At 49.2% G+C, this 70,712-nt stretch overlaps 2 protein-coding genes across 4 annotated transcripts; both read right to left on the bottom strand.

The window, feature by feature from the left end:
• Positions 1 to 21,855: 21,855 nt before the first annotated feature.
• LOC123351004 (protein mono-ADP-ribosyltransferase TIPARP-like) lies at positions 21,856 to 29,568 on the bottom strand. 3 transcript variants are annotated; one of them, XM_044990046.1, is made up of 6 exons: positions 29,439 to 29,568; positions 28,601 to 29,001; positions 27,922 to 28,096; positions 24,421 to 24,608; positions 24,065 to 24,334; positions 21,856 to 23,277 (listed from the first exon to the last, which is right to left on the bottom strand). In XM_044990046.1, the coding sequence occupies exons 1-6, from the start codon at positions 29,511 to 29,513 to the stop codon at positions 22,833 to 22,835; spliced, it is 1,554 nt and encodes a 517-aa protein (XP_044845981.1). In that variant the 5' UTR covers positions 29,514 to 29,568; the 3' UTR covers positions 21,856 to 22,832. The 3 variants fall into 3 exon arrangements, with proteins under 3 accessions (XP_044845981.1, XP_044845991.1, XP_044846002.1); XM_044990056.1 differs by having other exon boundaries at positions 21,856 to 23,240; XM_044990067.1 differs by having other exon boundaries at positions 28,901 to 29,001.
• Positions 29,569 to 35,423: 5,855 nt separating this feature from the next.
• Positions 35,424 to 66,630, bottom strand: LOC123356683 (TRPM8 channel-associated factor 2-like). The gene is made up of 8 exons (XM_045000087.1): positions 66,521 to 66,630; positions 57,435 to 58,068; positions 52,436 to 53,427; positions 51,350 to 51,444; positions 49,926 to 50,139; positions 48,675 to 48,914; positions 42,737 to 43,074; positions 35,424 to 41,083 (listed from the first exon to the last, which is right to left on the bottom strand). The coding sequence occupies exons 2-8, from the start codon at positions 58,049 to 58,051 to the stop codon at positions 40,829 to 40,831; spliced, it is 2,751 nt and encodes a 916-aa protein (XP_044856022.1). The 5' UTR covers positions 58,052 to 58,068; positions 66,521 to 66,630; the 3' UTR covers positions 35,424 to 40,828.
• Positions 66,631 to 70,712: the final 4,082 nt, after the last annotated feature.

Raw genomic sequence — 70,712 nt, 5'->3', positions numbered from 1 at the left:
TTCCCACTATGTATTCATAGATTCTAGGACTGGAATAGACCTCTAGAGGTCATCGAGTCCAGTCCCCTGCCCTCATGGAAGGACCAAATACTGTCTAGACCATCCCAGATAGACATTTATCTAACCTACTCTTAAATATCTCCAGAGATGGAGATTTCACAACCTCCCTAGGCAATTTATTCCAGTGTTTAACCACCCTGACAGTTAGGAACTTTTTCCTAATGTCCAACCTAAACCTCCCTTGCTGCAGATTAAGCCCATTGCTTCTTGTTCTATCCTTAGAGGTTAAGGTGAACAAGTTTTCTCCCTCCTCCTTATGACACCCTTTTAGATACCTGAAAACTGTTATCATGTCCCCTCGCAGTCTTCTCTTTTCCAAACTAAACAAACCCAGTTCTTTCAGCCTTCCTTCATAGGACATGTTCCCAAGACCTTTAATCATTCTTGTTGCTCTTCTCTGGACCCTCTCCAATTTCTCCACATCTTTCTTGAAATGCAGTGTCCAGATTCTGCTCTAAAAGAGATCTGTGTAAGCTCCAGAGAAACTTCACTGAGGATTCATTTACACTTTGTCATTTATTAGACCAGAATCAGGAGCAGAGTCATATCTGATAGCTTCAGGATGCAATTTTTGAAAGGTTCAGGTTACTTAAGAAAAAGAGACTCACAGACAGTCAATAGGACTTGCCCTGCCAAGTCTCTTCAATGATTTTAAAAAAACCCAGCCTTAATTACTAAAATGATGTGTTCAGTCAAAAAGAGGGTGGCACCAAAGGTGGTTCAGATTTATGCACAGAAGAGGTTTTCCTTTTTCTCTCAATTTTTCTTATCTAAGTAAATAAATGCTGGATTGTTTTGATGTATATTTAACCACATAATAAAGAGAAATGTACCAAAGAACAGGAAACACATTTTAATTTATATCGCTAAGCTCTTGCTGAAGAAGCCTGAAGTTTTGCATTGCCTACATTGATTTTCTGTCTCTCTGTCCATGGTTTTATCCCATATCACTGTGGTGTCTGAACTCCTTTTAACTGTGTGACCTCACACTACAAAACAATATGACGTAAGGTTAAAAACTTACTAGTGATATTATGCGCTTCATATTTTGTGTACCCAACTTGAGACACCTCTGTGGGGCCAGGTTTTCAGTTGAATAGTTTTTAGGTCTGACTGGGCAAACTGTTAGTAGACAGATAGATATGGGGGGAGCTGGTGGTGGGCTGGGGGAAAAGAGTGAGTGTGGGAAATCAGGTAGAAAATGCTATTGAGGTGTTGGGGGGTGTCCATGAACCATGAACCCCCATCCCCAAAGTTAACTACAATGCAAATTTAGGGGGCTCAGCACCGCACTGAACTGAATCCTTAAACTGAAGTGGGGACAGTAGTTCCATAGTTAAGGTGCAGCCCAGTTCCCAGTATGCACCCTACTATCACTACCCAACAAAACAGACAAATAAAGGTCAATGAGGCTGAAAATTAGTCAGGAGCTTCCAGGGCCAAGGTAGAATTTTTCCCTTAGGTTTTGTGCAAACTCTCTATTGCTCATTTCACCTGCAGCTCTCACAGTTCTTTACAGAGGAAGCTGCCATTACCCTCGTTTTACAAATGGTGAAGTGAAGCAATGACGTGACCCAGGCTTTCATAGAGTGACAGTCGCTGAACCAGGATTCAGATTTGTGTCTTAACCACAGTGCATCCTTCTCATATGGGATTCCCATCCATTTCCAAAAGACATTCTCAGCTCCCTTTTCCTTGGTCTATTGTGCAGTTGCTTCATTCAACAGGTGTCCATGGATCCTGTGCAGATGCCTGATTTTCAGAGGCACTGACCTGAACTCGGAGCAAGTTGTGGATCCCCAGGACCTGTGGCAGTATAGGTAGCCCAGAGGAATGAGTTCTAAACCTGGTGCCATCCCTGATTCACTGTATGGCCTGGAGCAAGTCACTTTGTCTTTCTGCCTCAGTCTCCTCACCTATAAAATAGGGATGATAATATTGGCCCTGCATCTCTCCAGGATTAATTAGTTCTGTACAGGGCTTTGGTGTAAAAAGTGATATCAGATGCCAAGTATTCTGAAAAAAACAGGCTGTAGATGTTTCAGGATGGGCACTTACTATTAGGAGAGACATTTACAAATTCTGGCCTCTCTCTGCCTCTGTTCCCATCTATAAAATGGAATAATGATACACTGCTGCTCATAGGGTAGTTGTGAGGGTAAATCCCTTAATGTCTGTCAGGCTCAGATAGTCCAACAGTGAGTCTGAATAAGATTTGGGGGCACACATTGGATGATGTGGATCACAAGACATACTGCACTCACTAACTGCCTGAGCACTGTCCACCTAGTGCACTGAGTATCTAATAAGTAATGTTGAACTGTGTGACCTTAACAAACAAAAAGCCTGGTCTACATTTAGTACATTTACTTGTAGGTCCAGTGTGAAAAAAAGGATGTGGTCAAACAAAGACGGTATCATAAGGCATATGCACAAAGGAACTAAATTAAGGTTGCACAGTCAGTCACAAGTCCTGCATTTAGTAAATGTCCAGTACTTGATTTGGCAACCTAAATACCTTCCTAGCAAGGTGGGGTACTTGGGTGTAAAAATAGCTTCCCCTGGAATGTGCTCAGGTGTTTATGTGATTGGATCAATGATCAGGTCATGCACAGGCTGAGTTGAACAAAAGCTGTAACGGACATTGAACGGGTGATTCCTTTATGTGCTAAGTTGATTGTCCTTCTGTCCAGGAATAACAGTCAGTGGAATATCAGGGAAGATGCATTGCTAGAAAAGAGCTCTTGGGTTCATGACACTGAACTGTACAGAAAATTAAAGACGTCATTTAATGCATTTCATGCGTAATGTAAAATGTCATGGATATTGCAGAGGTTTATCCATTGCTGACATAAGTTACTTTCCTGCACGGTAGCCCTGGTTTTCTCATGGAATTAAATGGGAGCTGCATTCCCTGAGCTCTGACCATCCCCAGCATGGCAGGACAGCCGCCTCTGGACACATTTTCAAAACCATTTGTAGTCAGTATTTGAAGGCACTGCCCTCTGCATGCCCCCAGATGGTCAGCATCCCCGTGGGTGTAACAGACACAGACCTGAGTGCGAGACCGTGGCCTCTGGGGGTGAGATGAAGGGATGCGGGTGGCAGCCAGAGGTGTGGTGAGAGCCTGGCCCGGAGTGACATCGGGCAGGCCCCGCCAGGCACGGGGACCCGGCGCAGAGGCTCTGCTGCCTGGGAGCTGAGAACGCAGCGGTGACCAGACACATCGGGTCCCGGCCCGGATTCACGGTGTCCGGGCGAGGCTGCCCGAGCGGTGTTATGGGGACCGCCCTGTGGCCTGGCCCAGGGACCCTCCCGCACGCACCCCCGGGTCCAGGATCCCGCAGCCAGAGCGGCCACGCGATTCCCTGGCCATGGTGCTGACGGGCTCCGGCGCACCGGAGGAGATGGCTACGGCCCGCAGCCAGCCAGCCCCTGCGCGTCCCGGGGAGATGCACACGCAGCGTGTGCTCGGGTCACTAGCGCGGGCTCCGGGCGTGTCCCCCACCCCTGCCCCCAAGCATCGGGAGAGCCCCGCTGGCGGCTGGAGCCTGGCATTGGGGCCGCCTGGCTCTCCAGGAACGCGCTGTGGCCCTGGGCGCAAAGGGCTCCCTGCCCACAGCTGTTCTCACCCGTGAAACAATGAACATCGTATAATGGCTGAGCATTGAGGGGTGGGAACTGGAGCCAGGGACTCCCCTTTGCTGCCTCCAAACCCCTGACATCCTAGCCCCCGAGAGGGACCCTGGCCGGGGCTTGGGGAGTGGCTGCATCACCTGTTCCCTGGGGTGGCTCCCCGCTGGGCTGGGGTGACTCAGCCTCCCCAGGCAGGAGCCTGGCCCATTGGAGGAGCCATTTGAAATCGCCCTTTGATGGGGCCCCTTGGCCCCTCCCCAGCGAGGAGGACAATGGGCTGCTGTCCGGGTATAAAGGGCCTGAGAAGCGGAGAGCAGCGGAGCGCCCGAGAGGGGACATGGACTCTGCCCCGGAGCTGCGGGAAGCCTTTGCAGCCATGACTCCAGAGCTGTGGGAACTCATCCCGCTCGTGCTCGACCCAGCGCATCTCGACTGCACCAGCAGCGGTGGTGGGAGCCAGCCCCTCTCCCTGGGGCCCGGCGGCTCCATGGATGGACGGGTGGCGAGAGCGGGACCAGGCCGGCATGATTCAGGTGAGCTATTGAGGGGCTGGTTGTCAGGACGGGAGCTGGGGGCCAATGCAGGGGTCTTGCTCAGGGCTGTTCTGGCCGCATCGCTCTGTGGGGCTGAGGCTCAGTCTGCTCTGCAGGGCTTTGCCCTGTCCTCTCTCTAACTGACTGTACAATGGGCGCCCACCATTTCCCGCAGGGAGTCTGTTCCTCAGTCAAACAGAGGCCCACTGGGAGGGAACGATTCCTGCCCCCCAGCCTGGAACGAGAGCTTTGCTCAGCCCCATCGCTCTTTACCCTGAACTGTCTCCGCCTCCTCACGCCCCTAGGCAGTCCCTCTGCCGCCCTGGGGTTTGCGTCTTCCTCTGACCCTTCTCCTCTCTCCTCCCTTTGGATTTACAGCAGGGATCGACTCCAGAGAGGGATGCATGGCTTTGCCCCGGGTCCCGTCCATTGCTGCTGGGACCCGTGTGGTAGCTGCTACCTCCAGCACGGATCCCCCCCACAGTCAGTGCGGAGAGCAGCAGAGGAAGTGGAGGAAGAGGAAGAGGAACTTGTACAGCTGGAATCAGCTGCACATCCTGGAGTCCTTCTTCCATCGAGAGAAATATCCCAACCTGCCTCAGGCTGAAATGCTGTCGGGGATGACGGGACTCACCTACCAACAGGTATGTCCAGCCCCTCACTCTGGGGCTCTGGTTTCTCCTCTCTCTGCCTAAGGGACAATTTGCCTTGTGTGGTTTCTACAGCCAGGGCACAATACGGAGCCATAGCAGAGGGTGGGGTGGGGGGAGTGGAGTGGTGCTGGGGTCTCTGTCGCTCAGAGAGGTGCTAACAGTGGGTCTGGAGGTACTGGGGCTGGGAGGACAGTCTCTGTGACCTGGAGGGAGCAGAGGAAAGGCTCTGGGGTGGTGAGAATCTTTCATGCAACTGGACAGCCGTGAGGGATCCTTCCCTCAGTCCCTGCCTCCCATTCTTCACCCAGGTCCATCGAGCTCTGCTGATATACACACATTTCTTCTCTTCTTCTCAAGGCCTGGGGAGGGGGGAACAGGCTTTTGCAAAGCCTCCCCAGAGGAGGGCAGGAGGGAGGGTAAAAGGGACAGACATCGAGGGGTCCCTGAGGTTCTTTCTCTGCCAGCAGCTCCTTCATTCCCTCTTCTCTCCAATTCCAGATCCGGATTTGGTTCCAGAATAGAAGGGGGAAGCACCGGAGACTTTACGCTGGAGACAGGACACCTGGGAGCAGCCTCTGTACCCTGCAGGTGAGAGCTTGAGAGCGACACACAGACACAAGCACACTCCCAGTCACCCCCACAGATACATGCTGAGTGTCCCTCGCCCATGCCCCCACTCACCCACAGAGACACTCAGACAGCGAGACGCCCCAAGGAGCAGACACCCGCTCACACCTGCCAACAAACACATGGGCACTCTGAGCCTTTTCCAATGGGGATATTCACTGGTATCTGGCCAGCGCTTTGGGGACACAGGGCCAGATCCCCTGTGTGTGTAAAGCCGGGCAGCTCCAGTGAGTACAGTGCAGCTACACTGATTGCCAGGAGCTGGGGCCTGCCCTGTGAAGTGCTGGGTATCTGCTGAGATCTCAGCATTACACTGATCCCCCCTCTGGGCTGTTTCCTTCCTGCCCTGTCAGGTTTGTTGGGGGCTGGTTTATGGGCAATTGGAACCCATTTAAGGGTCAGATTTCTCCCCTCAGAGCATCTCAGGTGCAAGTAGGTTCACCACCTGTAAGTGACCTTGGGATCCTCTGGGAAAGAAGAGCTACAGAAATATCTGGGCAGGGCTATTAGTGCTGCTAGCAGTGAAGAGAGCTGAGCCCTGGGAATCAGAGCAGGGCTCTGAGCTCTCTGGGTTGTGTTTAAATGTTCTTCTTTCTCTTCCTTACAGGCCCAGCTCTGTGCACACTCCTGGCATGATCCATTCTCCCCATTTCATTGGCCAGCACTTCCTGGATCCCCAGGACCTGATCCAGGGATGCAGTGGGCTCTTCAGGGACCAGCAAGCTCTGCCTTTGACTCCAGAATTAACCTGCCTCCCCTCCAGGCCCCTTCCATGCCTACGGATTTCCAAGCCTACAACACATGGACCCCACAGACCAGCACAGAAACCTTGCCCACTGCTGTGCACCCTGTGACCATCAACTCCAGCTTCCTCCACATCTCTCAGGTTCAGTCCATGGAGTCTTTGGAACTGTCACAGTTGATCAATGATGGTGAATCCCTGCTCTCTTCATTCTGTATGGATTCCCAAGGGAATTCGCAGTGGGGGGCCCAACCATGGGGTTATGCCAGCCCTGGTGACACAGAGGGACTAACTTCAGCCCTTTAGTCTGGACTCCCCACTGGCTCTGTTTCCCAGCCTGAGTCAGGTTGTTCTCAGGCTCCTCCACTCCCAAGGACTATCTGACACTCTTCACTTGTGAGACCACCAAGACTTCTTCAGACTCGAAGATGAGATCTGGACAGAGGGAGAGGGACAGAGCTGTGGTTTCAGGGTTTGTACAATGCTGTGCAGATATGCATTTCTTCAGTGATATTTTCCTGATGTGACAAGGTGTTGATTTGGTTTTGTTATTTTCCAATAAAGCAGTTTTAAATAATCAGGGAGTGGTTCTGGTACTATTCCTGAGCTGTAAACAGGTCCAACTCCCAGAACTGTTAATCACCATGAATAATTAAAATTCACACTCCTGCTACCCCCAGAAAGGACAATATCATTTGTGTGGTTTCCTAAGGCTGCAGTGTCATGAACTTATCCCATCTCCCAGCCCCTGGCTAAGGCTGGGTTCTGTGATAATGGTGGGGGGGAGTGGGTGTATTTTTGAGAGTCTGTCATAGTGACTCTGGTTTATGATCACCAGACATTTACTGCCAAGGGCCATGGGAGCTAGGCTCCTTTGCTACCGCCCTGAATCAAAAACCACAGAGGCAGCATCAGTGGGGCTTGGGAGCTAGTTCTGTTAGCCTTGAAGGGTCTCTCTAGTATCTCTTGCTGCCCAGTCCCAATGTTTTCTCCATGATCTCTGTGCCACCAGGAAAACCTCCTGGTGGGTCTCCCTGTTCTGGGCTGGGGGAGAGGGGCTTTGACTTTCTCTCCCAGAGACAAACTTCCAACAATGGCAGCTGAAGCCCCCGCGGGTGAGAAGGAAGGTGGGATTAAGGGCCTTCCTGCACTGGGATCAGAGCCAGGCCAGCCACTGCCTGGGTTAAATATGGCTTCAGCTAGAACAGTCCTCGTGGCAGTATAGGCAGAGCTAGACCACTGGCTGCTCTGTAAATGTGTCCCCCATCCCAGACGTGTGCTCGACTTGTGCCTCACAAACACAAAACCTCCCTGAGCCTGCAGACATGTGCTCCACGCTCCACCTGCTTCCTAGTGCCTGCTTCACATTCCGAATGCAATGCTAGGTTTCTGGAGGCTGAGGACTGGTGGGATACCTGGCTCTGGTAATTTGGATGCATTGGGATATCGTGGTTAGAACAAAAAAGGAGGGCGTGGTTCTTAGTGAGATAATAAAACCGTCATCATGATACACTCCAGTTAGTCCCCACGTGGGTTCCCAGCTTCTGCACAGTGTTTCCAGAACTGCGAGATAGTAGCCAGGGGCGGTCTTTGCATCCCACTTGCCTTAGAAGACACATCCCCCGGAGCCTCTCTCCGTGGTCCTGACATGGCGCAGACAGCTCTGCACATTCCTGTGGGTCAGACACAGAGAGGCAGTGGGGAGCGGGAGGAGAACGTGCTTTGCCAAACACATCTCTGGGAATGAGGGACGCCTGGGGATAACTCACACACAACATGCGTCAGGCATTAGCAGGGCCCATGCTCATCCTGCCCTGCCCATAAACACAGTAAATACCCACAGACTGCCTGAAGAAGGAAGGTGTAGTGGGAGACAGGGAGTTAGGTACAGAAGTCAGGACAGGGCACACGGAAGCTATGTGCTACAGAGGAATTTGGAGAAGCTGTTCTACTCTGGTGCTACCCTTCATACTGGTCATTCTCCCCCTCCCTGTGTTCAGTCAGTATCTGTTCCCATGCCACGGGAACCAAGCTCTATACTGTACCTAGGGGAACTCTAATAGGTTCCTCCTTCCACACAGATCCTCCCCCCCAGCTTCAACCCACAGCATGATTTCTACTGCCTGGGAGTGAGAAAAATACCTTTTCCCCCAGCTCAGCGTTACTCTGCCAGAACCAGACCGGGTGTAAGCCTGAAAGGCATTAGCTGCTTAAATCACTGCTTTACTATTAACCATTTATATGTATAGTAGATGCCTAAGGCTCTGTAGTGCTGGGATCTGACCAAATAGAAAACGAGCCAGTCCCAGCTCCAGAGAGTTTACAATCTGATCCCATAGGGACACAAAATATAAGGCCCTCTCTAACATGGGACTCTAATTCAGGGGTGCGCACAACAAGTTTTTTGGTGGCTTCAGGGTGTGGCCACCAACTCTTGCAGGTAGCTGCTCTGACAATTTTTCCTAAAATACTTAATTAACATTAGGAAAAAGAAATCAATATGCACAAATACACGTCCAAATCATTATAATTTATTTATGTGAGGTTTTTGGTTGGTTGTTTTTTTTAGTTTGGTTTGGTTTTTGTTTTTTGTTTTTTTAATTCAATAATACAAATAATGTACAGTTGTCTCTATTCTTTACTGGACCTAAACAGAATAGACACAAAAAATAAGGTGATTTGCATGTTCTTGTCTTTTGTTGTTTCTTTTGCTTTTTTGGTTGCTTTTTGTAGACTTGCTAGCTAGTAAGTCTGCTGCTATGAAAAATTATATTTGTATGTTTGTTAATACTATTTTTCATAGCTGCAGACTTGCTAGCTAGCTGGGAGGCAGTGAAAGTGATGTTAACAAACATCACTTTTCACAGCAAATTTACAACGCTGTGCTGTAGCAAAGCAAGCTGCAGGACAAATTAAGCCCTGGATGGGGAGTGGGTAGCAAGGCTGCGGGAGCCAGGATGATGGATGGGGGGCTGTAGGAGGCAATGGGGCCCGGGGCAATGGGCTGGGGGAGGCAGTGAGGGCCAGCAGGTCCAGACTGAAGCCCTTTGATCAGGGACCAAGAGCCCACTGCCCCCTGGCTGGAGCCTGCCGCCTCCCACCTGCCACCCCAGGGCTGAACCCAGAAGTCCGAGCTCCACCAGCCTCAGGAAGGTGAGGAACTCACTGCCTGCTCCTCCAGCATTTCTGGCTCTAGAGGGGGTAACCCAACCCCTGCTGGTGGCCTCTAGGGAGGGTTGCTGCTTCCCTCCCCTCCTTCACCAGTCATTGCCCAGGAACCTGTGGCCACAAGAAAAGCCCCTGGTGACTGCATGCAGCCCATTGGCCACATTTGAGAAATGCTGCTCTAATTATACTGAATCCAGTTGAGGGTAACCTAGAGTAGATGGAAGCAAACCAGGGTCACTCTGAGCTGAACTGTCCTGCTGCAGCATCTCTGGAGGCCCAGCAGCATTTGGACAATGGAAGTTTACACATTTCACAGCTTGAATTTCCAGCTCCTCTGGGAATGAGGGACACCTGCTGGCTGATTTCATGCTGAGCCACCTGCCTGAGGCTGCAGCTAGAGAGAAACAGGCCAAGTTCGGGTCTGTGCTATTGTGCTATAAATCTGGAGCTGCATCTTTTAAACCTGTGCACTTACATCACATTGACACCGGTGTAACTGGGACCACAGTCTGGCCTAAAAGCTTTCTAGTGCCATTTACAGGGCTCCATTCCTGGAGGTGTAACAGGAATAAGGGAAATCACTGAAAGCAGGATGGCCCCATCTATGGGATGGTGCTGAGAAGACCAGTGACATGGGCTTCTGATAGGATGTGTGGGCTAGATTCACAAAGGTATTTAGCCACCTAAGAGCCAAGTTTGCTCCACTGTAATGCAGCAAACATCTGCCAACCACTGTAGATATCTGAACTCATTCAGAACATACATTTTTAGGGTAAAAGTTCCCTCAGCACCAAAGTTTCTGCCTCTGAGAATGAGCTTTGCCGCCTGGCCCAAGGCCAGTGCTTCCCAAATAGTGAGTCCCAACAAGGTTCTAGAATAGTTGCAGGGCCCCAGGCAATCATACACTTCTCACAGCCTGATGCAGAAGGGAAGCAAGGGTCAAACAGCAAGCCGCCCACACTCACCCCACAGCAGCAACTTCTATCCCATGGGGCTGGGCCCATCTCCCTACTCCAAGCATGAGTGGCCCTGTAACTCCATGCACCAGGTCGCAACACCAGGCACTCACTCCGATTTGGCCCAGATATCCCTCTGTCAATGTCTGAGACTATGTCTACACTAGAAATGCGACAGCAGCACAGCTGCACTGCTGTAGCAGAGACGCTACAGTGATGGAAGGGGTTCTTCCATTGCTATAGCAAGTCCACCTCTCTGTGAGGGAGTAACTAGGCCAATGGTGGAATTCAGCCATTGACTTAGCCCTGTCTGCCCTGGGGGCTCGTCTTCATGTACAGAGGCACAACTGCATCGCTGTAGCGCTTTAGTGAAGACACTGCTATGCCGACAGGAAAGCTTCTCCCATCGGCATCATTAATCCACTCCCTGAGAGGCAGCTGTTCTGTCGGCAGGAGAAACTCTCCTGTTTGACATAGAACTGTCCACACTGGGGGTTAGGCCAGTGTAACTACTTTGCTCAGAGGAGTTTATTTTTAGTTATACCAATACAGGTCTGTAATGTAGACCTGGCCTGGGGGTTAGATTAGTTTAGCTACATCTCTCAGGGCTGTGACTTTTTCACATCATTGAGTGAGCTGCCTGTGGTATTACGCACCCTGATCCAATGTGTTCACAAATGCTCTCTCCAGTCCCCTCAGGAACTCCTCAGGCTTGGCCAGCTGCTTCTGGGGCAGCTATTACAAACAAAGGCTTTCCCTGTTGGGTTATTTCCTTAGTGGTCCCAGTGGGGATTATATTGTGAGATCGCTGCCCTTGGCATTGACGAGGCAGAATGCTGTAAATATTGAAGTGTTCGTTTTATAGACCTGTGTAAGACATCAATGAAGATGTTTCAAGTTTTGGGACATAGGTAGGGCAGGCAATTAAAATAGATTTGCTGTGGCTTTACAGTCTCTCCTGGACCAGAACTTGCCATCCCACTGTTGTAAGGATGAAGGTTGAGGGTTAGGGAACACAGAGAATCCCATGAGAAAACCAGGGATACGCCTTAGTAAAGGAAGTGATGTGATTCCTATAATCCTCATCAATGCTGATTTTTTTTCCCCACAGCAATAGTCATTAAATGTAAATAATACAAGTTCCGTTTCTTTTAAGATACAGGTAATGATCAGAAATATCTTTCTGTACCAGGGCAGCTTCCCTTGCATGTGATTAGGCAGAATTTCTGTTGCTGGGAGAGGGGAAGCATAATCACATTAGCAGATAATGAGATCACTGACTGGTGTGAAGTTCAGGTCCAACAGCCTCTTTCTATTTACAGACATGCAGTGGCCAAAGCCTGCCTGCATGGGCATGAGCACAGAGCTAGCTGCAGGACTTGGTTAGCAAAAGCCCCTCCATGGGCAGTTCACAACCTCTGCTACCAGCCCAACTGATGCTGCTCCTGTGAAGTTTGTGGTTCAGGGCCTCAGTGAAGCAACCTTGCTCTCACAGCCCTTGGCAGGATTATTATGATCGGCAAATCTTTGGGAATTAAAAAAGAGTCACTGTGAAAGACCCTCCTCTGGTTATGGCTGAACCCTGCCATAGGGAGGTGCTGAGAGAGGGGCTAGCATTGTGACACCAGCACTTTTGGTAAACCCACACAACTGATATTGAGCCATTCGTTGGTTTTGGGAGGGAAGGAGGATTTTAATTTGTTGTGGCTAGGAGAGGTTATGAGGGCTGGACCTGATTATAGCGCAGGAACTGTACAAAAAACACTCCCCGGTTATTTAAAACTGGTTTATTATAAATTAGCAAAACCACAATAAGACAATAGATTCACTCTAACAGCAGAAAAGCATCACTGAAATGAGAGAGACCCTCCCAGCATTCTACAAACACCTAAACCACAGCTCTTTCCCGCTCCCTCTGCCCAGCTTTTAGCTTAGAGCCTGAAGGAATCTTGGTGCTTTCATGAGTGAAGAGTGTCAGATATTCCTCGGGAATGGAAGAGCCTGTGAACTCCCTGACTCAGGCTGGGAAACAGAGCCACTGGGGAGTCCAGACAGGAAAGCTGAAGTTACTTCCTATGTGTTAACATGTGTCCATGAAGAGAGCAGAGTGATTAACAGTGACAGCTCCAGTCAGAGACTGCATGGACTGAACCTGCGGGTAGTGGAGGAAGGAGAGTCAATAGCCACTGGTTGCACAGCAGCGGGAGAGGTTTCTATGCTGGTTTCTGGGGCATGTGTGCTGTAGCCCTGGAACTACAGCTGAGAGCTGGCTGGAGGGGAGGCAGGTGGATTCTGGAGTCAAAGGCAGAGCTTGCTGGTCCCTGCAGAGCCAATGAAACAGGGAGAATGGATCATGTCTGGGGTCTCCACAGAACTGGCTCTGTAGGGAAGAGAAAGCAGAAAATGTAATCACAACCCAGAGCCCTGCACTGATTCTGAGGACTCAGCTCTCTTGACTGCTAGCAGCACTAATAGCCCTGCCCTGGATATTTCTGTAGGCTTTTCTGTCCCAGAGGATCCCAAGGTGACTTACAAGTGGTGAACCTACTTGCACCTGGGATACTCTGAGGGGAGAAATCTGACCCTTAAACGGGTTCCAATTGCCCATAAACCAGCCTCCAACAAACCTGACAGGGCAGGAAGGAAACAGCCCAGAGGGGGGATCAGTGTAATGCTGAGATCTCGGCAGATACCCAGCACTTCACAGGGCAGGCCCCAACTCCTGGCAATCAGTGTAGCTGCACTGTACTCACTGGAGCTGCCCGGCTTTACACACACAGGGGATCTGGCCCTGTGTCCCCAAAGCGCTGGCCAGATACCAGTGAATATCCCCATTGGAAAAGGCTGAGAGTGCCCGTGTGTCTGTTGGCAGGTGTGAGCGGGTGTCTGCTCCTCGGGGTGTCTCGCTGTCTGAGTGTCTGTGGGTGAGTGGGGGCATGGGTGGGTGACACTCAGCATGTGTCTGTGGGGGTGACTGGGAGTGTGTTTGTGTCTGTGTGTAGCTCTCAAGCTCTCACCTGCAGGGTACAGAGGCTGCTCCCAGGTGTCCTGTCTCCAGTATAAAGTCTCCGGTGCTTCCCCCTTCTATTCTGGAATCATATCTGGATCTGGAATTGGAGAGAAGAGGGACTGAAGGAGCTTCTGGCAGAAAAGGAACCTCAGGAACCCCCTCAATGTCTTTCCCTTACCCTCCATCCTGTCCCTTAATCAGATAAAGCAGCAAAGAATCCTGTGGCACCTTATAGACTAACACGTTTTGGAGCATGAGCTTTCATGGGTGAATACCCACTTCATCCCTTGCATCCGACGAAGTGGGTATTCACCTACAAAAGCTCATGCTCCAAAACATCTGTTAGACTATAAGTTGCCACAGGATTCTTTGCTGCTTTTACAGATCCAGACTAACACGGCTACCCCTCTGATACTTAATCAGAGAGAGGAGAAACCAGATCCCCAGAATGAGGGGTTGGACACACCTGGTGGCAGGTGAATCCCATCATCCCCAACAGCATTTCAGCCTCAGGCAGTTTGGGATATTTCTTTCCATGGATGCACAGTTGATTCCAGCAAAAGTAAAAAAGCTGTTGATCCTTTTTGCTTAGTGTTTCTGCAATGTTGGATTCTTTCTGATTCTGCCAAGTCTGAACTTTCATTACCAAATGAAATGTAGAGTTTCAGCCACCACTTTGAAAACAGCTGTGTTTTGCAGGGTTTATTCAGCCTTGCAGAAACTGTCTGGCCTACACCTGCCACAGGAAAGGTGACAGCTTGTCTCACCCTCAACCCAGTGCAGTGTTAACTCTGCCGCCTAATTCATCTCAATGAGGTGAGAATTCCAGCCCCGCCCCCTCCCCAGGGCAGTCCTGTCAAGAAGAGGGTAGTTCAAAGGTGGTTGTGCTTAATCACATGTATTCACAGATCAGATTTTCCGGCATTTTTAATCTTCCAGGGCTTGATTTGGCAACCTGAATAACTCATTGGTAAGGTGGTTTTTTTGATGCAATAATCGCTTCCCTTGGAATGTGCTCAGGTATGATGGGATTGGCTCACTGATCATTTGATGCACAGGCTGAGTTCCACAAAACCTGTAACAGAAGATGAACTGGTGATTCATTTATCCGCTAATTTGATTGTCCTTCTGTCCAGGAATAACGGCCCGTGGAGTGAAAGGCAGGCTGCAGGGAGATGGGAAAAATAAAGTCTGAGTTGAATGCATTGACTTCATGTGTAATGTACAAATGTGGTGGGATTTACAGAGCTAAAGCCACCATTACAATAACAGGAATTAGGGAAGTTACCTTAGTGCAATGTAGCCCGGGGTTCTCATGGACTCAGAGGGGAGCTGCCCTCCCTCGGCCTCACCCTTCATCCCCCGCGTGGCACATGCAGCCTTTGGACCCGGGCCCATTTTCAAACTAATATGTAATTACTATTTTGATTTACCGCCTTGTTTCTGACCCTTCATATCCAGCATCCTCATGGGTGCAACACACAGAGATTAGCCTAGGAGAGGGTGACATCTACCGCCAGAGAGACGGGGTGACAGTGGGGGTTAGCCTGGAGCCTGGCCCGGAGTGACATCGGGCAGGCCCCGCCAGGCACGGGGACCCGGTGCGTAGCGCAGAGGTGCAGAGGCTCTGCTGCCTGGGAGCTGAGAACGCAGCGGTGACCAGACCCATCGGGTCCCGGCCCGGATTCACGGCGTCCGGGCGAGGCTGCCCGAGCGGTGTTATGGGGACCGCCCTGTGGCCTGGCCCAGGGACCCTCCCGCACGCACCCCCGGGTCCGGGATCCCGCAGCCAGAGCGGCCACGCGATTCCCTGGCCATGGTGCTGACGGGCTCCGGCGCACCGGAGGAGATGGCTACAGCCAGCGGCCAGCCAGCCCCTGCGCGTCCCGGGGAGATGCACACGCAGCGTGTGCTCGGGTCACTAGCGCAGGCTCCAGTAACGTGGATGAATTGTGTCTCTTCCCTGTGTCACTGCCCTAGGAGGAGTTTCCCGGTCTCATCCTCACGTGGTGTTAATATTCCCATTAGAGTGGGGATTTCTTAGCGCATGATTGGTGCCGCAGCCACTGAAGGCTCATTTCTTCCTTGAGGCCATGTTGTATCTGGAGTTGTTGGAAAGATTTGAACTAGAAATCTAGCAGCTAGAAATGCAAGGTTCTAAAAGTATCATCCCTTCAGCCAGGCCCTGCTGCTCCAGCACTTCTCAGATCCCAGGTCAAGTCTGCTCCTTTCATGTAGGGATTTCCCCAGATTTGGGTGCAAGGAAGCCACTGAAACATGGCAGCAACTCACTAACATTTCAATAGATGCAAGGGCACAAAATGGCTGATATTCCCTTCTCCTCTCACCCTCATTCCTCACCCAAGGGACACTCACCAAGTTCCTTGGCCTGGTTTTCAGTGGTGCTCCAAACCCACAGCTCTCAGCAGCACTGAAGGCTGGAACACAACATTCCCCTTCACCTCTTCCCTCCAAATAAGGTGGCCCTTCCCTTGATGCTCATTCTCTATGTGCTCCTCTGGCGGTTACTACAGTCTCTCTGGAGGGCTGTTTCTTAGTGGCCACTTACATGACTTGATGCTGAGTATATTTAAAATATGTAATACATGAATTCTGTATTCAGATCTAGTGTTTCTCTTGTTGGTTAGCCAGACATCCAGTACAGGATGGAGGGAGTGTGTCCATGACTCATCCCCAGTTGGCACAAGGGTGCTCTAGATAGAAACACTACAGACACAGGCAAATCCCAGAGAGAAGAAGCCAGGACAGAACATGGAGTTGCTTGATCTCTTCCAACTGATAAAGCCAAAGCCCATTGAGGGCTGGAGCTCCATGGATGGAGTTCTGAAGACTGCAAGAATTGGTACAGAGAACTCAGGAGAGACATTCTAGGCTCTGGGGCGATGGGAAGGGAGCAGCTGGGTCAGTGCAGAATTTTCTCCTGCTGTCTGTTGTGCTGGGCTTTGCCATTGTCTAGCGGTAAACAGAGAGACTAGCCACAGTCAGATCTAGCTGCACTGTTAAGATGTTTCTCATTTTGTTCAACTCCAACCCATTTACTCACCCACAATGACCCCTGAATAACACCTCTCCTTTCCTGGCACTTAACCCGCCTGACACATCTCCCCTTTCTTCTCTCCTACAGATGAAAACAACTCTGATGCATTCAGGAACACTCCAGTCCCTGGCCCACCCATGTGCAGTTGCTGGAAGCACTGAGGGAGCTGCAGACCCCAGCAGGGAGCCAAATGTGGAACCTGGTGCCAGGAAGAGGAATCGGCACCAGTATAGCGAGTTGCAGCTGAGCATTTTGACCTTCTCCTTTGAGAGGCAGCTGGACCCAGCCTACGGTGCGATCATTGTGCTGGCCCAGGCCCTGGCCCTCACTGAGAAGCAGGTAAAACCAGTCTTTCCTGGCGGGGAGTCTCCCTCCACTGTCTCAACCTCCCAAAGTCAAGACAAACTGATGCCGTAGCAGTTCCTTTAAGGAAGATCAGGGAAGGGAAATGGGGACCAGAGGGGTCATTACCCAGGCTTGCAAATGTGGTAGGTTTCCGGTAACCATTCTCTCAACCCAGAAAGTGACTTTCCTTAAGGAGATTTCTGGCCAGTGGGGGTGTGGGGAACCTTTCCATCTTTCTGTTAGTCTTGCACTTTACTCTTTTGCATATTTGCCTCCTAGTCTAAAACACACCATGCAATATGACACTGTCCCTATGGGGAAGCAGAGGGAGTGTAGTGGGCAGAGGGGAGTAGCTCCCACTTCCATCAGCATCTCCTTCATCCCTTTCCTTCTGCCCTTCCAGGGGACTATGTGGTTCCACAATCAGCCAAAGCAGCCAGGAAGTGCTAATGGAGACAGAGCCTTTAGGGGGTGCTTCAGTATGGGGCTGCTGAGTCTGAGGGCTCTAGACATACAAACTCCCCAGCACAGGCTCACATGCCCACACCTGAAAGCACAGGTGCCTGATCACTTTACAGTATAGGGCTGTGAGAGTGACACATTTCTGATTGTCACTAGGGCCTGGATGCCGGTGTCCATAAGTGTAGCCTCTGCCCATAACCCCTATGGAGGGAGATCTCTGGAGCAAGGGAGCTGGGCAGTAGACAGCGAATAGGGGCATCTGACTTTGTGTTAGCTTATTAGGGATAGCTTAGTGGTGGGGAGGGATAGCTCAGTGGTTTGAGCATTAGTCTGCTAAACCCAGCATTGTAAGTTCAATTCTTAAGGGGGCCACTTAGGTAATAATTGGAGATATGTCAATCTCCTAGAACTGGAAGGGACCTTGAAAGGTCATTGAGTCCAGCCCCCTGCCTTCACTAGCAGGACCAATTTTTGCCCCAGATCCCTAAGTGGCCCCCTCAAGGATTGAACTCACAACCCTGGGTTTAGCAGGCCAATGCTCAAACCACTGGGCAAAAATTGGTCCTGCTAGTGAAGGCAGGGGGCTGGACTTGATGACCTTTCAAGGTCCCTTCCAGTTCTAGGAGATTGATATACCTCCAATTATTACCTTTTTTTTTATAATGGATATTGGCAGAGGGAAAAATGGTGAAAGGGCACAAGGGGTGAGAGGGAGCATTTACTATAGCTGTCCCCAGGCAGTTGTTAGTGCTCCTAGAAAGCTGTGGCCCATCTATTCCATATTAACGCTGGGTTTTGAAATGAGCTGAATGAACCTGGGACAGTGCCCGGCTTTCACTAAATACCCATTAGTTAGATATGGGCATGAGTGTCTGAGTTAGAGATCAGGCATTGCTTCAGCATCCAGCAGGGTGGTGCTGGGCTGCTGGACACTGCACTGATCCCCAGCAGGTCAGTTCCATGGTACTTTGCACATGAATAAATCCAATGTCTTGCCTAAATGCCTCCTCACAGGTATTTCCATTTTGTCCCCCTGCAGTTCCGTCCCTCCCTTCCTATGGCCCTTCACCTCAGTGACACTGGGGCACAGTAGCTGCCATGTCCTGCCCCAGAAGTGGCTGCATTTCAGCAGGTGCCACATTCATCACCGGGACCTCTTCCTTTTGGGATGAGGCTCAGATCTGCCCAGCTTCTGATTCAATCTCTTCTTGTCTCACCAGGTGTGATGAAGTTCTAAATGCAAAGCATGATCTCATCCCGTGCCACACCAGCCCTGCACTTCCAGGCATGATCAAGGGATGCAACAGCCTCCCCAGAAAGCAGCAAGCACCAGGAATACCTGGATGGTGGGCAATGACCATCCTTCTCATCCAGAGGTTCAGAAACCAGCTTCCTACACTGACTATCCCCAGGGGCAGCTCCTATGATAACACTCAGAGGGCTCTCAGCAACCTATGGGCAATTGCCAGAATGAGGTGCAGGGGAGCTGTCACTGCTACTGGATCACTGCTGAGCTCTAAAACTGTTACTGTGACTATTACATCTCTTTACTTTTACCCTCTTGTTACTCTTTTTCTTCACAGCCCTGTCTAAGGGTCATAGGCTTCTCTCGAGGTTTGAGGTCACAGCCCCTGTCAGTGAAGTAGACACAGAAAAGACACAGACATTTTAAAAACTCCTGCCTTGGCCAGAGAAAAAATAACACAGACGCAGGGCAGCTTCCACTGGGTTACCATATTTGAGAGGGGGTCTTATGCTGTCCCCCTATGGCATATGACTGTAAACTCTCTGAGGCTGGGACTGTCTCTTTTTCTGGGCTTGTTCAGAGCTCAGCACCAACGGCCTTAGGCATCCACCATAATCTAGCTGTTTAATAATCAACAAACAGTTTGAGCTGCAACACACAGCAGTTGGCAGCCTGGTTCTATCAGAGATCGTGCTTTAGTGAAGTCGCTACTACGCCAACGGGAGAGCATGAATTGTGCTGGGGGCTGAACGTTGTGGGGCCTATGTAGTGTAAGAAACTTATTAGAGTCCCAGAGGGAAGGAATTCCCGGTCTATGCCGGTGAGACCACTTGCGCTGGGTGTCAAGCTGCCTGCAGTGGCTCAAGAGCCTGAGTACCAACCTGAGGGCAGACTGTTAGGAAGCAGGGCACAAACCCCACACTGCTTCTGAGTTTTATACTTAGATTTCCCCAACCAGTTATCAAGTGTAAGCTCCTCAAGCACTATAACAGCCTAATCATGGAGTCACAGATGGTCCCCTTGGTTACTCCGATGTATTTCACCACCCAGGTGAGTGTACTTTTGTGGTAGATCGTCCCTTACGCCAAGAATCACAGCAATATTCAGGTCACCCCCAGTCCCAAAGGACCAATCACTTACCAAGGTCAATTGCACCTTAGATCTCACACCGAAGACAGCACTTGTAGCCAGTCCGATAATAAACCTTCTCAAGATTCATTAAATAGGAACAGGAAATAGGAGAGTTATTTACAAGGTTAGGAAAGCAGCAAAGAGTCCTGTGGCACCTTATAGACTAACAGACCTATTGGAGCATGAGCTTTCGTGAGTGAATACATGCATCCGACGAAGTGGGTATTCACCCACGAAAGCTCATGCTTCAATACGTCTGTTAGTCTATAAGGTGCCACAGGATTCTTTGCTGCTTTTAAAGATCCAGACTAACACAGCTACCCCTCCGATACTTGAAGGTTAAAGAAGGTAAACATAGATACACAAATTAGTTCTAATCTTGAGTTTCAAAAGGTAATAGGGCCCTAGAGCTCAGGCTTCAGACCAAGCCTGGAAGTGTACACAGCTTGAAACAGCCCCACAGCCCAAGCCCTAAGAGCCTCAGTCAGCTAGCATGGGCCAGCCACGGGTATCTAGGTGCTGTGTAGACAGACCCTTAGAATCAAAGACAGTTTACCTGGCTATCAAGTTAACACAAAGTGCTCCTGGCCCTGTATCATCTGCTCCTGCCCCTGTTTCCACTCCTGGCTATCCATTCTCTGTCTTTCATTTATAGTCTCTCTCCATGTTTTCTGCTTGCTATCAGCTGCATCAGACGAATCTACCCCCAACCCCCACCGAACATGTCTTCCTTACTCCTCCTGGTAGTTCTCCTTATCACGCACAGCTGCTCAGCCGGTGTGCAGGCAGAAACCCTCAAGGGCACATCTGCAGAAGCTAAAGAAACAGTGGACAGAGGCACTATTGTGAGTGTACTCACAGCCTTGATCCAGACAAGTTATTTGCACCACTTTCTCGCTTTCCCTTGGCAGTCACAGAGAACAGCAAGAGCCCTAATCATGGTGGCCTAGGGGTGGTGGGGCAAGATGGGACAAAGGGTGAAGGGGAGGAGTTCCAAGGGGTATCAATACAAGCCCCTAGGGCCACTATTCTGAATACTGGCCCCGTTTTCCACGAGCGGAGGTGATAGCAGCTGATATCTCATTTCTGAGGGTAACTGAGGCTGAAAGGGAACAGCTCCTGCATGCGTGAGGCTACAGACTGGTTCCGCATGCTGCTTGCCTGTGTGCTTCTTTGGTGCCTGCAGAGGTCATTGCCGAATGGCAAGGCAAAGTTTCTTACCACGGGGGAAGAAATAAGGCTTCCCTCCCAAGGAACCTTCAGCAGAGGATTGGCAAGTACCTCCAGGAAAGTTTCCTGGAGTTCTCTATGGAGGATTCCCAGGAAATCCCAGTGTGCATCAACAAACTTTTCCGCAGTGCCCCCTCTGCCTAGCTGCATGGGGGAATGAGAAGCAGATGCAAACAGTGCTAGTGTTGGTTATTTCTATCCCTCTCCTATACTGGAACAAACAAACAAAAATAGAGCTCTTCCTCGTGTCTCCCTGAAATATCAAAGTACAATGAGTACTTACACCTCCTGGAGGCCTCTTAGAGCGACATAAGAAACACAGTGTCCGTCGTTCTAACTACATCACAGAAAGCTCCATGCCGCTTGTCAAGGAGGTTTTATGATGTCAGCGGAGCAGGATTGTTAAATCAACGGGAGAAGCATTTCAGTGTGTACACCTCCACTGTTTTGTTGATGAAAGTTGACTTTTGTCGACAAAACTGTGTAGTATCCTAAGTGTGTTAGCTTTTAGGTACCTGACGTGCCACTTTAAGAGGATGCTGACTTTCCAAAAGTGCTGAGCCACTGCTCTGTGAAAATCAGGTCTTTTTTTAAAAAGGTGTCACCTCAGGTCAGTCCCTTTTGAAAATGTAGGCCCCAAATCCATGTTTTGGCACTGAATCATGATGGGAGAATTTTTAAAGGTACCGAGTATCCACAACTTACCTTGAACTCCCAGTCACTTGGTCCTGCTTAGTGTGTGTGGTTGAGGAGGGAACACACGGGGCTGGACTAGATGACTTCTGGAGGTTCCTTCCAGCCATATATTTCTATGATTCTACATAGGGTAACTTCCTAGACTACATTAATTGTGATTGCTGGGGTATTACATCAAATTAAGTAATAGGTCTAATTAACCAAGTGTTAGATAATGTAGATCACACTGACATTGAGCAGTAAACAACATTCTTAGTTCTTTAATTTTAAAGACAAGAAAAATAATGTAAAGTATAAGGCAAGTGATCTCAAATTATGAAGACAAGGAAAGGCAGCAAAGAAAGTAACTCAGTAATTATGCTAATAATACAGTGTGAATTAAACAGTTATTGCTTACATGAATAAATGAGTAATCCGCAGGTTCTCAGGTATTGGGCCATATTAACTCATTAACAACTGGCCAATTCCTAGGTCCCAAAAACTGAGGATCACAGGAGGTTTCCTGCAGGGGCAGGTGACATGTTGTCATTGGGAGCAAGGCCTGAGCAGCCAGAAACTTTCCCTGATCCTTGACATTGGGGGGTTTCATGCAACAGACTAGACACAGCAGATGCTTACAGCCACTCTGCCTCCATATAACACACTTAAATGTTAAATAATTAAAAGCACAGGAGAGCGCTCTGACCCATGGTGAGGTTCGAACAATACTTCTAAATTAGTTTGACACCAGAAAACTTAGCAAACACTACAGCAAGCCACTGTGCAAACAACTTTTGCCAAACCAATTTCCCCCAGGCTGAAGGCCCCTTTGGAAGGTGGAAGAGGAGGCGAGTCATGAACAAAGCAGCAGAATCACATACTGTAGTCCACAAAAGCAATAAGAGCTTATGGAGAGTGATGGCTCGTATGGCGTAACAGAGCAGCTTCCAGGCCAGAGCCTGGAGCAGTGTCTGACGGCACCACCTGCAGGGATGTTTGCATTTGGATAGCCAGTGAAAGTGAAGTTGAACACAGGGTGGGTAAATCTGGTGGAGACTGAATAGGATGGGGTGGGACAGAGCTCTTTTGAAACTCGCTGGCCTTGTTTTCCACATACACTGGGAGGGTCACAGCCGCTGCTCAGAGTGGATGCAGAGTGGGCTTTTACAGAGCAGGTTGCATAGGAAGAATGTAGGTGACAACAAAAAGTGACCCCCGTCCCCAAAGGGGGAAGTGGAGCCGGATCAGAAAAGCTGCGGCAGCAATCTTTCCTAATGAGCAGCTCCTCCCCCTTGCACTATCAGCCATCCACTGCCACGGGGTCAGAGAGCATCTTGTAGCTGATCAGGAAGTAGGGGTAGCACTGGCAGTGGTCAGAGATCACATACACTTGGGTATTGCTTTTGCTGTTGACCCAGGAGTTGTAGAGCTGCCCACCGGGCACCACGGGCAGGGGGTGTCGGAAAAGTTTATGCCCAACAGCAGTCTTGCCCACCAGCACCTTGGCCAGGAACATGTAGCGTAGCCCGGCCTTGCTTGCCTGGCCGTGGCGGTGTGAATAGATGGCGCTCTTGGAGAAATAGCAGCCCCTGCCGTAGATGGGGGCGTGCAGCCTTGAGAAGCTGGGGTCAAAGTTCTTCTGGCAGATGGGCTCCAGGAAGTCAGCAGCGCTCCCATAGAAGAGGTGCTTCTCCAGCTGCTGTTTCTCCTGCAGTGAACATGCATGGGACATGATGGCCTTCTGCCTGAATGAAACACAAAGGGAAAAAAGAGCAGGCTTAGATCCTGCCCAGAGGGGATGTTTGGGGAAACGTAGAGGCCTAATTCCCCCCAACCACCGCTTTCTCCACTTATTCAATAGATAAAGGCCAAAAGCTTGAATGGCAAAGAGTTAGGGGGTCAGTCTTCTCCCCCTCCTCCCCCGAGCCCTCAAGGATCCATTCAACAATGACACACTGGTGCATCCAATGTCACTTGAGCACATTAGGATCTGGCCACCACTGCACAAATATTCACATTCAAGTGCACTAGCTGTGCACCAGTGCACATGCATGCACCCTGCAAACAAACATATGCAGCCCAGTGCACTAGGATCCATGCACTCATTCCCAAGGATGCATCCAAATATGCAAACTCCAGTGCAGCTAAAATCTACCTACACTGCAGCACAAGGAATTGCCAGACAAGAAGCAATCACGCTCACACTGGTGTGCTAAAATCCCCACCTGAGGCAACAAGCACTAATATTCACACCCTAGCACACTAGCTCCTTCAGTCATACTCCTGTGAGTGCACACCTTAGTGCACTAGCTCCAGGGCTCATGCTCCTAGACTTCCAGCACTATGGGTTCTGCACCCTAAAGCACTGACATTAGGTCTTACACTTCCTGCCTTGAGCATGGTGAGCTCCACAAGTGTAGGCACTAGCTCCAGCATTCCCCCTCTGGCATTCCTGGGTACTAGTGCTGGGATTCTCACGCACACATACATACACACACACACACAATGTCCCCACAACATTTCTCTTTATACCTGGTGTATTTTTCCCAGAGATCATCATTCCGGATTCGGTAAATCCCCAGCACCAGTGTCTTTTCCTCTGAGAGAGACTGATGGAAGAGAGCACAAACTCTGTGGTACGCAACCTCTGTTGGTAGCACCTCCATCTTCAGGAAAGCCTGGCCATCTGGTGGCTTCGGGACCCAGGCAGCAGGGTAGGAGCCACAGTAGCCATCCTTCGGATTCTCCCCGAGGACATCAGAAGTGGAAGGAACTGTTCCCTGGGGTCTTCTCGGGAGCGTCCTAGGGAGATAGTGAGACTAGAATTAATCTCCTCTGCATGCTGCTTACATTCCTTTAGGACCATGGTTGCCAGGAGAGTCACTTACATCAGATATGGCACCATACTGAGGAGGGGGCGGTAGGAAGGCCGGCGCTGGACCAGGCGGACGTATCCCTTATCCCGGTTCCGTTGCACACGGCGCTTCAGATCCACAATGAAGAAGTGGCCCTGGCGTTCAAAGGTGTAGCTGTCTTTGTCTTGCTCACAGGCAGCAAGGAGGCCTTGGGAGATGGGCTGAGGGGGTGTCATAAACAGATAGTTAAGGGTTTTACAAGTATTCCTTTTTCTAACTGGTATTGTTAGAAGCAGTTTCAGCAGTTTGGCTGAAGGGAATTTAGTTTTCCAGCAGGCTTTGTTGGAAGCAGTTTTTCTTCTGTTTGCTTGGACAGGCAGCTTCAGGAAAAGGCAGTTTCAAGCAGTTTTCAGGGTTAGGAGGAGTTTTTTTTCTCTGCTGGCTATGCTGAGGAAAAACTCTTCCCTAGAGGTGTGTCCTTCCTTTGTGATATCAGGTATCACTCAGGATTCCTAAGGTGGGGGAAAGTGCTCGACAAAGTACATTCCCATCCAACAGGGAAAACAGGTTTGGGGGGGGGAGACAGAAACCCTCCAGCCAGATTTTTTTTCCCTGTGTCTTTTGAAATCCTCTGAAGCCAGGGAATACAAATCTCTGAGAGGATTTACTACACTTTTCTGCAGGTACTAAGTAGCACCAGCCGGTCAGCTGGGCTTATTAGGAAGATTGTTTTTTTTGGAAACAGATTTTCAGCTGGGTTTAGCTGAGGCATAAGGTTTTCTAACAGGCTGTGTTAGAAAAGGATTTTTTTCCTTCTTCTTTTCCTTTTTCTCCTTTTTTTCTTTCTGTCTGCTTAAAAACAGCTAGGAAAGAGGTGCAAGTTTTTCTAGGAGGCTTGTTAGAAAGGACCCCCACTGTGAGGTACTTAGCAAGTGCTAGAAACAGGACAAACCAGTTTTTTTGGTCTTCTCAGTATATCAGCAAACAGCAACTACACATTTGCAAATGAAAAGGTTTTGTTTCTTTTCTATTCAGTCTCTCGGGAATAGAAAGGGTTAGGAATTGGGAAGCAAGCAACCCAATTCCCTGACTGCAGAGGGGTGTGGCCAGCACCAAAAAGCAACACCAGCAAGCCACACATAAAATTCACTGACTGCAGAGGGGTGTGGCCAGCACCAGAAGGCACTGTTCCCCATCCCAACAAATTTCCCACCTACATGGCAGGTGAGGACACTAAGGCCTTCTTCAAAAAGGTTAAAAGGACCTGCCATGGGTACAGCATCCCTGAAGACCAGTACAAGGACTGGTCAGGAAAGAGAACTTTTGCTGTCTATTACAATTATTCCATCCCCATGCTACTGGGGGAAGACTTGGCCAACCATGTGCAGCTGGCCAAGAGGGGGGGGAGTGGTCACCTGCGGCCAGGCCAAACAAGCAGGCACTCCCATCCCTGTTCCTGAGCCATCCACCAGGACCCTGTCTGTGTTACCAGAGACCCAGACAGAGGTGGTGGAACCGGATCTCATGCCAACAACTACAGCAGCAATAGTACATCCAGTCTCAGGACCGGAACTGGAAAAGCAACCAGAGGCAGAACCAGCGCCAGCACTGACGCCAGCGCTTGCAACTCCACGGCCAGGGGGCGCCAACGGGCCTAAACTGGCAGAAGCAGCAGACAACTCTACCCAAGAGGCTCAGCCAGAGCCTAAAATATCACCTTGTGCACCAGCGGAGAGCGGTTCACAGTCAACGGAAACAACCTCATCACCTACATCACTCCCAGAGGAACTGGTGTCTCCCGCCTCAAGGGAACAGTTCCAGACAGAGCAGGAAGCCGATAACAGCCTTAAAAAAGCTTGGGCGGCGGCACGCAGCAACCCACCGCCTCTCAGCTCTTCTACCCAATTCCAGTTTGTTCTAAAACAAGGACTTTTATATAAGGACATTCTTTCTGGTCAACACCAGGAAGGCCAGCATCCTCAAAGACAGTTGGTAGTTCCAACTAAGTACAGGGACAAGCTCTTAAGCTTGGGCCCTGACATCCCAGTGTGCATTCTGGGGTCAACAAAGCAATAACAGGTTAAAAACATTCCTTCCACTGGGAGGGGATGGGCAAGGACGTTGCCAAGTATGTCCGCTCAAATGCATACAAAGTGTTCTTCAGTGTCAAATATCTTGTTGTTTACATACTTAGTAGTATATGTAATAGTGCATGTGTTTTGTTTATCTGTTTATTTTACAGTTCTAGGAGGAAATCACCACCAGTAGTTCCCACTGTTGGCGATTTGGGGGGCGTGTCATAAACAGATAGTTAAGGGTTAAGGTCTGTTTTACCTGTAAAGGGTTAACATGTAGTACCTGGTGACCACCTGACCAGAGGACCAATCAGAGATAAGATTTTTTCAAATCTCTGTGGAGGGAAGCCTTTGTCTTGGTGAGAACTGTTTTTGGATCTAACAGAGGACAGTCATGTCTCCAAGTTCTCCTGGAGTAGTTTCTACTAATTAATAGTGAGTATTAATTAGAAAGGCAAATTAGTCTTATGATTTGATTTCTATATTTGCAATTGTGTGTTTGCTAAAGGAAATGCTTTATTCCTGTTTGCTGATATTGCTTTTACTGAGAAAAGGGGGAGAGAGGATTCTCTCCAGAACTTAGCAAGGTTATACCCTATGAGTGCCCAGCTTGGATTCATAGAGATTCTGTATTTTCTTTTGTTCTCTTAATAAATTCTTTTCTTTTCTTTGGACTTGGTTAATTCCTTCCCTTGGGGAAATTCAGGGGAAGGGGAGGGGGAAGTGGGCTGCTTCCCTGTGTGTAGAGATTCAAGGCGTTTGAATCCAGGCATCTCTGTCTTCAGAGCAGGCTGGAGAGAGGGGGGAGGGGGAAGGTTCCTCCTCTGTGAATTGATCTGTGTTCCCAAGGGGGGAAACAGGGGTGTCCCGGCCCACGGAATTGACCGGGTGGTGGCAGCCGAAGGGAAGACCTACCCTAGGATTTTAGGGTGGGGGAATACATGCGGGTCCTCACTTTGAAACCGCCCAGTTTCAAGTGAGGGTAGACTCTGACAGGGGGAAAGGAAGAGGAGGTATACAGTGAGAGTGCTCCAAAGAGGAAAGCCAAGGACCCCCACACACTGCTCCTTAGGCTGCCACCTTCATCAATAATTCTTTAGCTATCTGGGGAAGCCAGAGGCAAAAATCTGCCAGCATCCAGCCTCTCTTCATCTTGACTAACTATGACCTTTCCCTACAGCAGCATCCTTTAGACTTTTCAGCCTGGTTTTCCCTCAGGCCATAGCTGAGAAACTCCTTTCTCTTCCTGCCAACGAAGGCTCCTTCCCCATCCTCAGTATCTCCCCTCCAGACACCTTCTCTCCTCTGTGTGTGCCCCTCAGTGTGTCTCCCCCTTTGCTGTTGTTTTTGGTTTAACTACAGTATGTAATTCCTTTGTGTACCTCAGTGAGGCATTTCTGGGGAAACGCACTGTATGATATACACGACGCAGGTTGGACTGCCGTTCCCCTTTCCTCACCTCCTCATACTTCATCCAATTGCCATTGCTCTTCCAATAGGCCGCCCACTCTGTGGGGAAGCGGGGGTTCTCCTTTGGATCAGAGGTGTTGGAAAGTCGCCGCACTTTGTCATAGGGTCCAGCGAAGCAAACCAGCTTCATGGAGTGCAGGAAAATGCTCCCGACAGCACCACCTCTGTGAGCAGGAAAAGGATACAGTAAACAATTATTCCTCCATTATCTCCTACCTGGAGTAGTTAGGAGCGTCCCCTGCACCCAGTGCTTCTGCCCAGTTCCCTACAGCACGTCCTGCTGGGCGAGGCCAAGACAGCAGTAGGGTGGGAGCTCCTGGCAGCCAGCACTCTGGCCTACACCATAGCTCTCAATTTGGGATCCACACCTCTAGTGCAAATTATCCCTTCTGTAACCTTAGTTCCTTGAGTCTATTTCTGATGTAAAATAATTTTCAACAAGGAAAGTGAGGGGAGTCCCACACATGTGGGACATAAGGGACTTGGGGAGTGGAATGAATGAAAGTGGGGACATGTGCGAGGTATTCCCTATGCTGATGCTGCATCCCAGATTGGGGCAGGGACTTGAGACACCATGAGCTCCCTATACCCAGCACTGAACCCACTGTTTCCTACAGCTCCTCCTGCTGGTAGATTCCAGGACTGGAGTTTGACTTTCCATCACTTACTTGTCCACAAACTTAATCTGCTCTTTTCCAGTGTCGCAGTAAAGTTTCTCTAGGTGCCGTTGAGCTGACTCACTAACACTCTGCCAGGCTTTGCTGTCCCTCCACCTAATCTGCCAATGGTAGGGATAGCGGGTGTGGTGGAGGGGGCAGCTGTCCCCCTGGGTGCAGCCCCCCAGCAGGAAGCAGTCGCAGATCTTAATTTCATCTCTTGGATGAATGTGAAATCTGATCCCATTGTCACCACTCAGATACTTGGAGGCCTCCTCGGGGCTCTGGGAGCTCTCTCCCTTGGCCATGCACCTGCGTTTTTGGGGCGGGCTGTTGGGAATGGTACTTTCAGTGGCTGAAGAAGCAGACGTCTGAGGGGAGTCAGAGCGCTCTTCGTGGAAGGAATCCAACTCCTGGGAGAAAGAGTAATTTTGAAATGTAATACGGAGGCACAGAGTAGCTCAATGCAGGGCCTCTAGCTTGAACCCCCACTCCTACTCTGCATGCGCTGCTGCCACAATGGGGCCTCTCCTCTGATATATCCCAATAAACCACACACAGTGCTCCCCAGGGACCCCAACTCCTCTTCACACCCCTAACTCCCACACACAGTGCTCTCCAGTGGGACCCGATCCCAATATACATAAAAATAACTTGGCCCTAAATCCACAGGATGGGACACCCTTATCAGGGACTTTAACCTCCCTCTCAGCACAAATATAGCTCCCTCCCATGGGACCCCCCAACCCTGCCCCCCAGAGATCTTTTCCTCTCCTGGGGGAATTGATTCTCAGCGTGGCACAGCCTCTGCCAGCCACTGTTCCCCATAGAGATTCCCATTGACAAACACCTGCTGGGGCTGACTGTGGGAGGTACTTATCGTCCTGAGTGGGCCTGGTAGCCCTGTGGAATTATTCTGCCCCATCCCTCTCCCTGTGGCTCAGGCTGCAGCGACCCCTCCCAAACGCCTGGCTTGTGTCTTGCTGCGTCTCTTTGAATACGAGAATTCCGCACTGTGTAGGAACAAGGGTTTTAGAACATTGGGACATGCTCTGCGCTGATTGGTGGAAATGGGGGGGTCCTCTGCTCTGATTGGTGGGTTTAAATGTAGTGTTTAATAGGTGTAAAAAGAGATGGGAGCAGAACTTGATCCTACTTTTCTTGTGATTGGGCAGGAGGGTAAAGTCCAGCTCTACCTTATGTATATTAAAATGAAGTGTAGTCTAAAGAAGCATTACACACCTCTCTCTGTTACATATCAAAAGATTTAATACAGTCCCACGTGTATATTAATGACGGGAGGAGCATGAGCAAGCATCTCTCTTCCCCTCTGCTAAGGATTCAGTGGGCTAGTATAATCTACACGTCCCAACTACTACCATCGCCACCAAACATTAAGGAGTCTGGTAAAATACTTTTTCCCATTGGGACATATTGTCTGGGGATTGTATAGTACTCCAGACCCCTGAAGAATAACAAGGATGGGTAAAGCTAAAGTGCACAGGGAAGGGACCCGTGGTGGAAATGGGATTTGAGGATTATACTGTCAGTAGTTTCAGCCCCAAAAAGGTAGGTTTTGTAGAGCTAGATTATATTTCGATATAAAAATAGATGTAGGGACTTGTAAAAGGAAGGAAGGAGAAGAGTTTTACAAAAGCCCATATGAACAAAACTAAAACACAAGTAATGAGAAGAGAGAATACTTTCATTTACTTTAAACGTGTGGTTAACGCCAGATGACCAGAGAGTGAAACTGACCCAGAGCAGAAATGAAATTGACCTCATGTAGGGTCATTCTCCAAGATGAGTGAGGGGCAAAGAGTAAATAAACAGCATAAAGAGGGAGGAGAGAAATACATTAATTTTTCTTACATTTCTTTCAGCATTAATAGCCTAAGGGGATAGTTATAACATAAGGAAAGAATTATTTGTATCCTGATACCATCCCTTTAAACAATGCATTGACTGCTAGAGCCTTATTTAACTGCTTCCTGTTTGCTTTTTTAGGCCTCAGCTTTGCTTGTTGTATAAAGTTCGAATAAAATATTCTGTAACTCTCTGCTCGTTTGTGTCTCTCTATCACCTTGATGGACCAGAAACATGGGGAGAAGTTGTTTAACTGGTTCTTTTTTTCAAACCAGAGGATTTTGATAACAGTGATGTCACAATTCAGGGTAGTGACCTCATGGGGAATTTGTGATGGCATTGGTGCCATAAGGCAACTCAAATTCTTACTCATAGTTTCCCTGGTGCTTGGAGTTTCCAGCAAATTTTGCTGCAACTATCATTTTTATCATGGAAATGTGAGGAAACAAATCAAAATTGCTCTGAGTTTATTGAGGGTTGTGTGCTTTCAAATCAGTGCACTTAAAAGAGGGGGTCATCCAAGGAGGCATGTAGAGCGCTCTGTGAAAACTGAGTCTGTTGATGCCAATTACCGGTCCGTCAGGCACCAGTTTGAGGTCGGGATGTCTACAGTGGGTACCATGGTGTATGGCAACACATAATATGCTGCAGGGCTCTGTGATCAAGATGGTGAGTGTACTCAGGCTCACAGAGGGACTTGAAAAGCAGGGCCGGCTCCAGAGCCCAGCGGGGCAAGCCCCTGCCTGGGGCGGCCCTTTCCCGGGGGGGCGGCAGGCTGGGCCGGCGGACCTGCCGCAGTCATGCCTGCGGGAGGTCCACCGGAGCCCCGGGAGCAGCGGACCTGCCGCTGGCATGCCTGCGGCGGGGACGCTCGGCCGGCGGCGCCCGTGGCCCCCCCGCCGGCATGACTGCGGCAGCTCCACTGGGAGCCGCCGGACCTGCGAACCGCCCGCAGCTGCGGGAGGTCCAGGAAAAGCAGTGCTTCCCAAACCGTGCTGGACACAGGCTCATTCTGAACGCATGCCACCAGCACAATGAGTTAGTTAATAGAAAATCTACTGCTCCATTGTGATGCAAGCTGTGGTGGACCACTGCAGACAGTTCTTGGATGTCTGCAAGGGTTGAGCCGGTAAAGGGTATGATGTCAGAACTTTTTAAGCCTGATTTTTTTTAGGCATGGACCTAATGGCACACTCTTCTGTCCTCACAACATCCAGGGGGAGGGATAGTTCAGTGGATTGAGCATTGGCCTGCTAAACCCAGGGTTGTGAGTTCAATCCTTGAGGGGGCCACTTAGGGATCTGGGGCAAAAATCAGTACTTGGTCCTGCTAGTGAAGGCAGGGGGCTGGACTTGATGACCTTTCAAGGTCCCTTCCAGTTCTAGGAGATTGGTATATCTCCAATTATTACATTACATCCACAGTGTACCTCCCACTACTGGTATTTTGGGAACTGTAGCGGGGTGGTCACCTGCTCCTGCCCTCAGGGGTTCAAAAACAGCCCTGGGAGAGGGCTGGGTCTGGGTCTGGGGCAAGAAGCCTGGGCTGATTGGGGGAAAGCCGGCTCAGCTGTTGCCAAGCCCCAATCAGGCCCAGCTGGCCCCTATAAGAGGCAGTGAGACAGGAGCCCAGTCAGTCTACCTCTGCCTGTAGAGGGAGAAGGGCCTGGCTGCAAGGTGCTAAGTAAGGAACCTAGATTTGGGGAAGGGCCAGAGGAGCTGGGAGCTCTGGCCTAGGAAAGCCCCAGGCTGCAGGCCTGGTAAGGCCTATTAGGTACTGGGTTGCAGGGGCAGCCCATGGGTAGCCAGAGGCAACAGGTCCAAACCCCTTTGCCTGTGATGAGTGGCTTATACTGCAGTCTGCCCCAGGGAACGGGGGCTAGTTGGTGACTGGCAGTAGCCCATGACTGGGGGATAGTGGGTGGGGGTTCCCCTGGGAGGGGGAGATGCAGAACTGTGGAGGTACTGCCAGGGGGCAGCACCCAGTTAAAGGGGCACCGGGGTCCTGGGAGGGACACGGGGGCCAGAGTGAGGTAGTGGATCACTGGCTGACGGAGGGCGCTCCTGGGTCAAAGAGCTTATTCCTGGAGACGACCAGCAGGAGGCGCTGCAGGGTGAGTTCCACACCCTTACAGGGACCTTGCATCTTTACTGCTTCCCAGGTAACAAGCCATACATAGACTCAACAAAGCCAGGTGAACAGAGGTTTAACTACATGCTGGATAGTGATGGAGCATAGCTTTGGCCAGCTTAAAATGAACCAGAGAGTCAGAGATTTAAAGGCCAGAAGGGGCCATTCCATCACTTAGTGTGACCTCCTTATGCCCACCTACACATGGTGGTATTGGTGTTACAATAACTGCATGCTGCAGTCTCTACAATCTCTGTGAAGGTGGGGCAATATAAGGCAACACCTTCTGTCTGACACCATCTAATCACTCAGCAATTCTCCATGGGCCAGTTCTCAGCAATTGGCCTTTGAATGACTGCAGTTTAACAGTTGTTGTAGCCGTGTTGGTCCCAGGAGATGAGAGAGACAAGGTGGGTGAGGTAATATCTTTTATTGCACCAACTTCTGTTGGGGAGAGAGACCAGCTTTCGAGCTTACACAGAGCTCTTCTTCAGGTGGGGATGTAGGCACAGTGCTGGGATCAGAGTGCCGTACCAGAGCTGCAAAATGCACAGACACTCAGTGCCTACATGTCTGCTGGCTGTCAATGTCCAGGTGGTGAGCCACAGTATCAGAGCATTTAAGGCACTCAGGGTTACAGAGCAGGAGGTGTCACAACCCCTTGCTGGTCTGGATTGCACTCAGAACCTAACATTGGCATAGTCGAACCAGGACTGATGCACAGCCTGCTATTTTAACTGAGGTTTATACCTCAAGCTCTGGTAAAACACTTGTCCGTGATTTTCAAGTGTGGAGGCTGGGATCAGTCCAAAGAAAGGTTACGGTTTTATTATTTTCTGATTGTTTATTTTGGGAAGGAAATAGAATAAAGGAAAGTGTAAAGATGAGTAAGCAGCAGAAAAAGCAGAAGGAGCAAATGAAGGCGAGGGCTGGACACTTCAGGGCAGGTGGCTTTGGGGAAATTTGGGACTGGGAGTGTGCTGAGGTCACCTTTGCATGTAGTAACCAAGGCTGGTGGAAACCAGAGTGGGGGCTGCTGTGTTGTAGACACAGCTTGCTGAACCAGGGCTGCACAGCGTACAGACACACAGGATCCTGCACGCTTGTCTTCTGGCTGTTGGCATCCAGGCTGTGAGCCCCAGGCCATAGCCATCCTAGTCCAGCTGTACTAATCAAGGGCAGAAAAAGGAAGCAATGAACTTGCTACTGAGGCTGGTATCAAAAAACTGTGTAAATCAATGGGGTGTCATACGACTACTCACACCGCGGACTCTTAAATGTCCTCTCAGATTGGGACAAAGTAGGCCCTGGTCAAAAAGCGTGGGTGGGGATGCCTGATGCTCACTGAAGCATTTCACTTTAAAACACTGCAGGAGAGAGAACAATAACTACAGATTATGGCCCCAATCCAGCAAAGCACAACCCTAACTTCAAGCACATGACCTTAAATCCCACTGAGGTCTCTTTGTGTGATTTTCCAGTCTTCACTGGGGTTTGCAATTAGCCCACTGTTTACTCCCCACTCCAGATAATTAATGAAGGCTACACCTAATACGGTACCCTATGGTGCTCTGCTAGACACGCCTCCAAACTCAGGGCCTTATCCAAAGCCCAATGAAGTCAAGGCGAGTCCTTCTATTGACTTCAGGAGGAACTGAGTCAGGCCCACAGTAGTTTGTGATTTATCATTACCCTTTCCTTGCTTGTGGTTCAATCCTTCAACTGGGCTTAAATCCACACACCAATATTTATATCCAAGACCATTTGGATTCCTTTAGAGAATGAGATTTCATGAGACACCATCAAAAGCTTTCCTAAAATCCATACCCAGGACATCTACCACATACCCTTCCTCCACTCACTTTGTAATTCTGTCACAAAATGCAAAAACTTGTTTTTCCGGCAAGATCTGTTCATTGTAAATCCATGCTTCCTCCCGAGGCTTAATAACAAGGCATTGAGGGTTACATTCACAAGGGGAACTTAGGTGTTGCAACACGTAACTCCTAGACCACGTGTCAGCCAGTGGAATTCACAGCTCAAATGTAGTTAGGCACCTAAGAAACTTTGTGAATCTGCTCTCGAGGCTCCCCCTGCATTGTATGGCGAGAAAGAGAGACACCTAAGAAAGGGACTCACAGAGCCAGCAAGCTACATTAGTCAATAGGAAATGCTGAGGCCTAAGCTCCACCCCTCAAAGGGAGTTAGGTTCACAGCCATGAACCCTCTCCTGGAGTTAAGTGTCTAAACCAGGTCAACCCAGTCTTGTCAAAAAGAGAAAGAGAAAGTCATCCCACAGCCCAGGTCAAATCTTCTTGGAGGCTGGAGAGCTGGGTACAAGCCCTTGCGCCAAATTAGTCAGTGTGGGGATTTGAATATGAGAGTCGCACATCCCAGGCAAATGCCCACCACCGGGGACACACACTCGCCTGCTTTGTGAACCCCACCCAGGCTTAAGCTTGAACAAGGGCACTGAGCAACTTGGTGGCATCAGGAGGAATCAATTTTGCACATACTGTCAGAAACATAGGTACCGACAGAGTTAGGTGGCTGCTAAGCAGGGGTTTTGAGGATCTCACCTAATGGGGCACTTAGGTGCCCAAGTCTCTTTATGGATCTAGCTCTGAGTGCCCTTGCAAATTTCCTTTAATTGTTTTGCTTTTAATTGCTTGTCATTCATATTTTTAAAATACAGTTACAGAAACTGTACTCTTGCCATCGATATTATGTTGTCGTGTGTGTGTGCACAGGGGAGATGTGTATATAAAAACATACAAAAATGCTAAAAAAAAATGTTTTAAAAATGTTACTGAGGCAGCAAAGTCAAGCACTCCAAAGATATGAAAAGCCAGATTTATTGGTGCATCTGTCCTGTCCTGAATGAGGTCAGAGCCTGTGGAAAAAATAGTATGTGATCATGTAATTAAAGATAGTGTCACAATGCATTTGAACAAGAGGGCTGAAATTAAAGTTGACATTCCTTGTAATTAATGATATACCTTTGATTAAGAAATCCTAGATTTAGAACCTAAATAGTGCCTGACAATGCCCCTTTATCATGGTGGGTAAATCAGTGGAAAAAAAAAACAGACCCCTAATACAGATTTTATTTTACTTGTGTTCGCTAACACTTAATACTCTCCAGTTCCCATGTAACTATCTTCTTTCTGTTTATCTTGAATGCAATAAAAACAATATAAAGAAGTAATACATACACAGAGAGCAGTGACTTTGACTATCTGATTGAAGAGGAGACACTGAGTTTAATAAACAACTATGAGGAAATAAAAGGGGAAAACTGAAAAGTTAAATACAAATTGCTGATAACTACAGTAAGCAGAAGGTAACAGGATGAGAATTAATTATATGAAACTGTGACAAAGAGGAGAGGAGAGGGCAAGGGAATAAGAAAGAGGTGCCATGCTTCATGACTGGCTGCCTCTGAATTGTTTCAGCTCCGAGGATCCCATTCAAGTCTATTTCACAGGCTCTACTGGAATCTTTCCATTGACCTTGGTAGGCCCTGAGTTACTGCTGTTCTAAACACCAATGTCTTCGCAGCAGTGAACAGCTTACAGGGCAACCTTGAAAAAATCTCTTTGGGTCTAATTAAAAGTCTGGTCATTGAAAGTGATGCTGTAACTTGTAAACAGTAAATGCAGAAGGGCCTTATTTAAGTTGCTGGTGATAAGATTTTACAATAGGTGAATCTATCAGGAAATCACACCGCTTCCCCCTCACCCACACCTGTTTCCATCCAGAGAGATTACAAAGAGGAGGAGAATCTCTCCTGACTTCTGCCTTAGAGAAAAACTGACTGTGACCCTAAATTAACACCGAGTAGCATTGTTTGTTTCTCAAAATACCATGCAAAGAAATTGCATTTCCTCAAGGAAATAATTTGTTCACTCTCTAGCAGAGGACAGTTTCATTTAGGGAATACTATAGTCAATCATTATTCCATCCACGCTGGCATGCCAGCTCTTGCTCTGCTTGATTCTAGTGTACTAGAACAAGGCATTGTTCCCTCTCCTTATCCAAATCAGGCCTCTGTCCTCTCTAGTCCAGCCGTCTGCTACACAGGTTTAAATCACTGATTCATCTAGCTTGTTATCCCATTGCCTGCACCCCAGAAAGGACCACGGGACCATCTAGTATCCCATCTCCCTGTCATATAGGGTCAGACCATAGCTCACTCTCAGTAAATATCCTAACTACAGCCGCAGCCTCTTCCACAACGCACCTGTTCAATCATCTAATTACATCACTTTCATTCCTTTGCTCTCTGCTGCCACTGGGTGGCCATTTCATCCCTATCATGTATTATTTATTGCTCATTATTTATATTACCAGAGCACGTAGGCCCCCTAGTCCATAGCTCTAGTCAAGGACCAAAACCCCATTTTGCTAAGAGCTGTACAAACACGGAAGAAAAAGATAGCCTTAGATTGTAAGCTCTTTGGGCCAGGGACTACGTCTACACTACCGCGGTATGTCGACCTATGCTGCGCAACTCCAACTACGTAAATAATGTAGGTGGAGTCGACGTACCTTAGGTCGAGTTACCGCAGGGTCTACACCGCAGGGGGTTGATGTGAGAAAATCTCCTGTTGACTTACCTTACTCTTCTCATTGGGGAAATAGGGTGACCAGACAGCAAGTGTGAAAAATCGGGACGGGGGGTAATAGGAGCCTATATAAGAAAAAGCCCCAAATATCGGGACTGTCCCTACAAAATCAGACCATCTGGTCACCCTAGGGGTAAAGTACAGGGGTCAACTGTAGAGCGATCTGCAGTCAATTTGGTTGTTCTTTACTAGACCCACTAAATCGACCACGGGTGGATCGATCTCAGAGCGTTGATCCCCACTGTAGTGTAGACCTGCCCCAGGTATGAGACAAGAGACAACAGATGGGCACACACAAGCCGATGGGTGAGTACAAGGCAACAGTGAAACAGCATTGGTCAGTATGATAGTGTGTGATCTCAGCACACCACAACATGGGAGAAAGCACAAAGGTGCTTGTTTGAAAATTTAACCAGGGGATGATGGAGGCTGGAATCATGGGCCAATCAAAGATGGGAGTCGACATTTTGATAGCAAATGAGAGATGATAGGTAGAGTTGGGGTAGGCAAGGAAGGGCCTTGAAAATAAAGACCAGCGGCTTCTGTTTGATGTGATAGGAGCCAAGAGAGGGCTGCAAAGAGAAGGTGACATGGTCAGACTGACAGGCTAGGGAATGAGCTTGACAGCAGTATTCTGAATGGAGATAAATGGGGCAAGATTGCATTTGTCAGGCCAGAGAGGATATTGCCGTAACAGAGACACAAGACAATGGGAGACATTTGTGGATGGCCAGGAAAGACCATATCTTAGACATGCTTTGCAGAAAGAATTGGCAAGATTTAGCCATAGCCTGGATGTGAGGACTTACAGAGAGGACCAAGTTGAAAATGATGCCCAAGTTACAGGCTGGATAGTGTTGTCCACAGTGATTGAGAAAGGAGGTGTGGGTAGGACTTGGGGATAGATTAGGAGCTCTGTTTTAACCATGTTGAACTTGAACTGAGAGCTAGAGATTCATGAGGAGATGTCAGAGAGACAGGCCTGGAGTAGAGAGGTAGATTTATGTGTCATCAGCACAAAGATGGTAGTTAAATTTGTATTCGCAGATGAGATGACCCAGAGATAAGGTATAGAGGGAGAAGAGAAGGGGACCAAGGACAGAGCTCTGTGGAATAGAAATCTGGAGGGCAGATGAGAATACTCCAAAGGCCATGCTGAAGGAGCAATTAGAGACAACCAGGAGAGAACAGAGTCACAGAACCCAAGAGAGGATAAAATTTTAAGAAGAGTGTCAGAGGTAGCTAATTCCTCAAGGGGGATGAGGATGCAATACTGGATCTCTGCTTTGGCAAGGAAAAAGTCATTTGGGACTTTCATGAGCACAATTTCAGTGGCATGCAAGGGCCAGAAGTCAGACTAGAGAGGGTCTAGGAGGGAACTGGAGAAGAGGAACACCAGACACGGGCTGTAAACAGCACATTCGATGAGCTTAGAGATGAATGGGAGTAGGGAGGTGAGGCAGCAGTTGCAGAGGCAAGTTGGTTTAAGGGGTCTATTCAGATTTAGCTTTCCCACAATAGTAATAATAAATAATAATAACAATATAAACTATGTAGATTTAGGGATGGGAAGAAACTGCAAATATATAATATACATATACAAAGTATTAAAATACCTGAAGAGTGGTATGATAGATAGACAATGTAATCTGCAGACAGCATAATTTCCCCTCCTTCCACTCTAATCTACCATACCTTAAACTGGTGGATTCCTTTCTATGGTTCTTGCCAGAAGTTCAAGGACTAGAATAGTCAACAACAGGAAAATGGGGCAAACTTGCATTGTACTTCTTAAGTTAGATTCATCTGAGTGAGCAGACCTGAGGCCATCGCTACCTGTGGCATATGGTACAGAGCTTGGATCTATTATTAAAACAGTAGTTCATTCAAAGCTATTGAATGCTTTACAACCACTAAGGGGAAAAGCCTTGCTTATGTACAATTTGCTTCTGGCCAAAAATTGCTAGTAAAGAATCTAACAGACGTTCCGGTGTTGTTGGCCTCAAAGATTTTTTGTTTCATATACCCTGTTTGTTGCTGAAGAATTATTGTACCTATATATTTTGTAGTCTGTCTGCAAGTGTGTTGGCTAGTCTCACAATCATACTGTAGAAATAAAATCAACTTTGATTTGCCAGTATCAGGAGGGTCTTTTTTGCCTTTTCATAGGCCCAAACCTGCACTCGGAGTGCTTGGCAAAGCATCTTTGAACGTCTGGATTCGACTCCTTGCTGTGCCAATAGGACTCTGATTTAGCCCCCATTTCACAGTATAGCATATTTTGGCTAAAGAACGGATCTCTCTCTTTTGGTAAAATGAGAGTGGTTAGTTTACATTTGGATTTCATCAGTGTAGGTCTCCAAGCATTTCAGGTCAGACCCTCAGCTGGTGTAATTTGCCATATGTGGCCCTGCTCTTTTTTAGATTTTCAAGTCCATTTTTGGTGAGTAAAAATAAATAATCCCACCTCTTAAGCAACACAGTCCTATAATAAAACCGACAGGATTTTGAGCAACTTTTTTATATCCATTCATATCTTGTCCTCTGCTTATACACTCACCAAGGTGGAAATTCACCCTCTATATAGGGCCAGCTCAAAAATCTAAGCACCATGTAAACTGTATTTTGAGCCTTCAAAACAGGGCCAAAGTGGGATTTAAGTGTTGTCCACACCTGTGCTGAATTTCTGCCTGGAGGATGGGGGACAATGGTCTACTGGAAGAATATCTCATATCGATATGGGAAAAAAAAAATGGAACGTATCTTTGGAACATGATGCAGAAGTCTAAGCCAATGCATTTTCACAGATGGTATCCCAGAAAATCAGGAATACATCTGAGACAGAAGAAAAATGAAAATCAGCAATGCACAATTGAAAGAAAGCACCAGTATTTGGGATCTCAGCTAAATGGCAATTGGATAAACGCAGTATGAGGTCACTTGGTTTTAAGACTGTGGGTGTGGAATCTTATCCAGTATTAGAGAGAGTAAATCTTAATAAGAACTAAGACCAATGAAATGTATACTGAAGGTCTAGTGTTACCTACATTAAAACAATAAACTAGAAGAAATCAATATTGTCTTTGCCATTGTTAGCATTAAGGATATGGATCTCTTTTATGTAATCCCTGAGATAACCCAGTGACTAGTCCATCCATTTGCATGGAGAGACAGGTTCGGCAGGAAGTAAGCACAGCAGGGTTGAAATTCCTCCCTAGGCAGAGGGTCAGCACCAGGCCTATGCACTGCTTAAGTCCTCAAAACACGGAATTTGAGTGTCACATAGACCTTTGCTGACCCTCTGCATGGGGCGGGTGGGGATTTCACGCAGAGAGAGCAACAAGCTATGGAATTCAGGGCAAAGACGGGGAATAGTAAGTCCATATCCCACTGTCCAGTGAAGGATAGAGGTTGTGGATATAAAATCTGAATCAGACAGTGTGTTGGCACGATCATAGAAACGTCAGGCTGGAAGGGACCTTGAGAGATCATCTAGACCAGGCCCCTGCGCTGAGGCAGCACTAAGTATACCTGCTAGACCAATGCAAACTCTGGTACAACTTGAAGGACAGGTAAGCAGCTATTGGATTAGTTCTGAAGACAAAGTGCCCAGACTTTATTTCTTCCCAGGTCTGTATAGCTTCATTGGGTTCTCCTCCCAGTTTGGTAGAGTAGCCAGTTCCAAGGAGACGTCTTCCTTGATAGGCCAGCCCCAGGCCAGAAAGAAAGGAGCCAGATTCTTGTTCACCTGCCGAGAGAACTTCTCAGCCCACAGGTTCATCTTGGAGGGGTTGTCCTTGGGGATGTTGGACATTTTCTGGTAGTCAGAGAAGAGGAGGATGAAGGGTTCCCAGCCAAAGCCCTCCTGCAGCTGAGGGGCAAGGAAAAGGAGTGTTAAAAACATGATCTTGGTCCCCGAGTATAACATGAGACACTGTGTTTGATCCCACCTCAGGCAAAGCCTCATGATGGAATAGTAATGACCACCTCATGAATATGGAGATGGAACCCTTCACTGATCTAAATTTAACCTTTGTGCCTCTCACTTCACAGGTATTCATTGTTCCTCAGTGGTAGATAGTCTCATTTTAAAATGTTACCTGAAGATATGTTAGACGGGGGGAAACCTATGAGGGTAACAAATCCTCATGGTTCAGGGCATAAGACAACATGCCTAAGGACAGGAAGAAACATCTCCCATATGCACACGATTACATAATAGCCCAGAGACGCAAGCTGCATTGCTAGCAGCAGCGACCTGGCTTCATAGCCCCAGGAACCCCCCTGCAGCCCTCTGCTCACAGCTGCTAATATGTGCAGCAGAGGGTGATTTGCACAGAGGGAAGGAGAGGACTGTCTGGAGAGGAAGGTGGTACAAAGGCTGGAGGGGTGGGGGGAGCGGACGGGAGATTGTAGGTGGGGCATACTTTGGCCTGGAATGGGAATTCAGGGGGTTGTTTTCGAAAATAAAAATAATTGAGGAATTAGTTCAAAGCAAAGTGGGGCTGGGCGTGGGCTGGGGATTAGGGTTAATGAGCAAGGTTAGGTTAAATTAGAGGTGACACTGGGGATCATACAGAAAGTGTGTCATATCCTCTTCTCTTCTCTTCGGCCCATGTGGGATCTATTTAGATTGTAAGACGCGTCTTATCATATATATGTAAGGCAACTCCAAGGCACTATACAAATAATACTAAATGAGGGGGGAGGGGGTTTAGACCATCCTCTGCAGCATCTGGTGAGGCCACTGTCAGAGACAGGACACTCAACTTGTTGGCCCTCAGCTCTGATCAGTAAGGTAATTCCTATGTTTCCGGATGGGGAATACTATGCATAGGCCCTGGCTCCTTCACCTCAGCAGAGAGGCAAGGAGCCCCTCAGGGGCTCCGCTGCCTGATGGCAGGAACAACACTGGCTTGTTTTCACTGCCCAGCTGCAAAGGGCCTGCCAGCACTGCTCCCCCTCAGTCCAACCAATGGCCCCTCAAGGGATGGTGGGGGAGAAGGGGAAAGCAGTTGTACTTCAGCTCCCCGACTCTTATCTACAGTACTTACCTGGCCCCCACTACCCTAGTAACTGAGCACCTCAGTTGCTATGTCTGTATTCTCCTCACTGCACCCCTGTGAGGGAGGGCAGAGTTGTTATCCCTGTTTCACGGATGGCACAAAGAAACTAGGACCCAGATCCTCAAAGGTATTTAGGTGGTAACTGCCTATTGAGTTTAACGTACAAAGAACCAGAGCAACAACTCCTGTTTTCCTACCCAGGAGGGAGATGGGCTTTGCCACCAAGGCAAAGGAGCCGATGCTGTCTGCCAAAGTCCTGCAGCAGAGAGAGGGCCTGGCAGACACTATAGCAGACTGAGCCATCCATGTGCCTGCTTTATAGACCTAGGACAAGTCCAGCTCCTGAGCAGATGTTTGCATGGGTTGCAGACTCCAGCCTGAGGATGTTTATCTGCCAAAGAGATCACTGAGCACAATGAAAACACTCCAATCTCCAACCCCGCCTCTCCCATAGTTACCTGCAAGTACGTCTCCAGCGCAGTCCACATGCTCCAGTCCTTCAGCTGAGCCCCTTTCTCCAGATAACCGGTGACCCTCTGCTTCCGACACTGTGGCTGGAGAGCCTGGTGGGCCCTGTCCCTGGGGATCCCCAGCACCTTCTCATGCACATAGACAGACCACAGGTTGCAGGTGGCCTCAGTAGTGTGAGGGGGGAATTCCCAGCCTGCCCGCTGCTGGTTGTGTCCCAGCTCGTGGATGGGGCCCCACAGGCCAGTGGCTCGCATGTGTTCCACATTCACCATCTCCTTCACCGAATCCAGGTGGCCCATGATGGGGTAGCCAGCGTGCATCCAGCCTGGAGGGAAGACATGAGGAGTGCTCACCCCAACACCAAACTCTCAGACATGCTTATGGAGCATTTGATCACTATGAATGCTGTTTTATTAAAATATGACTAAGCAAGTCCCGCCCATTTCCATGGGGTCTTTCATCTAGCTGAGGAATAAGGCCCACAGTACCATAGTTACCTGAGCACCTCACCCTCGCTAATGTGTTTATCCATACCACTCCCTTGTGAGGCAGGGCTGGGCTGTTATACCCATTGTACAGATGGGAACCAAGGCACAGAGGGGCTGAGGGTATGTCTGCACTGCAATCACGGCATGACGCTGCAGCTCGTGTAAGTGCCCCCGAGATAGCTGTGATCTACCTAGCACAGGTACTGGCGCTGTGGGGCTGCCCCACCCTGGGCTTCAGTGCGGGCTGCACAAGCCAGCCCTTGGGCCTGGATTATTACTCACACAGGTAACCCATGCTAATGTCTGTGCTGCTGCAGCTACACTGCTCCAGTACCTGAGCTAGGTAGATGAACGATAGCTTGGGAATGTCTGCATGAGCTGCAATCACACCCTGTGGTTGCAGTCTCAGTGACTTGCCTAAAGTCACACAGGAAGGCTGTGGCAGAGCAGGGAGACACAGATTCAGCTCCCGAGTGCCCTGGAAAATGCATCTTCCTGAAGGGTCCCGAAGCACTTCACAAACCACATACACTATCTATGTCTGCATTTCAGGAATCACTTCGCCTTTCACGCGGTGTCACCTCCTGGGAGGAGCACAGGAGCTGTTCAACAGCCCCCAGCAACATTTTGCAAGAGCTCAAGCCCGGAAAAAGAGACAAAACATTAGTCCATTAGAAACACCTGAGGAATTTTAAGTCCACAGAATGTGATCACTGTAACTGGCAGCTGCCCAAGGTAACACAAGTTAAAACTAAGGTTTGCAACAAAATATTTCCATGTGACTTAACCAGGGGTCAGGAGTTCAGCGTTTGAGCACAAACCTTGTGCTGACTCTCTGCACAGTGAGGAATTTCACCCAAAGTGCTGCTCTGAAAAGTGACACAGTAAAAACAGCCTCCTGAGGCTCCATATTTCATATCTAAGTGACTCTAGATCAGATGTGCTCTGTTTACAAGTAAAAACGTGCTCTGTTTTTTTCCCCAGATGCCAATATTGCAACTCATCCTGGACTCAGAGTCAAGCTGGGTTTCTTCCGTCTTTTCCATCATCACCAGCAATAAAGGTTCTACAGTTTAAATTCTTCCCTCAGTGACACCGCTGGACCTTATTTTCAGTAGGTTTGCACAAGTGTAACCACAAGGCCCTATCACTGAAATTTAAGCAACAATTCTGTTGCTGAGACAGATGGAGGAACAGAATCAAGATTGCTCTCTCCAAGCTGTGCTGTAATAAAAGCTATGTAGTTGAGCATTCATGTTAGCAGCTCTGTGTCGGGCCAGGCCCAGGGAGCAGAACTGCCAAGTAAGAAGGGTTCGTTTTTACACAGTCACTTGTCAGAGTAGAGCTCCACTTTCATGCATCTGTGTAGTTTACAGAACTCTGCCTCAGCAGATCCATGTTAAAGGCCTACAGACCCAAGTATCAGCCCTGCGTTGCATCAGAGAAAATGAAGACTTTCTGGATAGGAGTCAGCATTTGGTATTACAGGCACAGCATGCTGAAGAATCAGAGAGGGCAGTATAGAACGGGGAAGAAAATTAGCAGCATGTGACCTCCAGAAGAAGAGAGGGGAACTCATGTACCCCCAATGCAGATATAGGTAAGAAACCGTTTCCAGGCTCTCTGCACAGGTACTGTTACGGAGAATGGTTTGGAAGAGTTGTCTGAGGGAATGGATCAGAAGGAGACCCCATTGACCGGAAGGCATGGGATGCATTGTCCTAGGGATGGAGGTTCCATGACCACCGCTCCCAAGAGGAGGAGACGGGGGTGGTGGTTGGGGACTCCCTCCTAAGAGGGACAGAGTCATCCATCTGCTCTCCACACCGGGAAACTCGAGAAGAGTGCTGCTTGCATGGAGCTAGAATTCAGGTTGTGACGGAGTGTCTGCCGAGACTGATGCAGCCCTCAGACTGCAACCCCTTCCTACTTCTCCACGTAGGCACCAATGATACTGCCAAGAATGACCTTGAGCGGGTCACTGGAGACTATGTGGCTCTGGGAAGAAGGATAAAGGAGTTGGAGGCGCGAGTTGTGTTCTCGTCCATCCTCCCTGTTGAAGGAAAAGGCCCAGGTAGGGACCATCGAATTGTGGAAATTAATGTGTGGCTGTGCAGGTGGTGTCGGAGAGGGGGCTTTGAATTCATCAACCATGGGATGTTGTTCCAGGAAGGATTGCTAGGAAGAGATGGGATCCACCTAATGAAGAGAGGGAAGAGCATTTTTGCAGGCAGGCTTGCTAACCTAGTGAGGAGGGCTTTAAACTAGGTTCGCTGGGGGATGGAGACCTAAGCCCTGAAGTAAGTGGGGAAATGGGATACTAGGAGGAAACACAAGGAGAGTGCAACAGGGGAGGCCTCCTGATTCATACTGAGAAAGTAGGACAATCGGCTAGTTATCTTAGGTGCCTGTACACGAATGCAAGAAGCCTGGGAAACAAACAGAAAGAATTGGAAGTCCTGGCACAGTCAAGGAACTATGATGTGATTTGGAATAACAGAGACTTGGTGGGGTAACTCACATGACTGGAGCACTGTCATGGATGGGTATAAACAGTTCAGGAAGGACAGGCTGGGGAGAAAAGATGGAGGAGTTGCACTGTATGTAAGGGAGTAGTACGATTGCTCAGAGCTCCAGTATGAAACTGGAGAAAAGCCTTTTGAAAGTCTTTGGGTTAAGTTTAGAGGCAAGATCAACAAGGGTGATGTTGTGGTGGGAGTCTGCTATAGACCACCACACCAGGAGGATGAGGTAGACAATTCTTTCTATGCACAACTAACAGAAGTTTCCAGTTCCCAGGCCCTGGTTTTCATGTGGGACTTCAATCACCCTGACATCTGCTAGGAGAGCAATACAGCAGTGCACAGACAATCCAGGAAGTTTTTGGAGAGTGTTGGGGACAACTTCCTGGTGCAAGTGCTGGAGGAACCAACTGGGGGCCGTGCTCCACTTGACCTGCTGCTCACGAACGGGGAAGAATTGGTTGGGGAAGCAGAACCAGATGGTAACCTTGGCAGCAGTGACCACGAGATGGCCGAGTTCAGGATCCTGACAAAAGGAAGAATGGAGAGCAGCAGAATACGGACCCTGGACTTCAGAAAAGCAGACTTTGACTCCCTCAGGGAACCAATGGGCAGGATCCCCTGGGAGGCTAATATGAGGGGGAAAGGAGTCCAGGAGGGCTGGTTGTATTTTAAAGAAGCGTTATTGAGGTCGTAGGAACAAACCACCCGAAGTGCAGAAATAATAGCAAATATGGCAGGCAACCATCTTGGTTTAACAGCGTTATCTTCGGTGAGCTTAAACTCAAAAAGGAAGCTTACAAGAAGTGGAAACTTGGACAGATGACTAGGGAGGAGTATAAAAATATTGCTCAAGCATGCAGGGGTGTAATCAGGAAGGCCAAAACACAATTGGAGTTGCAGATAGCAAGGAATGTGAAGGGTAACAAGAAGGGTTTTTACAGGTATGTTAGCAACAAGAAGGTGGTCAGGGAAAGTGTGGGGCCCTTACTGAAAGGGGGAGGCAACCTAGTGACAGATGATGTGGAAAAAGCTGAAGTACTCAATGCTTTTTTTTGCCTTGGTCTTCACAGACAAGGTCAGCTCCCAGACTGCTGCACTGGGCAGCACAATATTGGGAGGAGGTGAGCAGCCCTCAGTGGTGAAAGAACAGGTTAAGAACTATTCAGAAAAGCTGGACATACACAAGTCCATGGGTCCGGATCTAATGCATCCGAGGGTGCTAAGGGAGTTGGCTGATGTGATTGCAGAGCCATTGGCCATTATCTATGAAAACTCATGGCAATTGGGGGAGATCCCAGATGACTGGAAAAAGGAAATATAGAGCCCATCTTTAAAAAAGGGAAGAAGGAGAACCTGGGGAACTACAGACCAATCAGCCTCACCTCAGTCCCTGGAAAAATCATGGAGCAGGGCCTCAAGGAATCCATTTTGAAGCACTTGGAGGAGAAGAAGGTGATCAGGAACAGTCAACATGGATTCAACAAGGGCAAGTCATGCCTGACCAACCTAATTGCCTTCCATAATGAGATAACTGGCTCTGTGGATATGGGAAAAGCAGTGGACGTGTTATTCCTTGACTTTAGCAAAGCTTTTGATACGGTCTCCCACAGTATTCTTGCCTGCATGTTAAAGAAGTATGGATTCGATGAATGGACTATAAGAAGGATAGAAAGTTGGCTAGATAGTTGGGCTCAACGGCTAGTGATCAGTGGCTCGATGTCTAGTTGGCAGCCAGTATCAAGCAGAGTATCCCAGAGGTCGGTCCTGGGGCCAGTTTTGTTCAACATCTTAATTAATTATCTGTATGATGGGATGGATTGCACCCTCAGCAAGTTCGCAGATGCTACCAAACAGAGGGGAGAGGTAGATATGCTGAAGGGTAGTAATAGGGTCCAGAGTGACCTAAACAAATTGGAGGACTGGGCTAAAAGAAATCTGATGACGTTCAACAAGGACAAGTACAGAGTCCTTCACTTAGGATGGAAGAATCCCATGCACTGCTACAGGCTGGGGACCAACTGGCTAAGTGGCAGTTCTTCAGAAAAGGACCTGGGGATTACAGTGGATGAGAAGCTGGATAGGAGTCAGTGTGCCCTTGTTGCCAAGAAGGCTAATGGCGTATTGGGCTGCATTAGTAGGATCATTGCCAGCAGATTGAGGGAAGTGATTCTTCCCCTCTATTCAGCACTGGTGAGGCCACATCTGGAGTATTGTGTCCAGTTTTGGACCCCCCACTACAGAAAGGATGTGGACAAATTGGAGAAAGTCCAGTGGAGGGCAATGAAAATGACTAGGGGGCTGGGGCACATGACTTACAAGGAGAGGCTGAGGGAACTGGGCTTATTTAGTCTGAAGAAGAAAAGAGTGAGGAGGGGATTTGATAGCAGCCTTCAACTACCTGAAGGGGGGTTCCAAAGAGAATGGAGCTCGGCTGTTCTCAGTGGTGGCAGATGAGAGAACAATAAGCAATCGTCTCAAGTTGCACTGGGAGAGTTCGAGGTTGGATATTAGGGAAAAACTATTTCAGTACGAGGGTGGTGAAGCACTGGAATGGGTTACCTAGGTAGGTGGTGGAATCTCCATCCTTAGAGGTTTAAGGCCCGGCTTGACAAAGCCCTGGGTGGGATGATTTAGTTGGGGTTGGTCCTGCTTTGAGCAGGGGGTTGGACTAGATGACCTCCTGAGTTCCCTTCCAAACCTGAGATTCTATGATTCTATGGACACCCTTAAGGATACAAAGAAGCACCATGAAGGACTAGAAACATTCAGCTCTATGCAGGTCACATGTTTATTTGACTCATTGCATTTGTCTGGAGTTTCAGTTTAACAAAAAAGCCTTGAATGAATTAAAGTTGCTGCCTAAAGCCACTTCTTTTGGAAACCCTGCTAGAACCATGCGGCCATATACCCACCAGCTGAGATCTGGACGTCTGTTACAATCCTCTCTGGCCTTGGGAACTTCACTGGTGCTGCTGCCAACTCAGCTATAGCCATCATGATCTGGTCCCAGAGGGTCAGAAGAGGCTCTGGGTTCTCTATATGGCGGATGCTGTCAGCAGGCACAGTCAGGATAATGTTCTCAGTAGCTAGTTCGGCCCAGGGTGCAGGGTAGTGCCGGATGCTGGCCTGCCACTGGCATTTACAGGTCTCTCCTGTAGGGACATGGAAAACACATTAAATGTACCCCAGCCTCTGAGTTACACTCCCTGAGTGCTGGCTGCAAATGTGTGACTTCATCATGGATTCCTCTCAGGAATAATAGTATTTGGCATTTATAGAGCACTTCACAGTTTTTAAGTGCTGGATGGGCATTAATAAGTTAATCCTCACAGCATTCCTAGGAACTATCACTGCCCCCCCGGTAGTGTCCACCTGGGGAACTGAGATTAAGTGACTTGCCCATGGCCCACAGTAAGGCTGTGGCAGAGCCAAGGACAGTACTCAAATCTCCAACTTGTCAGCTCATTGCCTTAAGCACTAGATCCTTCCTCATTTCACTGCTGAGCCTCCTGTCTAGTAATTATCTCCTATCTTTACATGAGTCCCCGCTCTATACATCCACTTTTCACAAGCTGTGGCCTTGATTTCCCATAACAGCTTGTGAAAAGTGGGTCCCAAATCCACGTCATTCCTCTCCCCCCAAAAAACAAAGTAAAACCAAATCAATATGGGGTGATTCACAGGAGACACCTGAGTCGCTGTCCACATTTCTCTAAGTGACTTCTCTTCCAGTGAGTGAGATCAGCAGGCGTCAAATAGCAACACGCTGGTTTTGTTTGGAATGATGGAGGAAAAAGAAATTTCATAAACCAATAAAGAGAAGACTGATGGGAAATGCAGCAAACACATCAAAGGGGCGGTTGTGGATTTCTGCTGTAGTGACAGGAAATGGCCAGACAGGGGCAGGAGAGGAAAAGGGGGAGGAATGAGGAAAGGGCTGGTGGAAATCTTTCAAAAGGTCAGTAAAAAGTTGACAGTTTTCAGCAAAAAGATGGTTTAAAAAAAAAGACAGAAAACAGTCCCAGTTTGTCATTTTTCTGCCAATTCTGATTTTAACCATTTGGACTCTGGTTATATTTAGTGCTGCACATTTTGGCTTGGGTGCCCCCGCGCGGCCCATTGAAACGGGCTCAGGGGAGAGGCCCCAAGGGATGAACACCTACCCAGTCTGAAGTAGGGAACCTGGACTGCCCCTTCCACAGTGATGGGCACTTTGCCCAGCTGGCTTCCCCCTGGCACGACGATGTAAATGAGGCCGCCCCAGAGGCAGGAGACTGACTGCTTCTGGCAGCTGACCTGGCACTTGCGTACCACCATGGGGGCCCGTTTCAGCTCCTTCGCAGCGGTGAGGTCATCAGAGTGACACCCGATCTGCACCTGGGGAACAGAAGGGCGGGAAGAGCAGGGTTAGGCCCTCCAGGCTCCAGATTGCAGCCCCACCCCCTCTGCCTTAGGGCCTGTCTGAGGTAGAGCCCACACAGCTGCAGGGCACTGATTGCCATCCAGCCCTGCGGTGACCAAATGCAATTGCTGTCTCACTGCTGCGTGTGAAGCAAGAGTTCATGAAGCTCAGTGCAGCTCGTAAGAGGGAAGCTGTGTGCCCCTCACAAAGCCATCAACAGCCCTAGCACTAAAGCTCAGGTCCTCAAAGGTATTTAGGTGGCTTGACTGATTTCACTGGGAGTTTGGCACCTTTGAGGACCTGGGCTGGAATGCCTCCCTCATGAGAAGTCCCAGCATCGGGGCCATGGATTGACAGGCAGGGGTGGCTCTATGTTTTTTGCCGCCCCAAGCACAGCAGTCAGGCGGCTTTCGACAGCACGCCTGCGGGCGATCCACTGGTCCTGCAGATTCGGCGGCATGCCTGCGGGAGGTCCGCCGGTGCTGCGCCATCAGCATCCCCGCCGAAGCCGCAGAACCGGCGGACCTCCTGCAGGCGCAACGCCGAAAGCTGTCTGCTGCCCTCCCAGCAACCAGCAGCCCCGCCCCCCCGTGGCTTGCCACCCCAGGCACACACTTGATGCGCTGGTGCCTGGAGCCGCCCCTGTTGACGGGGCCACAGTGACTGAACTCCCCGGTACCCTTAGAGGTGTCCCTTGAGAGCAAAGAGGAAGCAAACTGGAGAAAGTACAATGTGTGGGTGAGATGCTGACTTGGCATCCCTGGTTAGGGAGAAATTCAGTCTCCAGGGCTCATTGCACCAGCATCAGCGTCCTGTAAGGTAACACACGGATGTCTGCAGTTTACTGCGGCAGGACCTTTTTCAGTAATGTCAGCAGCTGCCTGGTCCCCTTCCCACCTTTTCTTGCTTCCCTGCACAGCTACAATGAAGCAGAGAGAGCGTGGAGAGCATCAACAAAGCAAAATGGGGAGGCATGTAACAGTCAAGAGAGCGCAGAGGAAACTGTGAAGAATTTTTAAAAATTTAATGGCATGAAACAGCCACAAGGTGGCAGAAGAGCATAAGGAATGAGAAAGGAGCAGGCCTAGCCATAATACAGACTGATTCTTGAGAACCTTGGCAACTCATCTTGCTGATATGGGTACCTCACAAATGTATCAGAGTATAAAGGCCAGCAGAAATCACCTGCAGACCAGCACTGGTCGCCATGCAAGGAAACATTATCACTGCCGTGTTCCCATCAGGTAGGTAAAGTCCTGTACTCATCCATGCTGTCCCACCTGCAGGGAATCACAGAAAAGTGGTCTGAATTCAGAGCCCTTAGGCACAGGTCTTCAAAGGTATGCAACTCCCAGTGAAAATAATGGGAGTTAGGCACCTAAATACCTGGAGGACTAGGCCTTACTCAGCACTCCTGGCCCCTGCCCATTTCCATGCTTAAAGTAATGCAGTTTTGAGTTGCCAGAGTAAGAAGAAAGAATCTGATTTTTTTCTTGCTCAGAACTCTCAGAATTGGCCTGTGTGTTACCAGACCTGTTGACAACGTGCTGCTTGGCTGAAAGCATGAAAAATTTTGGCATAAGGGGCTTTTTTCCCCTAGCCCTAACTAACGCATGGGTACCGTGACTTTCACTATAGTGGGACTTGTTTCTAGACGGCCACCCTAGGGAGTTGCAAACATTAGCTGCCCAGCAGAGCCTGTAAAGCTGTGATAAGCAGCTGAGTTCAGAGCTCTTTATACTGCCCAAGCAGAAACCCTCCCTTAACTTGGAGTTAAGGTTAATCAAGTGTATTTCAGCACAATTACTAAGGGCCAGATTGCCTCCTCCATTGAAGGTCATTGGACTACTTGTGCGAGTAAGTACACAACAGTGTGAATAAAGATTCCACATCCAGCCTGAAAGAAAAGTCTATGCAATCACCAACTAAAAGCCACCATTCACACCCACAGCAAGCACAACACACACCCCTTACATCATACACTCACAGACTGCAACTCCACAACACTGTCACTTCTAACATGGAACCACTCCCAGCGCACACATGCAGTGCCCCACAATCACACACAAATGTACAAGCTTGACACCAACCTGTCTCTTTGGTGGAAATAGCCAGTGTGTTAGAGGCACATGGGGAAGTATGAGTTTTGGTATTAAGGTGAAATCTCAGCAGAGGGGTGTATGTGTGTGTGAGAGAGAGAGAGAGACACACACACACACACGTTTTCCATGTGATTCTACATGGGGAAGATGGAAAGACTGCTCCTCTCACCTGTATTTGTGCCATCAATTTCCAGGGTGACAGGAGAGCTGGATGGGAGCTTGCAGACCGCATCGGTGGGTTTCTGCACCAGGACAGCACAGTCTGTCATGGTCTGGGACAGCTCCGTAGCCAGGCACAGCAGGGCTGCCTCCTTGGAGTTGCTCTTGATTGGATTCTTCTTGCTGACCTGCGGGATCCCACCTCTGCGCAGCACTTTGAGCAGGATGCGGTGGAGTGAGGAGTACGCGGGGCAGTCTTCAGCTGGGATCCTCAGGAAGGCAGAACAATCCTGCCCTAGCCTATGCAGCCAGTCTGCCAGGGGGGCTCTGAGTGCCTCCTCCTTGTCCACCTGCCTCTGGAAGAGGGAGAGTGCCTGACGGAAGTGGTAGTGACGGGGAAGCTCCTCCGGTAGCAGTGCTGGGTATTTATCAGCCTTGAGGTTCATGCCCAGGATGCTGATCCCAAAGCGGTTGAGGATTTTGTTGCCAGGGTATCTGGCAACGGCAGCTTGGCCTTGATTTTGGGAGGCCCAGTACCAGGCCTGCCCCCCAATCAGCAACCCTCCCCCCTCCGCCACAAAGGCCTGGATCTTCTCTGCCTCTTGGTCGCTGTGAGAAGGGCAGCAGTAGACACTCATGTCGCTCGTCAGCGCTGATACCCGGTACTTCTGGCCCTCCTGGGACAGCAGGGAACACAGCCCCTTGAGGTGGGCAGCAATCCCAACCAGCCCCTGCCTCCCAGCATCCAACCAGTGTACAGCATTGAGCAGGAACCCTGCCAGCTTTGGGGCACACAGCTGGCCCTCATGAGACGCCACCACCACCCGGCCCCGGCCATAGCGCGCTGCAGCAAGGAAGCAGCGGTGGGAGCTGTCCAGGCCGAGGGGGAAGGCCAGCACCCCATGCACCAGCAGTGGGGATGGCACCCCGCCGGTCACTATATCCAGTTCCGACAGACCCTTGAGGAGAAGCTCTGCATCCTGGCTGAGATTAGCCCCGTGCCTGCAAAATCAAGAGGCATCCCTGTTTAGGCCCAATCACAACACCCTTTATACAATCACAGAACCATGAGGGATGCTAGGGGCACACAACAGGCCATCCCTAGCCCATTTCCTCCCCTGCCCATACTCTTTGGTGCTGCCCCTCACAATTTTATAGTGAGTCTGGTGCCAGGTGGAGTTTTTCTGAACTGCAGTCTCAGCCTTCGTTTTTAAAGAGTCCGTTTGTAGCCTCAAAGTTGAGCTTGAAAACATGTCCCAGGTGAGATCTAGAGGCAGCGAACCCAGGAGACCAAAGAAAAAGAACCCAACCTTTACTGTGTGTTTTGGGTTGTTTTAGCTCTCCTGATTTCTAAGCCAATCTCCACTGGCCTGACTCATGATTTCTGAACCCCTGGGGTTGGCAAAACTATGAGGCCTAGCATGCCTAAGCCACCTCAGAAATGCATCCTCTAGTCAAGCCTGAAAGATTTGCCAGTGCCTTTTCCTTAACTATCCCACAGCTACTGCTCAGAAGAGAGGACTGCTTCTGTCCACACATACACATCAGCGACTCAGCTGAAACAAGTCTCTGACCTCTGTAAAGCGCAGCCACCCTTTTCCTAGCCATTAACCTCTGCTTTCCAGTGCTCCTATTTCGCTTCACTCATACTGATCATTTTACCCTCTGCTGCCCCTGCATGGCTCTTGCAGTTAAAGCCATGTCGAGTGCTGTAGTTTTATTTCCCCTTGACTTTGCTATATAATTTTACCAAACTTAATTTTCCCTTTGTCACTTGTGATGAATCTGCTGCTATTTGGAACCTCTGAATTTTCCACCCAAACAAAAAAAACCAATGGCTTGATAGAGTGTGAGAATAAATAACACTTGTGTGTCCATAGGGCAGGAATTAAAAACTCTGGCCTCCTCATCTGATTTCTTCTCTCAGCTTCTTTGCCACACATGACACCAATCCCTTAAAGCTCAGTTTTATTTGCTATGGGTGAAATTTACAACTACGCTGGGGGTCAGAATACAGTGAATGCACCATTTAAGCCCCACTTAAACTCTCAAAATAGGGTAAAAGCAGCAAAGAGTCCTGTGGCACCTTATAGACTAACGCACGTTTTGGAGCATGAGCTTTCGTGGGTGAATACCCACTTCGTCGGATGCATGTAGTGGAAATTTCCAGGGGCAGGTATATATATGCAAGCAAGAAGCAGGCTAGAGATAACGAGGTTAGTTCAATCAGGGAGGATGAGGCCCTCTTCTAGCAGCTGAGGTGTGAAAACCAAGGGAGGAGAAACTGGTTTTGTAGTTGGCAAGCCATTCACAGTCTTTGTTTAATCTCAGGATTAAACTACAACTACAAAACCAGTTTCTCCTCCCTTGGTTTTCACACCTCAGCTGCTAGAAGAGGGCCTCATCCTCCCTGATTGAACTAACCTCGTTATCTCTAGCCTGCTTCTTGCTTGCATATATATACCTGCCCCTGGAAATTTCCACTACATGCATCCGACGAAGTGGGTATTCACCCACGAAAGCTCATGCTCCAAAAAGTGTGTTAGTCTATAAGGTGCCACAGGACTTTTTGCTGCTTTTACAGATCCAGACTAACATGGCTACCCCTCTGATACTTAAAATGGGGTGAATTCCACCCTAACTAAAAACTCCCAAAGGAAGATAATCTCCATACAACTTTCCTGAGAAGAAAGCCTTCCACCCACCTTGTTGCCAATGCCCTGCAGGTGAGAACATGACAATAAATCAGCAACTTGTAATAAGTAACTTAATTACATTAATTTGTAGTTGTGTTCTGAGCACCTTTCTGCATCCTTCGGCAAAGATTCTCTTTACCTTTGTAATAAAACAAACCCAGCATCCAGAGCTGGATGACTGGATGACAAAACCAGTCATCCAGCTGGAAGAGAGAAATGGAGTTTCATAACACAGTGCTAGGGAAAGGGAAGTGACTGAGGAGACAAAAATCTGTGGGGGAAATTTTCTTACAACAGCTGTGGCTTTAACTACAGTGAAATAAAATGGCCATATTGTGAAAGCAAAGCAACATTTGTGGTCATTAAAGACCCCATTGCACTTTGTGGAAGTCAGAAGCCCAGATTCTGAACTGTACCAGGCACAGCTTGGGAGTGGGGACAGGAAGAAGATGGCTGGGCACGCCCTGGATTCGGGGGCCAGCAGGGAGCTTGTCTGGTTTCTTGTGTAAGCCCAAAGCTTTACACCTATTGTTCTTGGCCTGATGCACAGTCTGCCTGCCAGGCTCCACCCACAAGATGGCTGCATTTCATGTATTATCACAGCACATAAAGGCTCCATCCAACTCCTGCCAGAGCCAATAGGAGACTTCCTGCTGACTTCAGCAGGAGATGATTGGGACTCAGAAAGCATTGTGCATTATCCAAGTAACATAAGGAATACTCTGTGTCTGTTTTCTAAAGCACATTCGTTAATTGGAATTTTTAAAATATAGAATAATAGAAATGAAGGGCTGGAAGGGACCTCCAGGGGTCATCTAGAGGCAGGACCATCTAGACCAGTGATACTTAGACCTCAGTGGTTCAGGAGCCAAATCAGTAATCAACGTTACCCAAAACAGTCACAGTAGCATGAATTCATTATATCATTTACTTTAGGGCTATTCATATGTAAACAGTATGATGGGGAAATATTTGTATATAAATATTTTCACAGCGAAGAAGTTAATAACTTCATGCAAGTTTATAACTTAATTGGTTAATAACATCGTAAAAGCATCCTGATTGGTTAATAACTTAGACTAGTTAATAATTAAATCACAGTGTTGTAATATCATGTGCTGCAAAGAACCTCAGGAGACACATTAAAGAGCCACTTGCGGCTTGCCCGCCGCAGTCTGAGTATCACTGACCATCACTGATCATCCCTGACAGGTGTTTGTCCAACCTGTTTTTAAAAACCTCCAGTGATGGGGATTCCACAACCTCCCTTGGAAGCCTATTCCAGAGCTTAACTATCCTTAGAATTGGAAAGTTTTTTCCTAACATCTACCTGAAATCCCCTTGCTGCAGATTAAATCCATTAATTCTTGCAACTACGTTTTAAATAGTACAGTATTTCAATGAACCTGCTGACTTGGTACTCAGTAGGTTCCCCTCACCGTGGCTGAGCAGCAGGGAAAGAGGCTAACCCGTGAAGGATGCTGGGTTACTCAGTTCAGTACTCAGCCAGTAGAGAGTTCCATAATCCCTACGGGACTGAAGAAAGGAAAAAATGTCCTCAGGGCTGAGAAGGCCTGGCTCAGGTGGGATCCAGGGGGACAATCTGGCCCTGAGAGCTGGGCAGAGAAACAACTAGTTGCCTGTTGTTGGCAAGGGAGCTGCTGCAGCGGCAGGGGCATCCCAAAGCTGAGGGATGCATTGTGTTCCTCCTCAAACAGCTTAGGGCATGATGAATGCCTCAGGCATGTCCCTATTTTATAGGGACAATCTGGATATTTGGGCCTTTGTCTTATATAGGCACCTATTACCCCCACCCCACGTTCCATTTTTCATATTTGCTATCTGGCCACCCTACGGGCCACACTCCCTGTTCTGTCTGAGGTGCCTGCAACGTCACACAACCCTGGAGTACAAAGCCGAGAAAAGAGCAAGGTCCAAGAATGGCTATTACTGCTCTCCTCATCCTGTGTGCAATAGGCTCCCTGGAGCCTACCAGACAGTCAGTGCTCAGTGCCCACAGACATGGCCCCCTCCCCGTCACGGCCCTGCCAATATTCTCTCTTGGGTGGGAAGCAGATTCCATAGCTTAACCCAGTGCCAAATGACTAGCCAGGACACCTTGCTCTTTTTCATTTAGGGTTTGATTAACTAAAGGATCCCCCGCCCTTCCCTGCTTGGATAATGATCTGCACCACCACCACCACCCAGGATATCTGAAAATTGGGTGTTTCCCCCTTTTCTCGGGCATTTATGTAAAACTCTCACTTTATTGGGGCAAAGCCAATAATGGGAAAGGTGGTAAGTGCTACTCACGGGACGATCAAGGGGATCTTTGGGATCTTTCCCGAGACTTTGAAGATCCCTGGCCTCACTGTATTGCCGGTGAAGTACACGCCAGCCACGCTGGTCACTCGGTTCCCAGAGAATTCAAACAGCACCTTCTCCGCACCGTGTTGACTAGCCCAGTACCAGGCCTGACCACCAATGAGCAGGCCCCCACCTCCCTTTACAAAGTGGACCAGCTCCTCTGCCTGAGCGTCATCATAGGCATCTGTACAGTACACCCCTAGAGAGGCACTGAGCCCCACGCCGGGCTGCACTTTAGTGCTGGACCTTAGGAGCAGCTGAGAGAGGGGATCCAGGCTCCTATGGACTCCGACCTGTGCCTCTGGGAAGGGTCTGAGCCAGTCCACAACATTCCTAAGGAACTGGGAAAAGTTGGGATTCTTCAGGATTTCCTCGTGAGAAACGACCACCATCCGGCCTTTCCCATAGTGAGAAACAGCGATCGGTACCTGCTTCTCAGGGCTTACCAACACCGGGAATGCAGCGTCTCCTGTGAGCAACAGCTCACAAGGAAAAAAATTTCCAGTAAAATCCCACTTCCCAACTCCATCCACCAGTAGCTCATAGGTGGCAGCGGGCTTCATCTTCAGTTTCCTTTTATCTGACAGGAAGGAAAAAGATTATTAGGGTGCGGCTCGACTCTGAAAAGTGACTGTCAATGATCATGTTAATTGTCCCAGGAGTATCTCCCAGCAAATGGGCTTTGTTTACAAAAGAGGGTGCCAGCCCTGCACACACTGGGGGCTGGCTTACAGCAGAAAATTGGATCAGCCCTGCTACGTTGCTCAGGGGTATGAAAAATCCACATCCCTGTCTGGCATAGTGAAGCCGACCTAAGGCCCCGTGTAGACAGCACTAGGTTGGGAAGAATTCTTCTGTGAGCCTAGCTACTGCCTCTCAGGGAGGTAGATTAGCTACAGCAACAGGAGAACCCCTCCCATCGGCATAGGTGACATCTATGCTGAAGTGCTACAGCAGAGCAGCTGTGCCGCTGTAGTGTTTCAAGTGTAGACAAGCCCAGGGTATTTGTACACAGCATTTTGGAGCCCACAGCAGCATGGCTCCCAGCCCAGGTTGACAGACTTGGGCTGTGGGGGCTCACATTAGTGCTCTAATAATAGTTGTGTAGACAGTGCTTTGAAGTTGTGACTCAGGCTCTGAAGCCTAGGGATGGGGGTGGACTTCAGTGCCTAAGGGCTTGTCTACACTTGCAAGTTTTGTCACCAAAAACTGGCTTTTGGTGACAAAACAGCGATAGCGTACACACTGCAGGGTCACTTTTTTCGGGGGGGGGGGGGGGGACGCCTAGTTTTGGCAACAAAAAACTTCCACCCCTGCGAGAGACTTTTGTCTTTTCCCCTCCCTTTATTGTCAACAAACAGCCAGTGTAGACACCACAGGGTTTTTTTCCGCTTTTTATTGACCTCCAGAAAATATCCCACAATTCCCCTGCTGCCGCTCTGGTCAGCGGTTTGAACTCTGCTGCCCTGCGGCCAACCCGCCCCTCCCTCTTGCAAGCCCCGGGACTTTTAAATCTCATTTCCTGTTTGCTGGCTTCCTAGAGGAGCTTTCCAGGTGGCTCCCCAGGGGAGCATGGCTGGCTATCGCATCAAACGGGCTCCCGCTTGGACCACCGCTGAGCTGTTGGATCTGATCAGTATATGGGGAGAGGCAGGGCCAGTGCAAGGATATTTTGTGCCCTAGGCAAAACTTCCACCTTGCACACCCCCCCCCACTCCCCTCCCTCCGGAGCATCGCTTATTATAAACTTTCAAAAACGAATACTGCATAATGTGCCATTGTTCATTAGAATTAATACAAGGGGAGATGATCACAACGGTCCCTTCTGGCCCGGGGGAACCTATGAGCAAGGAGGAGGCTGAGAATGCCCCCAGCTCGCTGGGTCTCTAAACATTCCCAGGCGCTGAGTACTTCGCCCTCCGGGGGGACCCAGGGGCAAAGAGGGCAGAGCCGGGCTCTCCCAGGGAGCAGGTGAGGATCTCCCTGTGGATCAGGGCCGACTCTCCGCATTGGCACAGTGCCACTGGGGGGGTCGGTGTTTGGAAGTGGTACCTGCGCCAGCCCTCTCCCCTCCGTCACACTGCGGGGTTTAATTTCACTTTCCCTCACCCCAGGAGGCAGCTGGGCCAGGCCCCAGGCGCGGAGCATTGGAGGGCGAAGCTCACCTGAGCTCAGGACCGCGTCCTGCGTTCCCCAACGGCTCCACATTCCCCTCAGCCGCACTGGTCGCTGCACCTGGCCACCTGTCTCCTCCTTGCTCCGCCGCAGGCTCCCACTGACCTTCCTGTGCGGTGCCCCTCGCTGCGGGGGCGGGTTTGTTATGGAGGCCTCGTTCCCCGCCCTGCCCCACTGAGCTGACTCCTGTGACATCGGACACTGCTTTTTGGTGCCCCCATATCTTGGCACCCTAGGCAGCCACCTAGTTCGTCTAGTGGTTAGACTGGCCCTGGGAAGAGGAGTCTGTTCAGTTGCAGCTGCAAGTGACCCATAAGAATAGGGACACATATGAGCAAATTTCTCGAGGCTTGTGGGAAAAGGGCTATGATCGGGACACGCAGCAGTGCAGAGCGAAGATAAAGGAGCTGAGGCAGACGTACCATAAGGCGTGGGAGGTGAACCATCGCTCTGGTGGTGCACCAAAGACCTGCCGCTTCTATAAGGAGCTGAAAGCTATCCTTGGTGGTAACCCCACCTCCATCACCGATAGCACTGTGGATACTTCGCATGCAGCTGAAAGAGGGGGTAACCCAGAGGCTGAAATTGTCGATGAAGAAGTCGAGCTAGAAGAGGATGCGGTGTTCCCAGCGGTGTCGCCCGGTGGGGCAGGCAGCCAGAAACTTTTCTCCACTCCAGAAGTGCTCAACGGGGAGCAGGAAGCAGATGAGAGTCTGGGTATGTTACTGTGGCTTGTGTAGGGAATCAAAAAGTGGGAGGCAGGTAGTGTTTTCCGTGAGCTGGACATCGCCCTGTGTAGCTAATCTGCATGGCCAAGCAGGGTGTCGATGGTTTCCAAGAGGTACTTGTTAATCCTCTGATGCAGATTCCAAGGGATTGCAGCCTTGTTAGTTCCCCCATTGTAGGAAACTGTACCATGCCATTTAGCAATCACTGGAGCTGGGACCAAAGCAGCAAATAGACCGAGGTGAAAGTCACAAGCATTCAGTAGCTGAGCCGTGGTTTCCCTGGTCACCCTCAGAAGCAAGATGGCAGCCAGCAGGTTGGCTGTCTGTGAAAAAGTGTGGGATAATTTTAGAATGAGTTTCCTGCAAAGCTGCCCTGCAAGCTGAGACCTTTTTGTCCGTACGCACAACCGCCTTTTCCCCCACTCCTGAAACTCACCATGACTGGGGTGCTCACAGAGCTGTGTGCCTGCCTAGAGTCTCAGAGAGAAAGTGATTTCTACTAGAAAAATGCCCTTTTTACTAAAATGTTTAAATCGTTTGCTGGGATGTAACAATCCCTCTTCTGTTCAGCACAGACCTTAAAGAACACATCACACGCTCCCATGGACTGACTGTGGCAGATAAGAAAAAAACCCTCGGCACAGTAAAGGAGACATGTTCCACGAGGTTCTACAGCATGATGAGAGAGACCAGGGAACAGAAAGAGTGCTGGGAACCCGAAAAGCAGGACAGAAAAGAGAATGCTGCTTTTGCTAGGCAAGTGACAGAGCAGATGATAAAAGTTATGGAGGATCAGATAGAAATGGCTCAAGTCCTTGATACAGCTGCAGACTGAGCAGATCCGAGTTCGAGCACCACTGCAGCAGATGCACAATTCTTTGCTATCCCTCCCCCCCCCATGCCCACACATTCCTTTTCACTCCACAGCACTCCTGAGTTTCCCCATCACTCCACCCCCCCTCACAGCTTGCACAGTGATAGCTGGAGCTACACACAGTTGTGAGGTTTTACCCTTTTTAACAATAAATAAAGGCTAAGATATTTAATGGTACCGCGTTTTTATTCTGTGTTCTACAAAAGCATATAGCAATCAATTCACTCTCGAGAACAGGCTTCTAAAGCATTGCGTTGCATGGATCTTGGGCCCCAAAATTCTATATGGATGCAACAGGGAAGCAACTCCAAAGCAGACATGTGTTACTGCCCCTCATTGTCAAAGTGGTTCCTCAAAGCCTCTCTGATGTTAATAGCAGCCCTCTGGGCTCCTCTGACAGCCCTAGCATCTGGCTGTTCAAACTGTGCAGTCAAGCGCTCAGTGCTTCACACCTGAGTAAACATTTCACCCTTAGATTCACATAGATTATGCAAAGTGCAGCACGTGGCTATGACCACGGGAATATTATCCTCAGTAAGGACTAGCCTGCCATTGAGACACCTCCAGTGACCTTTCAAATGGCCAAAGGCACATTCGACTACCATGCGGCACCTGTTCAGCCTGTTGTTAAAAGGCTCCTTGCTGCTGTCCAGGTGCCCTGTGTAAGGTTTCATGAGCCAGGGCTGGAAGGGGTAAGTCGTGTTTCCCAGGATTGCTATGGGCATTTCCACATCCCCCACTATGATCTTGTGGTCTGAAAAGAAAGTACCCGCCTGCAGCTTTCTGTACAGGCCACTGTTCCTGAAGATCCGTGCGTCATGCACCTTTCCAGACCAGCCTGCATTGATGTCCGTGAAACGCCCCCAGTGATCCACAAGTGCCTGCAACACCATGGAGAAGTATCCCTTCCTATTGATGTATTCAGAGGTGATCTGGCACTAAAATTGGAATGTGTGTGCCATCAATCGCTCTGCCACAGTTAGGGAAACCCATCTCTGCAAAGCCATCCACTATTTCATGCACATTTCCCAGAGTCACAGTCCAACGCAGCAGGATGCGATTTATTGCCCTGCACACTTGGAGTAATACAGCCCCAGCAGTGAACTTTCCTACCAGGGGCGGCTCTACCAATTGCGCCACCCCAAGCAGGGCGGCACGCCGCGGGGGGCGCTCTGCCAATCGCTGGTCCCGCGGCTCCGGTGGACCTCCTGCAGACGTGCCTGCGGAGGGTCCGCTGGTCCCGCAGCTCGCTGGGGTCTAGAGCCGGCCCTGTTTCCTACTCCAAACTGATTTGCAACTGACCGGGTAGCAGTCTGGATTTGCCAGCTTCCACACAGCAACTGCAACATGCTTCTCTACCGGAAGTGCAGCTCTCAATCTGTTGTCCTTGAGCTGCAAGTCGGGGAACAGCTGAGCACATAGCTCCATGAAGGTTGCTTTATTGCTTTACGCATCCTAAAGTTCTGTATCCACTGGTTGTCATCCCACACCCGCATGACAATGCAATCCCACCAATCAGTGCTTGTTTCCCTAGCCCCAAAATAACGGTCTAACATATGCAGCTGCTCTGCGAATGCACAAAGCACTGATAAGTTGCTATTATCCATATCACACTTGGGCGCCTGCGATTCATCCTCTGCTAACTTTGCGAGTAACTCTGCGAGTAACTGTGCTGCCATGTGCGGTGTCCTCACGAGAGAAGTGTGGGATCCATCCTCTCTCACTGCAGATGCTGGCGCACACTACAAAAGAATGACAGTTGGAAAAATGGCGCGAAGAAGCCAGAGACCTTTGGACGGGTGGGACACAAAGCGGTGCATGACAGTACATTTTGCACATCCCAGGATGCGCCACACTCCATTTCTGCATTCCCACAATACCTAGCGACAGATGGTGTCACCAGGGACTGTGGGATATATACCCACAGTCCATTGCTCTCACTGTCAAGAAAGGTGCCCTGAATGTGGACACGATCTATCGACAGAGGGAGCAAATGTAGATACACTTTGGCGACTTTGCTTTTGTCGATTTTTCCTTGGCGACATAGTTTCACCAAAAAATCTTGCCAGTGTAGACAAACCCTGAGTCACAATTTCAAAGCACTGTCTACACAGCTAATTCTAGAGCACTTGCATGAGCCCTGCTAGCCTGAATCTCTCAGTCCAGGTTGAGACATTTGCTCATGCAGGCTCCAAAATGCTGTGTAGACAGACATATCCTCAGGCTCTCCATCGTCTTTGCCTTCTCCCTTTCTGCTTCTCCAGCACTTGGAAGACATATCACCTTTCTCAGCGGGTGGGTGAGGGGATTTTGTCTGTTTGGGTTTTTTTTAAGCATTGTGTGTCATTTAAACACAAAGATATGACAAGAATAGAATCAATTCTCACCAGAGCAAAATATTTAGACATGGAAAAAACTACTGACACAACTAATGCCATTACACATCATGAAAGAGGAAAAGCAAAAAATGATAAACCCAACCAGCAATAAAAATTTCCCATTCAGACTTTCATTGTGGCGTGGAGATGTGCCAGAGACTGCACTAGAGACTGCTATTGCTCTTGGTTTTACAAGAAAGATGCTCAGATAATACAGTGCCAGGTGGCAGTATAAACTCTGAAGATAGATAAAGAAATATAGAGAGAAAGATAGCTCCATCTGCAGTTAAAGAATTAATCCCCGGGAGACATACTGTGTATTACCTACATGCAATTTAACAAATTCTTCTCTTTTATCAGGTAGTAGAGAATTCAGGTAAAATGTTCAAACATAAGGGTCCAAAGTTAGGCACCTAAATAAAACCCCCTGATTTTCATAGACTATCAGGGTTGAAAGACCATCTAGTCTAACCCCCTGCTCAAAGCAGGGCAAATCCCCAGAAAGATTTTTTTGTTAAACACACCCCAGTTCCCTAAATGGCCCCCCCTCAAGGATTGACCTCACAACCCTGAGTTTAGCAGACCAATGCTCAAACCACTGAGCTATCCCACCCCCCCAGTAGGAGTTGTGTCTGTGGTCTGCACCACTGCAAATCCGGACCCTTATTTAAGTGCCTATATTTAGGCACCCAGCTTTGAAAAGATTGGCTGAAATCTTAATTGAAACAACCTCCATCACTAAGCTTACCAGACTGTCCAAACAAGAACGCTTAGGGGGTGGGGTGTTTGAGTCGGTGCCAATCAGCTTCTGCCACTCAGGAGCCCCCAGTGCTGACTCAGTGCAGGGCAAAGGAATGCCTGTGAGAGGAAGAAACCAGCAGGCTTTGGGGCAGGGCTGCCCTCCCCACCCTGTGCTGTCCCAAGCAAACACTGAAGCCGCACCTAGCTGACTTTCACAATCAGCCACTAAACGGTCATGTAATATTTGGCTGCCCAGAAAGCGAGTCGCTCAGCTTTGGGTGGAGGAACAGGATCTTCCATCCGGATTCATTTTTTTTACCTGCTCCCAAGGGCTCAGAAATCGTGTCCCACCCAACAGTCATGGAACTATTAACCCATTGCTTGTCCTTGGACGTGCAAGGAACGTCCTCCATCTTGCCCAAACGTGCCAGAGATTTTGTTGCTGTTCAAAACTTTTCAAAGTGATTTTAGTAATTGTGAGCAGTACTGATTAACCCTAGGGAAACCATGCCCAATCCAGAGAGTTTAACCCTGCTTGCTGGTTTCATTCTGAGCTCCACCCTTGCCACTCTGGGCTTCAGTGGGCCCTAAACAGAAAGGTAAACTCCAGAGTTTAAAAACCACACAATATGAGAAAAGTTTGACACAAACTGTGAACTGAAACCAGTAAGTTTTGCACAACTCTAGTTAAGTGATTTGCCCAAGGTCACACAATGAGCCAGTGTCAGAGCTAGGGACTGGAAGGCTGGAAGACTGGAAGTAGTCATCATTCTCTGGGCCTGATTCTCTACTCCATCACACCAGTTTTACACTGGTGTAACTTCACAGACAGATTTACACTGGGGAGAATCAGTGAGAAGGAGAATCAGGCTCCTGTCATTTACTCTAAAGACTAAATGGTCAGATTATGTACCCTTATTCAAACTGAGAAGTACCCTATGCGACTACTCATGGAGTAAGGTATTCCTCATCTTGGGGTAAGAGTACCAAAATCTGCCCTACATCCGTAGTGTGTACTTCCTCTTCTTTTAAGGTATACAAACTGATATGAAGACCCTGCTCCTGCCAAGGGATCTGCACACCCAGACACTTACCCAAAACACCGCATGTCAGTGCAGTGTGGACGAGTTGGGAACTGTTTTAATAGCTCCATTATCCCACCAATCATAACTTAGATTTCTTGACTTTCATATATGTAAAAATACAATTTTAATATCGCATTTGCCTTCCCCCCACCCCTTCATTTAAAATCTCCACGGGCTCTCAACTGATCTGGCACCTTTTTACCAGCAGTATTACAATTATTAATTATTGTATAGCTCCCAAAGGTGTGCTGAGTGTCTCGCAGAAGACAAAGAAATGCTCTGTCCCGACCCCAAAGAGCTTCCAGATTACAGCTGAGGTCTGTACAGCACCTAGCACAAAGGGGTTGTGGTCCTTGACTAGAGCTCCTAGGTGCTCCGGTAATAGAAATAATAATTAATAATCATGTGACAGGAGTTGGGGAGTGCATGGAGTAAGGAAGGGCCAGGGTGACAGCAGTATCATCACCCTCCTGGGGCAACCATCACTAAGAATGGGGGGAAGGGATAGCTCAGTGGTTTAAGCATTGACCTCCTAAACTCAGGCTTGTGAGTTCAATCCTCAAGGGAGCTATTTGGGGCAAAAATCTGTTTGGGGATTGGCCCTGCTTTGAGCAGGGGACTGGACTAGATGATCTGTTAAGGTCCCTGATATTCTATGATTAGATTAAACTAAGAATATAGGATTTTTTTTTAATGACACACAAACTCATCCAGGTCAGTTCTGCTCTTGGGAAAGAAGAAAGTCCCTGATAGGTGAAAAACATTTGTCTGTCAGCCTGACCATAAGAGTCACCCCAGGGATTGAGAAAACCACAATCACAGAAATGTGAAAGATCTGGTTCACTATTAAATCACACCAAGTGCATCCCATTTTACCCCTCTCAGCCAGTGTAGGATTGTATCCTAGAGTATTATCCAGTGCTTTGTGCAGGCCAGTTTTAACACAACCTCTCCCCTTTAGGAAACTGATCCACTAATACATCTTTCCACAGCCCTTTTCTCCCCTGGCCCTTCACATGTATGTAGAAAAACAATCTCAGTTCCTTCTCACCTACTCGGGTCCCAGCAGGGGGAATCACTCACTCACATACAGAAGTCTCTGCTTCCTGCAATCCAATAGTCAGATTAATGTTTTGGGCTTCAGATCCGTCATAATCAGAGTCCTCTTTTAGAGGAAATGAGGAGAACGGAAGAGGAGACAGTGATGGAGCCAGAGGGGAGGAGTCCGGGGAGGGAAATCCCACCCCACAAGCAAGTCACTTGAAACAGAGGAGGTTTTTCTCAGACTGTTTTGCTTGCTTCTCACTTCTCTAGTAAGACGCTGCTACTTCAGATCTTGTCTCTATTCACTGTGCTGGTTCCGGCTTGCTAATGTCTCCTGATGCAGTCAGGGTCATGTTAAAACCAAGCAGCAAAAGTGCATACTCAAAAAAGGCAGCAGAAAGAGGTTTAAAGAGCTTGTTTTGGTGCAAACAAGTTGTTTTCCCTTTTCTTGCTGGTTAAAAGCGACAGCCCTGGTGGCTGTAAACTGCTGATTCATTGGACATAGGAGTCCAAGAGCAGTTCTGTGTTGTGCAGATTCACAGATTTTAAGGTCTGACTTCCTGCAGAATACAGGCCACTGAACTACCCAGTAGCTCCTGTATAGAGCCCAATAACTTGTAGGACAGAACTTACCTGTTTGGACACTCACAGTGGCATGGTGCAGAGTTAGAATTTCAATTTAGAGATGCAATCAGGGAGGCAGGGATGAATGAGCCTTATGCCTTTGATCCAGTGCCGGCAGAAGAAACGGATGAGCTCTCTGTGCAGAGACAGAGAGAGAACACATAGTGCAAAGCAGAAACACTAAATACATCTGAGGGCTTGGGAGGAAAACTTCAGCAGGCAGCAGTGTGTGGGGTGGGGAGAAAGCAGCAGAGGGATGCTGTGTATTTGAGTGGAGGGAGGATGGTGGAATAGCAGCTACCCAGGGGTCCTAGCTCCTGGCCTCCTCTACTATAAATACTAGAGAACTCCCACTGGATGCAGGAATGGAACAAAAGAGTCCTGACTACCAGACCCCTGTTCTAACCACTAGATAATTGTTCCCCACAACACTCCCCTCAGAACCCAGCAGTCTCTGCTCTGCCCCATTGGAACACAATCCCTCCAAATAGTGGCAGCAGAATCCAATAGTCCCGATACACTTGTTCCAAACACTATATTGCTCCGAACACTATATAGCTCTCCATCACTGTGCTTGGAACAGAATCAAGGAATCCTGACTCCGACTTCCCCCAACACCCCAGGCTCTAACTACTAGATCACATGCCCCAAGGGCTGGCAATAAAACCTAGGATTGGGCCTGGGTAGGTTTGTAAACTCTGTCAGATGAACAGCGCCACCTAAGAGTTTGTAAGCTCTGCCGGCCCGTACAAGAGGCCCTGTATGTGAGCAGCCACCCCATGCCAAGGGTTCACTGTACCACTGATGAGCGCTCACTCTCCTCTCAGCCCAGACACACAGACAGATGGTAATTAGTGTCAGCCCTTTCCATAGGGCTGTTCCTCTGTCCTGGTGTAGACGGCGACAAGATAGAGTATCAGAACCAGTGACACAGTAGCTCCGATCTTCAGGAAAGACAGAAAGAGGATTAAAAATAATCTGACAGTAGCCCATGGTCTTCCCTTTCATCTGTTCACTTGTCCCAACCACATAATAATCATTCTAATACATGGTCACTAACAATAAGTGTACTAATAAATTATAATACATCAAAGAAAACAGTAAAGATAATAACTAGCCTAGAATAACAAACAAGATTAAAGTGATGGGAAAGATCAGAATGAACAGTAAATACCTTACTAATATGAAATTGTTGCTAAGAAGTGTAATTGCTAATGGTAAGCAATAAAAATAATGAGGGTAATTCTCAGAATAATGAATAGCTCTTATTTCTACTGGTAATGTCTCCTTAATTCAAAAGTAAAATGTCATTTACAACTACTCTAATAATCCTAATAAATCATTAATGATCACAAAGAGTAAGACAAATCTGGCTAGTTTCCCAGGCAGTGAGGAAGCTCTGGGCCCCGTGCGGGGATGCGGCAGCTCTGGCAGAGCTAGGAGAGAAACAAAGCAAAACACTGACTCAACAGTTCCTGGGACTCTGGGGCCGTGGGGTTCATGCACTGAAACCCTGCACTGTAACAGGGACCAGAGAATCGTTATCCCCAGTAACGGTCACACTTGTAGTTACAGCAGCTAATGTGGGATAATGGCCCTGTAAGGGGTTGTGCTCACCACCGTGGCACCTCCTGCTGATTCCTCCGGGGAATTAGCTCTGTCCATCAGCAGGGTGCCCTCCTCCTGTGGTACTTCACTCTCAGTCACTGCTTCTCCACCATCTCCGCTGTCGGTGGGGACCAGCTTTGCTCCCAGACGGCATCCTCTTCAGGGCACGGCCCTCCGGCTGTGCCCCAACTCCGTTGTCTCCCCCGCTTCGGGCGGAACCGACAGTTCTTCACCTGGCCTTTCACTGCGGTGGCGAACTGCAGCCCCCAGGGCTGGCTTTAGGCCAATTCAACCAATTTCCCCGAATCGGGCCCCACGCCTAAGAGGGCCCCGCACCCAAGCCCTGCCAGTGCGCTGTACCGGGGTGGCCCAGCTTCCCCAGGGGGCAATTTAAAGGGCCTGGGGCTCCCAGCAGGGACTGGAGCCTCAGGCCCTTTAAATTGCCACCAGAGCCCCACTGCTGGAGCCCTGGGGGCTATTTAAAAAGTCTGGGACTCCCCTTACTTCTACTGCCCCGGCCCTTTAAATAGCCCCTGGAACCCCGCCACTTCCCCAGGGCTCCCGTGGCTATTTAAAGGGCCGGGGTGGTAGAAGCAGGGGAGCCCCAGGCCCTTTAATAACCCCCAGAGTCCTGGGGTAGCGGGGGGCTCCAGCTGCCTCTGCTGCCCCAGTCCTTTAAATAGCCCCCCGAGCCCCGGGCTGCTGCTGCTACTACCCCAGTGGGGGAGGGAGGAGGAGGAGGCACTTACCGTACAGGGTGGGCTGTACCCCCTGTACCCACACCCCCTGCCTGCACCCAGCCCCTGCCTGCACCCAGCCCCTGCCCGCACCAGCCCCGCACCCCCTGCCCTGTCTCCAGACAACCCTTGCCACACGCCCCTGCCTGAAGCCAGCCAGTCCCGCACTCCTCTGTCTCCAGGCCTGCCAACCCTTGCCGCACCCTCCTGTGGCCCTGCCTGAAGCCAGCCAGCCCACCCCACATCCCCCTGTCTCCAGCCAGCCCCACACCCCTTGCCCTGCTTGCAGCCAGACCCTATCTCCAGCCAGCCCCTGCCCTGCCTCCTGCCAGCCCCATGTCCACTGGTGCCCTGCAGTTCCCAGGGCAGTAACCCTGCACACCTGCTTCAATGAGAGGGGCAGAGAACAGCTGGGACCCACACATGTGCACACCCTAGGGTGACCAGACAGCAAGTGTGAAAAATTGGAACAGGGGTGGGGGGTAGTAGGATCCTATATAAGAAAAAGACCCCCAAATCGGGACTGTCCGTATAAAATCGGGACATCTGGTCACCCTAGCACACCTCCAGGGAGTGGCGGGGACCCACACATGTGAAACGGAGCTCATTTCTAGTTCAGGCCCATCTTTTAAAAAAAGAACTTTAGGTAGGGTTAACGTACATCCATATTTTCCCAGACATGTCCAGCTTTTTGGTTCTTAAATCGCCATCCGGGAGGAATTTTTAAAAATACGGACGTATGGTAACCCTATTGGTACAAAAAATACATACTGTGGCACATCCCTTAAAGCAGAACTTTTTACAGGGAACCGGTTGCTAAGAAATGAAAGGCTTTTTTTTACAAGGTTTTTTTTTTAGTCATCTCTGCCGGGGCCCCGCCGAAAATGTTCTAATTGGGCCCCGCACTTCCTAAAGCCGGCCCTGGCAGCCCCTAGTCCACCCCTTGCTCAGGGGCAAACTGCAGTCCTTTGGCTGGCCACTTCCTTTGGTGGCCAGTGGAGCAAAGAAGGGGGGCAAGCCTACCCACTACTCCGGGCCCCACCCCGGGGACCCTCTAGTTGGTGGCCACTCACTGCCTCTCCTTCCCCTCTGCCGCTACCTGCTTTCACCTTTTTGGTGACTGTAATGTTCATCCATTTGGGTACATCCATTTGCAAACAGACTGTTAAGGAGTAAGGAAATTAAGTTTGGACACAATAAATCTTCCCAGGCAATCTTAATTGCTTTTTA

This window comes from Mauremys mutica, chromosome 1 (genome assembly GCF_020497125.1).
Source record: "Mauremys mutica isolate MM-2020 ecotype Southern chromosome 1, ASM2049712v1, whole genome shotgun sequence".
NCBI classification, from domain to species: domain Eukaryota; kingdom Metazoa; phylum Chordata; order Testudines; family Geoemydidae; genus Mauremys; species Mauremys mutica.
This window is presented reverse-complemented; position numbering and strand designations above follow the sequence as displayed.

Coding starts and splice junctions, on each gene's coding strand:
- LOC123351004 (XM_044990046.1), bottom strand. CDS start 29,513: ATGGGGCAGAATAATTCCACAGGGCTACCAGGCCCACTCAGGACGATA. Junction 28,097..28,600: donor CAGATTAAGTTTGTGGACAA/GTAAGTGATGGA, acceptor TCCTGCTCACAG/AGGTGGTGCTGTCGGGAGCA. Junction 24,335..24,420: donor AGTATGGTGCCATATCTGAT/GTAAGTGACTCT, acceptor CTATCTCCCTAG/GACGCTCCCGAGAAGACCCC.
- LOC123356683 (XM_045000087.1), bottom strand. CDS start 58,051: ATGAAGCCCGCTGCCACCTATGAGCTACTGGTGGATGGAGTTGGGAAG. Junction 53,428..57,434: donor AAGATCCCCTTGATCGTCCC/GTGAGTAGCACT, acceptor TTGATTTTGCAG/GCACGGGGCTAATCTCAGCC. Junction 41,084..42,736: donor CGCTGGAGACGTACTTGCAG/GTAACTATGGGA, acceptor CTTGCCCCTCAG/CTGCAGGAGGGCTTTGGCTG.